Source organism: Engystomops pustulosus, chromosome 4, assembly GCF_040894005.1.
Source record: "Engystomops pustulosus chromosome 4, aEngPut4.maternal, whole genome shotgun sequence".
NCBI lineage: Eukaryota > Metazoa > Chordata > Amphibia > Anura > Leptodactylidae > Engystomops > Engystomops pustulosus.
In genome coordinates, this window is record NC_092414.1 from 207,376,915 (window position 1) to 207,448,302 (window position 71,388).

At 45.9% G+C, this 71,388-nt stretch overlaps 4 protein-coding genes and 1 long non-coding RNA gene across 7 annotated transcripts; 1 reads left to right on the top strand and 4 right to left on the bottom strand.

Moving 5' to 3' along the window:
• Window positions 1-8,640: 8,640 nt before the first annotated feature.
• Window positions 8,641-19,113, bottom strand: ZSWIM4 (zinc finger SWIM-type containing 4). Its single transcript, XM_072149745.1, has 14 exons — window positions 18,763-19,113; window positions 17,398-17,599; window positions 14,297-14,644; window positions 13,998-14,146; window positions 13,765-13,915; window positions 13,500-13,664; window positions 12,944-13,267; window positions 12,703-12,840; window positions 12,357-12,617; window positions 12,130-12,265; window positions 11,887-12,041; window positions 11,589-11,752; window positions 11,373-11,454; window positions 8,641-11,243 (listed from the first exon to the last, which is right to left on the bottom strand). The coding sequence occupies exons 1-14, from the start codon at window positions 18,874-18,876 to the stop codon at window positions 10,366-10,368; spliced, it is 3,267 nt and encodes a 1,088-aa protein (XP_072005846.1). The 5' UTR covers window positions 18,877-19,113; the 3' UTR covers window positions 8,641-10,365.
• Window positions 19,114-31,546: 12,433 nt separating this feature from the next.
• Window positions 31,547-34,513, bottom strand: C4H19orf53 (chromosome 4 C19orf53 homolog). Of its 2 annotated transcripts, none has more exons than XM_072149750.1 (3): window positions 34,298-34,513; window positions 32,115-32,170; window positions 31,547-31,771 (listed from the first exon to the last, which is right to left on the bottom strand). In XM_072149750.1, the coding sequence occupies exons 1-3, from the start codon at window positions 34,374-34,376 to the stop codon at window positions 31,625-31,627; spliced, it is 282 nt and encodes a 93-aa protein (XP_072005851.1). In that variant the 5' UTR covers window positions 34,377-34,513; the 3' UTR covers window positions 31,547-31,624. The 2 variants fall into 2 exon arrangements, with proteins under 2 accessions (XP_072005851.1, XP_072005852.1); XM_072149751.1 differs by lacking the exon at window positions 34,298-34,513 and adding an exon at window positions 34,004-34,096.
• Window positions 34,514-40,133: 5,620 nt separating this feature from the next.
• MRI1 (methylthioribose-1-phosphate isomerase 1) lies at window positions 40,134-42,456 on the bottom strand. Its single transcript, XM_072149749.1, has 6 exons — window positions 42,259-42,456; window positions 41,748-41,983; window positions 41,463-41,635; window positions 41,115-41,291; window positions 40,441-40,665; window positions 40,134-40,363 (listed from the first exon to the last, which is right to left on the bottom strand). The coding sequence occupies exons 1-6, from the start codon at window positions 42,388-42,390 to the stop codon at window positions 40,242-40,244; spliced, it is 1,065 nt and encodes a 354-aa protein (XP_072005850.1). The 5' UTR covers window positions 42,391-42,456; the 3' UTR covers window positions 40,134-40,241.
• A 145-nt stretch (window positions 42,457-42,601) lies between these two features.
• Window positions 42,602-46,619, top strand: LOC140128216 (uncharacterized). Its single transcript, XR_011855126.1, has 2 exons — window positions 42,602-42,791; window positions 46,038-46,619. It is a non-coding gene; the product is annotated as an uncharacterized lncRNA (long non-coding RNA).
• KHSRP (KH-type splicing regulatory protein) lies at window positions 46,525-56,829 on the bottom strand. 2 transcript variants are annotated; one of them, XM_072149747.1, is made up of 20 exons: window positions 56,630-56,828; window positions 52,241-52,334; window positions 52,117-52,155; window positions 51,497-51,533; window positions 51,040-51,092; window positions 50,886-50,957; window positions 50,617-50,674; window positions 49,889-50,060; window positions 49,700-49,798; window positions 49,185-49,301; window positions 49,010-49,112; window positions 48,814-48,914; window positions 48,586-48,727; window positions 48,284-48,444; window positions 47,943-48,052; window positions 47,583-47,683; window positions 47,286-47,486; window positions 47,126-47,197; window positions 46,837-47,048; window positions 46,525-46,760 (listed from the first exon to the last, which is right to left on the bottom strand). In XM_072149747.1, exons 1-20 carry the CDS (start codon window positions 56,702-56,704, stop codon window positions 46,752-46,754), a joined length of 2,028 nt encoding a protein of 675 aa, XP_072005848.1. In that variant the 5' UTR covers window positions 56,705-56,828; the 3' UTR covers window positions 46,525-46,751. The 2 variants fall into 2 exon arrangements, with proteins under 2 accessions (XP_072005848.1, XP_072005847.1); XM_072149746.1 differs by having other exon boundaries at window positions 49,010-49,301; window positions 56,630-56,829.
• Between the last annotated feature and the right edge of the window lie 14,559 nt (window positions 56,830-71,388).

The window sequence follows — 71,388 nt, forward strand, 5'->3', positions numbered from 1 at the left end:
TGTGTCCATTACTTTTTAGTCCCACGCCCTGTTGTGTCTGTTACTTTTTAGTCCCACCCCCTATTGAGACCAGTATATTCAGGTCCCGCCCCTCTTTGTTGCTGGTAATTACTAATTTCTCTCCCTATTGTTGCTGGTAAGTTTGAGTTGTAAGGTGACAGCGCTAGGTAAGTATTTGCAGTTGTGACCTGGTGCACCACTACAACTTAAGTTATATAAATGGCACGTGATAGGTGGTGTCCTTGTTATATATATATATTAATTACAGTGCCCAGATTCCTGCATTCACATTCCGCAGCTCTGCAGGTACTGACGGATGCGATTGCCAATTCTTTGCACTGACTCTGCTCCAAAATACTAGCAAGGGTTAATGAGGACTCCGGATATGAGGGATTCCCGCGTTCCGTCCCGTCTCCCCTCCCCCCACCCGTACTGTCTGAGCTTTGTTTTGGCGTTTCCATGGAGAAGCGTAGTGGGTGACGTCACTGGGGCGTGGAACCGGTATTCTCCTGAGCTACTGTTTGGAGCGTTGTCTGTATACAGTGACTACAGTACCGTAATAACTGGAATATACACTCCGGAGACTATCCGCAGTGTGCAGGGACATCACGAGTAACGAGTAACTGCAGGGGGATTTCTAGTAACAAAATGTGATTAGGAAGTAACATATAGGATTAAACAGAATGATGGCGCTCACAGCACGGCATCATAAATTCACATCCAGAAAGTAATCCCCCACCCCGTTTCCTTTATCCCCCCCCACCATGGGGATTTATTATCCCTCTGAAAAAGTGTGACTTTTACAAAAGTTTGGACAGTTACACTTTACCCGCTGCGATACTTTCTTGTCAACGTGAAAAATGTTGCAAAAATCTTATTGCACCAACTATATCAATGCACAAAAAAATACATTTTCGTGACATTGTCCTATATAGATACATAAAATATAATAATATACGTAATACAGTGTAATGAGAGAATTACACATTGTGGTGGGGGTGTTCTATTCCTATAAATACGGTAAAGGTCCCGCCCTTATATGCTGCAATCACGGGAGTAGTGATGACGATGACGCAAGTGTCAGGTTATAAAGGGATTTCCCTATGTCTGGGAGGCAGAGTGAGAGGCACAGCGCAGGCGGCAGCATGGGGGTCTCTGTGTGTGGATTGCTGAGGACCTGTATGGACATAGGTGATGGATGCCATATATGGTGAGTATTACATTGCATCGTCTTCTTATTACTATCATAGGTGTCACCATCTGATACAAGGAGACAAGCCTCTGATAATCGCTGCACCTATCAGACAGGTAGGCCGGTCTACGGGATGTGTGATATCATCCATATCACTACACATATGATGGATGCATGGATGTGACGTGAGACATAACTGATCACATCAGAGGGCGATATTCCTGACGAATGAAGACGCCTAAAATTTCTCACGTCGTCATTGCATTACTTTCCAACTAAAATCGGAAAAATTGTATTTGAGTTCATCTCTAAAATGTTTATTTTCACTTTGAGCAAAAACTGTGCTGTTACTCTGTTGTTAAAATTAGGTTTTTTTTGGTCAATTTTCTAAAATAAATTCCAGGTACAGCAACTACAAGTATCAGCATGTCTTGTCAGTAACTTAAGCTCGAGAAAAATCCAGGATTTCTTATATATTTAATGCACGTCCGGAAACGTGGCATTATGTAAACTGCATGACATCACCTCAGTTACAGGAGAGGCTTGTGGCTTTTGGTCTTTTTTTTTGTATATATTTTTGTGTATTTTTTTTACTGTACGAGTTTCTGTATTTAAAAAAAAAATTCTTTGTACAGATATAGAAAAAAATTTCAGACATTGCGGAAATGTCTAATTGTGGAGAATGCAGAATTGTAGAAGGTAAAATGTGAGCGGAATGGGGTCGTGTTATGTACAGCAGGCAGGGCGGCCTCGCGGCCAGAGAGCGGGATCTCGCTGGCATCTGGGTTTATTTGTTGGCTCGCTGCACGGCTCCAGGGTTTGGGCGCCACATTTGAACGATTATAATTTTAATAGAGATGACGTGTGTCCTCCTGTAACTAATCCCACACTGTTGTGTCTGGCAGGGCGAGCGTCTCTAAGCCACAATGATTTCCCTGTCTCGTTTTTTGGCGCCCATACGTTAGATTGACTCTCGTTAATTCCATCTTTAAGTCTTTCCTTTTTTTTTTTTAAATTTAGTAATTGGGCTACAGAAAAACAGAATAAAAAGAGTTAAACACAGAAAAAAGCAACTATTTAAAAAATTATTTCAGATCTGCTCTGGGTTAGTTTCTGCATGATGAAAATAATAAGGCGCTCCGTATTATTAATCTACCATTAATATCTCCTGTAATCATCGTCAGCGACTGTCTATGGGACGCTCTTCTAGGAGAAAAGGGGACGTTTGGGATGTAATATAAGTCAGAACATTTCATGCAGAATCTTAAAGTCATATTTATCACAATGGTGTGACATATTGGGGCACAATTACGACGGACTTTGCGCGTTCTTTTAGGTGTAAACTGCTTGCACAGGTATTTTAGAAGTATCTGCGCCGCTATTGTGTCTCACGCGACCCTTATGTGGTGCAGCTGCACTAGCCACCACATGCCACAAATTAAGGGGCGTCCCGGTGCTCAGTCGGACCGTGCGCCAGATTTAACATGCAAAGTCTGTTGCACGCCCTATGTTAAAGGTGCACCATAAAAAATTTGGTGAACTCTGTTGGGCCAGTGGTGGGACGCGCCAGATTCATGATTTCTGGCTCACATTCTTAATGAATCTGTCGCACCGAGCATTATACACGGGCAGAGCACTTTTAGTGAGGTCCAACAATCTTAATAAATGTGCCCCGTTGTGAGGGAACGTGCTGCAATATTTACCTCACAGATTCCATAGAAATCAGTGAGGAAGTTCAGGTACATAATCATGCTTGAGGCCTCGTCATGGTTATATATAGGGGCGTACTTTTGTGGGTGTAGAGGAGGAGGGAACATCTAGGCCCAGAAGCATTAGGGGTCCCATAAGCTGACTCTTCCCTATACAAAGACGGTAGAAGAATACCGTACATCATAATTGGGGGCCAGGTACAGTTTGCTTTGGGGCCTAAACAGTAAGAAGTTACGTCTTTAGTCACATAAATCCTAAAGATATCTTGCATAGTCATCGATCCACAGCTAAGGATCCATTCACACGTTTTTTTTTAATCTTTTTTTAATTTATTTGTCTTATTTTAATTAATTCTGTTCCTTTTATGATGTAATGATAGATAATATGATGCAGTTTTCCTATTCTAATATTTGAGGTCGGGTTCTTGTGATGGATTCATCTCTTTGACCAGTTTTGGGTTTCTAATGGGATTCTAGTACTTGTAACACCCAATACACTAGATGGGTGTTACATCTTATATTCATGATACACGCAGTCCCCTTCTTAAGGACACCTGACTTACAGACAACCCCTAGTTACAGACGGGCCCACAATTACTTTACTTCCAGCCTGCAATGATCAGTTGTAAGGTGTCTGTAATGAAGCTTTGCTGATGATCCTTATTCCCAGGACGGCAAAAAAAGTGGAAAATCCAATTGCCACTGGGACAAAAAAATGTTGTCAATAGTCACAATTATAAAGTATAGCTGTTGCGACTTACATAAGTACAAACCGAAAGAAGCTTTCTTGTATGTAACCCGGGGACTGCCTGTATTTCTATTATGGTTTGTGCTGACGTTGGATAGGTTGCTATATGGCGGTATGAAAGAGAAGCATCTCCTACCACCACCGTACAGACAACGCCACGTGCGTGATCATTTATAATACGCTGATGCTACATTGTCTGCCAGTGTAGGACAGTAACTACAAGTCTGAACTAGACCTTCTGTATAAAAGCATTCCCTCATACACATAGTCATTCCCTCATGTCACATCATTAGTCCTTCGAGAAGAGATGGTGGGTGACAACATCCATACAGCAATCACAGGATTGTCACAGATCTACATAGTGATTCACCAGGCAGCCCACACAACTACAGCCATCATAAAGTAGGGACGTCATCTGTAGGGACCAGTGCGAGTATCTAAGCCTGTCATGTGTGATACTGTCTGCTCAATAGATGTATCTAAAAGTTTGACAAAATAAATGTTTCATGTTTATGTAATATAAGATCAGTGCGATGTGAATCTTAGCAGTTCTGCCAATTAACTCCCAGCAGCTGAGACCAAATTTGGGAAATTGTAATGCCCTATAATGGAAGTTAAAGGCACTACATAAAGTACAGAGATGTGCCTGTGATTACCTATAAGGGCCTAAGGGTGATGCCACGCTGTACTGATCCTATGAATAGAACAGCAAATCTGAGGTATCTAATCTCCTCTTGCGTGATCATGTCTACTGATATGATATATCTAATCTCATCATGTGTGATCATGTCTACTGATTTGGGGTAGTTAATCTTAGCATGTGTGATCATGTCTACAGATCCGGACTATCTAATCCTGTCATGTGTAATCATGTCTTCAAAACTGGGGTATCTAATTCTCTTCTGTCGAATAATGACTCCTTAGCAAATGTTTTTAACCCCGTCATGTGTGATCATATTGCTCAGCCCGCAGGCTGTATAAGCGGGGGGGCTGCAGGACTGGCCGTGCTCTGGCTCCTTTAAAGGGCACGGTCCCTCCTGCTCTCCCCCTCCCCTTTCCTCCGATGGTAAATTTTCATTGGTGGCCAGTGAGTTCCGCTGGCCACTGGGGGGCAGCGGGCCAGGATATTTATTCTTGAGCACGGAGCTAGCCAGCCTCTTTGACTGCTCCGCGCTCAAGAGATCCCACCCACCCTCCCTATGTTAATATGGTATTTATTGGTTTTTTGTTAATTTTTTATTCTTTGATCTTTGTTATTGCGTTATTCATGTTGTTGTTGGTAGTCACAGCTTGGCCTGTGGTGGAATCTTGACCCTCTCGGCGGTTAGTTAAATCACCTGACGGAACAACTAGGACATGCCCCCGCGGAGGCGGGGCCAGGCATGCAAGGTGAAGTTAGGGTAAGGGTCAGGGTTCTTCCCACAGGTCATTAAATCTGTTATGTAAATAATAAAGCTGTGGCCGACCCCCTGTTTTTTATCCCAAGAGTTGTAGTTGTGTTGGTTTTTTGGGAAAGGGGGAGTGGGATACACTTTGGTTGGGTAGCGTTAATACGGTCAGTCCTACAAATCTAGGGGTTTTGATCCTATCATGTGGAATCATGTCAAATGATTGTATGTATCTAATGCTGTTATGTGTGATCTACAAATCTGGGGCATCTAAACGCGTAGTGTGATCATGTCTACAAATATGGGGTATCTAAACACGTAGTGTGATCATGTCTACAAATATGGGGAATCTAAACGCGTAGTGTGATCATGTCTACAAATATGGGTTACCTCATCCCGTCATGTGTGATCATGTCTTTTGATCTGCTATATCTAAACCTGTCATGTGTAATCATGTCTACAAATATGGTTTATCTAATATTGATGTGTGGAATGATGTTTACTGAGTTTGTTTCCTGTCATTTGTGATGTCTACTCACCTGGTTCTGGTCGCTCTAACTTTGTCATGTTTGATCATGTCTACTGATCTATTCCATTCATATATATAAAAGTGACCTGAGAGGTGGGGTGTCTGATCTCTAGGACCCTAAGTCATTGCTTGGTTGGCGTGTATACCTCCATATCTGACATCTGTTTCATTCTGTTTTTTTTCCATGACATTGGTGGGACTCCTTCCTTCTTGAGGCCAAATCTTGACTCTTGTGGCTAACGGCTGGGGATTCCTGGACATGGGATTTTATTATCCAGGCAATAAATCACATTGCCAGGGATTTCCAACCGGAAGCTTCAATTTCTTCTTGCATCATTCCATTAATCCGTTATGGGGAAAACCAAGAATTTTTGAAGAAATCTTTCTATGAGGCGTGTAGAGAGAAACCACCGGTACAGCAATCTTTTAATATTTGAAGATTGTAATACCAAAGAAATATAGGAAAGTACCTGTAACCACAAGTTATTAGAGATGTAAATAACAGGCCCAAAGCCTGAGGCTGAACAGCGGAGGAGGTGACTGGATGACAACACAACCTTCTCCATTTCTCTGACATGAAGAGTTTTACCAATACATGGACTTCTTTTATTTTGATGGCTGCTCTGTAAGAATAAATCTGGACTCTGGTTGGTCATCATCATCAAATACTAAGTGGTGTAATGGGAAGTGTTGTCGTAGAAGTACCACAGTACTCCAGCCTCAGGCTTAGGGCCTTGTCTTTTTGTTTGGTTCTGTAGAATATGACCACATTTCTGTTTACATAAGATTATTCCATTTCTCTGCCATTTTGACCCCTGGCGAGTTTATAACATTGTGGCCCCCGATTGTCGTCGTCCATTTCTTTAGCACATCTAGAGATCGATGTCTGAGGCGCAGGGCTTAGCTGGCCTGTGAACACTGTATGATCCCACATGTTCACAGTGGCTAAGTTCCGCATCTTGGGCACCCACCTCTCCTCATCGATCTGATCGGCCATTTTCTTCTGGTGTCGACTCCCGTGCCTACTGAGCTGATAATTGGTGCTGTAGTTTTCGCCTGGCTCAGTTCAGCAGGACAGGAGTTGGGGCCTAAACACTCCATGTAAGTTTTATAAACTTTTCCTTACTGAATAGTAATATTGTTTGCCTGTACGGTTATAAATAGTGAGTAAAAATACTTACAGACAGGTTATTGGCATGTTCACAGCAGCACAGAGTATTTAAGCACATAGTGTGCTTATCTTGTTGAAAATGGAGGCATGTACAGCTATGTGGTATCAGTGTGGGCAGAGCGATACAAATTGTTCAAGATAATGAACAAATGGCATTAAGTATAACTTTTAATAGTCCAATTAAAATCACGCACAAAAACTTAAAGCACAATACAAAAGTCAAAAAACTCAGACAGGTCACTTAGTGCTCTACCTTAAGTAGTATAGCTACACCGTCCCTATAACCCCACTCTGACAAGGGCCGTCCCAGGTGCTTTCCCTTAGCAAGCCTAGAGACCCTACCAAAACCGCTACAGATCCCAATGCATTTCCAGAGCCTTTTATCAGGGGATACTTAGCAAACCGGGATATGGTAATACAATTTAATCGCCCTCGAATATGCTGGATCAACAGGAAGCTGAAGAAGTCATATATACTCGAGTATAAGCCTAGTTTTCCAGCACAAAAAAAAAATGTGCTGAAAACCCAAACTCGGCTTGTACTTGAGTTAAAAAATATAGGTTTTACCAGGTTTTTGTGGAAAAATTAGGGGCCTCGGCTTATACTGGGGTCGGCTTATACTCGAGTATATACGGTAGGTTGCACAGCGGCACAGAGTATTTCAGAAGAGGTGCTCTAGGGTTTTATATGTTTGTTCTATTATGAATGTGTAAATGTTCCAAAATTTTCAAGAATAAAACTTTCCAATCGTCTCAAACTGGAGTGGTGTCTTCTTATAAAATATGTACAAAGTTCATGTGATACTGGATTATGAGAGGGGTTTCAATGTAAGAGTGCACAGCAGCGCTACGGGTTAAAGTACTGGGTACAGGAGTAAAAAAATAAATAAAAATTATAAAATTGTCAATCAGAATGTATGATGGTAGGAAACTATGAGCTACATGATCTTTAAACCTGACAGAGCAGCGATTGTGATTGCAGTTGCACTCAAAAACCACAATGAAAACAAAAACAGTTCAATGACAAACTCAGCTCCACTACATGTGCAGCGTATGCACCGCTTCACATACTACATGGACTAGTCTGCCATCTCCTGGCCATTTGTTGAATTACCTCAAGCACAGACGAAAATGGGAGGCTTATTTATGGATGCAAATTACATGGGAATGCAGAATTATGAAATTGCCCAAGGCCTGGAATTATTTACTGGATGTACAAACCATTTTTAATATACAATATTCTCCATGTTCACTTGCCTTGGACTGAATATACTTAATTATATAAAACTGATCTAGCAATTGTCTCCAACACAAGATAATGGGGGTCATTTACTAAGGGCCCGATTCGCGTTTTCCCGACGTGTTACCCGAATATTTCCGATTTGCGCCGATTGTACCTGAATTGCCCCGGGTTTTTGGCGCACGCGATCGGAATTTGGCGCATCGGCGCCGGTATGCACGCGACGGAAATCGGGGGGCGTGGCCGAACGAAAACCCGACGTATTCGGAAAAACCGCCGCATTTAAAAAAAAAATTGTGTCGCGAAAATTTCACTCACCTTCATCTTGGATAGGCCGGTGTATTTCGAGGCATTCCAGCGGACTTCAGCGCAGCAGCGCCACCTGGTGGACGGCGGAGGAACTGCTTTGATGAATCCCGGCCGGACCCGAATCCAGTGCAGAGAACGCGCCGCTGGATCGCGAACGGACCGGGTAAGTAAATGTGCCCCAATGTATCATCATATCACCTCTGTTCACAGCCAAAGCAGAATCCTGAACTGCACTTTAAAAATGGACCCAAATCTGTGTAGATGGGCAATGGCGGATTGCAGGGGGCCATAATAGGAAAAGTGATAGGACCACCATATTAATAATACAGATACCAAAATAAAACACAAACATCTTCTTAAAATGTATTTTATGTCTTTAGAATCAAGTGGAACATATGCAGCAATAAATAAAACAGATGATAAATCCATATTTATATATATTTATAACATTTCTGTTTTTTACAGCCCGGCTCCATATCCTCAGTAAAATATATTCACGAGTGAGCGAGCGTCTTTCATATTTTACAAGATTAAACCTTCATTTGAAAGCACATATAAGCGCCATGGGATGCAGAGTGGTGGGGGAGGACATAGGGATCAGCGTTGGGGGGCATTGTGGGAGCCACATGTCAGATGCGCAGCTTGCAATATCTTCCTGAGTTATAGAATCAGAGTACACTTTATTACTACTTCATTACAATTTTGGGGGAAAGGGGAAAGGGGTGTGAGGTATTACGCAATAAGAGCCCCTTTCCCCAGTAAGATCCAGTGTTTGAGACAGGGGTCTTATAATTACCTCAGGGAGGTTGTGAAACAGATAGTAGCCAATAGCAGATCACAGCTTTCATTTTCTCACTTGTATTGCAGAAATAAAAAGCTGCACTGCAATGGTTGCCCCAGACGACGAGGCCTTACTTCCCTGAAGCAATTTACCAGCTCTTGGCCCATGGTCTCATGATTGACCTTGTGTAACTACATATACACGGCTGCCATAAAAGCACCTTCACAACAAGTTTTTGGTCAACAAGATTTAACTGAATGGACTATAAAAAGCAAAAAAAATGGAATGGTGACAGGAAATAAAGTGCACCTAAAGCCAAAACACAGAACAAAGGCAGCCATTTTGTCAATAGATTTTATCAGTGGCATACATGCCATCACTGAAGCACAAAATAGCTGTCTGCCTGGTGTGTGCGCCATTTTAGTATCACATAGATAGTTGGTCACAACACTTTACCACAGGCTTATGACGGCCATTTTGTGACTGAAATGTTTATTCAGTCCAAAAAAAAAAAAAAAAAAAAAAAGAGAGAAGTGCCTGCTGTTGCCATGAGCAACAGGTTCAACTCATTAACAATACTACACAATTTGGTCTCGATTACTTGTAAGCCTTAATCTATAATGGTTCCATAGTTTCAATATGGCCACCATAAGCACAGGCTTGAATAATACTGTCTCAGGCCTGTCTTGAAGATTTGCTAAAGTAAAGATGGTTCGCGGGTTGAAAGGAGGGGGAAAGGGCACTCACATCCCGTGCTCACCAAGATTTGCTCAGTTACTATATATTTTCAGGCTTTTTTGTTTTATCCTCAAAAATAATACAAAAAAAAAATATTAATAAGTTAATACAGAAGATCCTTCAGAAATAAATAGAAATTCTGCTCTTTGCAGATGAATCCCCCAGCACCCTCGGTTATCCTTGCTCAGCCCAACCATTTATCGGTTTCAGTCCAGTTCACGAAGCGTCTCATAGTCCAAAATTGTACCATAAGACCCTCCATGTAGGGGCTATGGTGCAGTCCTTGGTTGGTGGGGGTAGGGTGCCTCACAAATTATATATATATAAATAAATATAAGTTATTAGAACACAAAAAAAATGCACAATTCCATCAGGAAATCCATGGCGACTCTTCATAGAAAAAAAATTCTGTTTATCCTTCACTACAGCGTTCCTCCGCCAGCAGTACGATATATCCCATGTGGAGTGTCATACGCTCCTTTTCCTCTAGAGGGGGCTGTGGGTCCCTAAATAAGGGAGAGTAAAGTCTACAAGGATCAATTATCCTCTATAGTCTCATATTCAACCGAATCGCTCTCGCACCAGCAGCATCAGTTTCTTTTTCCCTTTGTAAGTTTGTTTTAGGTTATCCAAGAATTGGGCAAACTGGCGATGCCCATCTGGTGCCAGTAGGAAAGTGTCTCGAGCTTTTACTAGAAATTCTATAAACTCCCCATAATGTCTGGGACTGATGTGGGTTAGGCGGGAGTGGGTAGTGCTGATATAGGCACCAACTGCGGCTTCCAGGAGCTGGCAGAGGGGAGGCTTGTCTGCCCGGGGCACCGTTCCCCTGCCTCTTGGGTTATTAGCAGCAGAGAGGGTCTGTGCCAAGCCAGGGGGGGCAAGGCTACAGCGGCGTATGATATCAGACAGGACGGGAGCACACTGCACACTTTTAATTACCAAAGGTACCACACTGCTCAGCTCTACTTTGCCTAATGAATGTGCCAGGGAACAAGCCCACAGGACATCGCTCACTGCTGGGTGAGAGTCTTGGCTAAAACCTATGGTCAGGTTCGACAAGGCTAATGTGGCCAAGGTAAAGGCCCTCATTGGCAGCCCGCGGTGCTCCATGTAGCGGGCCACCGTGAACAGGTGGGAGTGTGCGCCAGGGCCAGAGCTGGCACTATCCAGCACGATCTGGTAAGCAGCTTCAAATGAGGTGTGGTCCTTTTCACATAGAGTCAGGGCAGGTAGGGCACAGCTTTGAGGATCCTTCATAGCACATTGTAAGGCCAGGGCTCGGGCACAGGAGCAGAGCTCTTCACGATGTCTGGGGTCCTGACTGAAGCGCAGGAGAGTGGCAGGAGAAGTGCAAGACACGGCAACGATGCTGGTTGCTTCAATGGGGGTGAAGAGGGTGTACCAGTTCTGCATGACGCTGATGAGGGCTTGGGCACCTGAAGATGAAACCAATAGGTTAAATATCTCAGAGAGATGATCTGCACAGCAGTGTAACAGACCAATAAATAAGGCCACCATCATTTGCTGCCTACAAAGAGATATAAACTGAAAGGAATGAACCTTACCAATCTCCGTGGCACATGATACCAGCCAACGGACCATCTCCCTCCGTCTCCATGTCAGGGTGGTCAGAGTCATTCTCATCACCTGCAGGAAAGAAGACGGCACAGATATGAGCAACAGATATACAAAGTACATCAAACACACATCTAATACTGATTAAAACAACAATTCCCCAGATTCATCCTGTGCGTTAGGAGATGATACATGGAGGGTCTTACCTGCAGTCCCAACTCCAGAGAAATGTTTAGCAGCGTGGTGTCAGGGGGAGAGTTGGGGGGAGTCGCAGTCTTGCAGGCGTCCTGAGCCAGCTTGAAGAGCAGAGCTGGGGAGTGGATGTGCTGCTGTATAGAGGCCAGGACTGTGTGCAGCCATTTGGGGTCTCCTGTGATTGGTGAAGATCAGGAATAAGCCATAGTACAGAAAAGCTGTGTCTATATAGTATCATCTCATTGTGACACTATACTTCAGATGCCGGAGATTATTCCTTAATTCCTAAAATCATATTAGGACCAATACCTTTAGCAGTGGTCAGCATGGCAGATGCCAGTTCACATTGTCTGGTCTCGAGGTGCCCCAGAATGAACCAGCGAGGGAAGCGGCTAGGCAGCATAGAGTCCAGAGGCATGATGTCAGATCCATGTGGTGGGATAACAGACTCAAGAACCGGGAGCCTGGAGAGAAAAAGAGCAACCGTTTTAGACACTGAATCTAGCAGCTACTAAACCCAATATAAAGGAGGTATAAAGAAGGTGAATTTACCGCATGGCTCTGAGGGCAACACGGTATGCCAGGTCTGAATCATGAGGAAGCAAAGCAGTGAAGAGGAAGCGGGCAAACGTATGCATGGGAACACTCTCCCGGTAAATCACTTCTCCAAATCCACTGAATGGACCTCCTAGAAAAAATATGGCATCAGTATTTATATATACAGATAATTCCCACAATTCATTCATCAATGCACCCCATTCACAAGACTCTGATCTCACCTTCTAACAGTAACATGGCCTGCTTCCTCAGCACCTGCACCAGCCTCTCCCCCATGTCCAATGTTCCCAGAAGGCCAATAATCTGCTCTTCACTACGGACTAGCTTGTCTTGGGCGTAGAGACCTTCAGGCATTGCTCGTTGTTGTCCTAAGCCCATGAGGGCCACTTCCAGTGCCAGACACAGAAGGGACTCTCCTGAGGGAGAACCTCCAGGTACAGGGACATGCTGGTACATGACCTTCCTTTGCTCTCCTCCAAGCTCTGAGATGGTAGAAAATCAAGTTAGAAGGTCTTAAAGGCAGATGTCCTCTCAACAGCAGACATGATCAGATGTGATGAGATGTACCTGGGTAAGGAGCTGGTCCCTCATCCTCTGGTAGGCTAGCCTCCAAGAACGTCCTACAGAGACACCCGATGGGATCCAGCGGGTGTCCAATCCATCCCTCTAGATTTGTCAGGGTGGTGCTGCCCTTCATCTGAAGTTCTGTTAGGAGAGGAAAAACGTAATGAGCGGACTTATTCCAAATCATACAGATTCTTCAGTACCCACCATGTAAAGTAGGCATCAGATCAGCTCCAAATCTTACCTTTCCTCTGCTGCTTCAATCCCTCCATCTGGTGCTGGCGCTGCAGCCTCATGGTGTTCACTACAGAGACAGCTAGCCTCAAAGCCTGGAGCGGGTAACCGTGTGATCTCAGGGCATCAACCCGTGCACACGCAACAGGAAAATGGTCTCCTAGCCAGAGCGGACGTCCTTGAGGGTCATAGGACAGCTTGTCAGTGCTGCACTTCACATTTGTTCCTGAAGCACATGTATCTCCGTTTAAAACCCGTTGTAAGTGGGGGTCACTCCAGCGCAATTCTCCTGCCTTAAGGGCCCTTGCGAAAACCGTCTGACGGGGAGCCACAACTGCAAATAAGGAAAAGATTCGGATTTAGGTTATAACTAAGGGTATATGGGATAAAGAAAAGTGAATGGAGATAGAAAAAAAAAAGACAAAATCTATTAGAGGTCCATAAAAGGGGCAACTGGCCACTACAGAGTTTGTCTGAGGTCTGCATAATGAATAGTTCACATCTACAGTTTTACAAAACCCCAAGTTTTCAGATATGAGGCATTAGCGGACCTCTCATATATATACCTTGGCTTCCTCCAGAGCTCTGTGCCCCTGGACCATCCAAAGAATAGTTTCCTTCCTCCAGAGGACAGATGTCCATTGCGTTCCATCTCCGGAGCAGTTCCAGCCATGACTCCCTTTCCTCTGGACGGCAGTGGGGACTGAGCACCACACACACCCAAAGTGCTCCTATAGGGAAAGAGAATACAAAAAAAAAAAGTCACATTGAGGATCCCTCACACAATCCAGGTCAAACCAAAACCTGTAATCGCCCCAGAAGATCTCTTACCCAACTCATCCCAAAGCTGCCGACACTTATCAGTCATTCCGGCTCCCTGCTGCCTCCACAAAGCCAACCGTGGGTCCTCCAAAAACTGCTCCGTCATCAAGATCAGCATCCGGGCACCATTGGAGTCTCGCATCCTCAGCATCTCCCGTACCTAAAGAGTGAGGAGCCAAATGTTTAGGATATAGGGCTTATACCATGTAGGTGACCAAATGATTCTGGAAAGTTTTATTTACCTTACTGAACATGGACTGTAGTTGCTTGCTCGCCCCATAGTAGCCTCCATTTGATAAGAGCTGCTTCACTTGCTCCTGAATCTGTTCCTCATCCAAATGCCAACAGTTGTCGTCCTCACGCCCCGCGCCTGCTGTGGGATCTGGGGCTCCTGTAATAATAATAATTTTAAGCAATAGTAAGAGGATGGTTGTTGTAGTTATAGTCTACATTGGCAATGTTCCAATGTGGAAGGAGTTTGTCCCGAGACATTCTGGCAGAACATCCAGGGAAAGGCACCCTGCCCTGCACACAGCCTTACCATGCACTCTGTTAATCTCTGATCCCATCTGCAGGATCTCGTCCGCTAGCCGCTGAGCCGTGGGCAGCACTTCTGTATGATGCTCGCTGATCAGATACTGTACAAACTTCTGTAACTGGTCTCTGTTCATTTGTGAAAGTGTCTCTGATATGGGAAGCCGCAGTTCCACCGTCCGCGCCCGCCTAATGCGGTGCAGGGACAGCGCCACCACATGAGCGCAATAGAAAATGTCTCTGTTTTCGCAGCCGCAGCTGACGGATGTGATCTTGCACCGGTCGAAACTAATGGACACTTGGTAGGTTCTTTCGGGTTCTCCTGGTTCGGTGACAGATCCACTGAGGTGAAAGCCTGAAGGATAGGTAGAGTGAAGCAGAGTTAGAACGGTGCCATAGTCATACAGGCAGAGATCTACCATAAACACTCCTGTACTAGGAATAAACTTCTAATACCAGCACCACATTTGTTCATAGGTTGAGTCGGGTATTGCAGCTCAGCTACAAAACCAGGGGACCATTTGTGAAAGAACTGTGACACATTTAAGCATTCTGGATTCTGGGAAAGTTGGGTGACAACCCCTTTGGAGCAGCATCAGCCACTGAGCAGATTATCCTTCAGTATCAAATACATTATACATAAATTAGATTTATAGTCGATGGAATTATTACCGGGGACATCACTGTATAATTCATCCGATTAATTATTCCAACCATAAATCCCAAGGTTGCCCATTGCTGGTCTGAGCCAGCCTCCCAGTAATTGCCAGCCCCATTGTGATCACCTAAGGCTGGTTATGTTTATATAGGAGTAGTGGGGGGGGGAAGGACTACGCTTCCCATCTGTTCCTATCCCCCTCCTTAACCCAATTCTACAAAGGGGAGGGGCCAGACGACAAGGACTCCTACAGATGTAAATCCGCCATGCATGGGTTACTCTCAATGGGGGTGGACCGTACACATAGATGAATTATTACACAGCACGGGCAGATGATTAGGATGGGGTCAGTAGACTTTTAGGCAAAGATGTTAAATAAGACATTAATATAAGTTATAAAACTCAGACTGGTGAGACATAGATGGAGACAACCCCTGCAGCCTCCTGAATGGGCCCCATTCACATGCTGCAGTCTGTTCCAGGTCTCCACGGTCAGGACATTTGTGGGATCTGTGACGCATGACGCCGGCCCTGTATCAGCCTCACATTGTCCTCGTCACACGCCTCAGGCCCCTCTCTGTCAATGACACTTTTATCTGCTGTGTACAAAATACAATCACCCAGAGAGAAGAGAAGAAAAGGGGGGGTGGTCCCTGGGGGCTTCAGAAGAAAGACAAAAAAAAAAAGGGATTAGCCATTCGGGTTTGATATCCTAATAAAGGAAGGGAGGAAAATAAATACCAGGGGGGATCGGGAGGGGGCTGGGGGTGTAAAGAGTTTTAAATTGCATATGAAAATGGAGGATAAAGCCAGTCTGGGGGCATAATACACACAATATAAGCCTCGCACAATAAGCTGTGGTTTCCATAGAAGCCCCCGATTCAGGCAGTAAATCAGGTGCAGGCGCAGTGCTGGCACATGTACGGGCGTGCTAGGAAGTGCCCGCTCTCAACCACAAGGACAGCAAGTCTGGGCAAGCTGCCGCTCTCAGGCCACTGACTCACACGGGGACAAAAGCAAAAACAAGACTAAATAAAACTCACGAGGAGTGTCACCTACTGTCACCTACATTACATGTCACTGCCTGCCGCAGCCTCAGGTGTGGACGGGGCTACAATACAGGATGCTCCAACTGTGTACATCACCATTGCACCCGTGTGCCATGGGAGCCCCGCACTATGCACCCACACAGAGCCTGGCATCCACATAACATGCCACCCACTGCCATGGCCTCATGTGTGTACATGGTGGTAATACAGGATGCTCCAACTGTGTACATCACCAGTGCACCCCCGTGTCATGGGAGCCCCGCACTACGCACTCACACAGAGCCTGGCATCCACGTTACATGCCACTGACTGCCACGGCCTCAGATGTGGACAGGGCTACAATCCAGGATGCTCCAACTGTGTACATCAGCAGTGCACCTCAGTGTTTTGGCGGCCCTGCATTATGCACCCACGCAGAGCCTAGCATCCACATAACATGCCACCGACTACCATGACCTCGTGTGTGTACAGGGCTGGAATAGCAGATGCTGCAACTTTGAACGCCACCTTGCCTTCCGGTGTCATGGCAGCCCTGCACTATGCACCCACACAGAGCCAGGCATCCACACTGCCATAGCCTCGGGTGTGTACAGGGCTACCATACAGGATGCTTCAACTGTGTACATCACCAGTGCATCCCGGTGTCATGGCACTATGTACCCACACAGAGCCTGTCAACCACATTACATGCCACGGCCTCGTGCGTGTACAGGGCTGCAATACAGGATGAAGCAACTTTTACGCCACCTTGCATTCCAGTGTAATGGTGGCCCCGCACTATGCAGCCACTCAGAGTGTGGAAGATGTGGACATGTCTGAAATACGCGCTGTCATGGTGGCCCTGGGGCGTACAACGCGCTTACACACACAGACCCTGGCACCCACATTACATGTCACTGCCTGCCATGACCTCAGCTGTAGACAAAGGCTGCAATGCGGTCTGCTTCAACTGTGAAGATCACCACTGCAACCCAGTGTCATGGTGGACCCACATTACATGCCACTGGCTACCACAGCCTAAGCTGTAGATAAGGCTGCAATATGATCTGCTCCACATGTGAACGTCTCCAGTGCACCCCAGTGTCATGGTGGCCCCTCAATTTGCACCCACATTACATGCCACAGCCTAAGCTGTAGATAAGGCTGCAATATGATCTGCTCCACATGTGAACGTCTCCAGTGCACCCCAGTGTCATGGTGGCCCCGGGACGCACAATGCGCACACACAGAGCCTGGCACCTGCTTCAAAAGGAATCCTGTTTGTACTGACAATAATTCAGTTAAACCAGATTTGCAAGCGGCGGCTCTGCCCCCCCTGAGGGCGCTGCAGGCAGCACAATACCGTCACCCTGTGCTCATTGTACACTGCACAATACAATGCCCGGCCCGCAGCAGACTCACCAACTTGTAGGACTCTCTGCACTGCCCCGGACTGCAGAAGCTGAAGACCTCGATTAAAGGGGACCCTGGAATCTCGCTCGCCCTCCGGAGGATGATAGCCAAGGGATGAATACATACAGATCTCCTTCTCACTGCGTGGGAAAGACCAGAACACTATGCGCTTCTGGACTGGTTCTGGGACCCTGGAAAATCGTTCCTCTACCTAGAAGTGAAATGACAGTGTTCTCAGTATATAATATATCATGACAGGTCGCAGCTCACATCACATGTCCTGGATTAGAGGACGGTCATATATACAAGTAACCACAGAGGGCGCTACACTAATACTAGCAAACAAATGACATTATAGAATATTAACATTATTTTGTTCTTCACAGTAACATGGACCCCAGAGAGCACAGTCACCCACACAAACCTGAGCCATATGGTAGTAAAGTCAATGACAAGAGGCCGAAATCAATTCCCAATATACAAAACATTGACTTGTTTTATAACAGATGAGCAAGAAGTCAGTAAAACAGGCGGCGATGAGCGGACATTTATTACAGCGCAGCTTATTAGTGAGCGCCGGCCCATGGGCTTATTGATCCGGACATAATGGATCACTGGTTCTCTCCCTGGAGGAAGGAGAGACAAAACCCGAACATGGGGCCCGGCTCCTGTATAGTGTATAACACATGGAGGAGACAGGCAGTGTACAGGCGGTACAGGTTTATGAGGCCAGTGACAGGTGACACTCCCCGCTATGATGGCATCTCGTGTGGTATTTAGGGAAAGGGTGGATGTAGTATGAGGAAGTGATGAGGTCACGCTGATACTATGATGCATCACACACACACTAGGTGTAATATATATAGAATATCACACACCTGCCCGGCTACACTATATTATACAGATATATAATATCACATCATGTACGGGAGGTTATATATGGTATGTACAGGGCTGTATATAGTACAGATAACAGGAGAAATATATATATTATTACATAGCTGATCATGTTAGCTGTCACTACATAGGTCACTCTCCATAGTAGGTCATCATATATGATAGAGGATATGTACACATACACACTCCAGTAGATGTATACCATATGCAGCAGACATGTAGTGCAGATTACACACTAGATGTACACACTGTATACATAACATTTACTACAATACTTGGTATAGATCGCAGATTACACACAATACTATATACAGCTGTACATGTATCCAGTATACACAGGGAGTGTGGCGTATACAGCAGACATGCAGTGTATATATAGCATCTGCAGTATACAGAGTGTATACACAGCAGCCTCTCCCAGTATACAGCTGTATGTAGAGTATATTAACCCCTGGCTCCCCGCACGGCTGCCCCTACCTGCTCGAAGGCCCAGGTCTCGGCCACTCTCTTGGCGCTGAGGTCCAGCAGGCAGTCCGGCTTATACCTGGGTGTGAGGCCGGGACACCTCCTCTTGGCGGCGGGGGGCTCCATGCTGTCTCCGGCCTGTCCTGTGTGGCTCCCCGGGTGCGGCCCGGCCTCTCTCTGGTCACTGCTCCGCGGCCCCTTTAAATCTCCTTAACAATGGGGATCGCGATCTTTATCCTCAGAGCTGTGGCCGCGCCCCCTGCTCGGGCTCTCAGCGCGCTATTGGTCAGCGCTGGTAGTCGGCTTCCATAGGTCTCCGCCCTTCTGTACTATGTGTATGGGACAAGGAAGTGGCGCAGCTGTCAATCAGCCGGAGCCGCGGCCAATAAGAGGGCGAGATCAGGCGCTTTAACTGAACGGATCTGCCATATATGGACAAGGGGGCGGGGGCAGGCATGGGAATCGCTTCATTCATGTGTGAGCCTGAGGTCAAACAGTCACATAAGTCTGAGAGTTAAGACCATAGTGTACAATATACACCACTATATACTATATATACATAACCTACATCACATGTCTGAGAGCTAAGACCATAGTGTACAATATACATCACTATATACTATATATACATAACCTACATCACATGTCTGAGAGCTAAGACCATAGTGTACAATATACACCACTATATACTATATATACATAACCTACATCACATGTCTGAGAGCTAAGACCATAGTGTACAATATACACCACTATATACTATATATACATAACCTACATCACATGTCTGAGAGCTGAGCCCATAGTGTACAGTGTACAATATACATCACTATATACTATGTATACACTAGGTGTAGCTCCCAGTGTTGCCCGGGATAGTAAATAACTGATCTTAGCTATAACAAAAAAGAATGGGTTAACAAAAAAAAATTATATGTATCTCTCTCTCTAACTGTCTCTGAACCTTTCCGGCACTGACCATCTCAGTCTCTGACTGTCCCCGATTGTCTTTGGTTTTCTCTGACTGTCTCTGACCATCTCTGTATTTGTCTCTAACTGTCACTTTGTCTATGGGGGGATTTATCAAACATGTCCTAGTTGCCCACAGCAACCAATCAGACCTCAAGTTTCATTTTTAAAATTACAGCTGATCTCTGATTGGCTTCCATAAGCAACTGGAACAGTTTTACCTCAGACATTTCTGATAAATCTCCCCCTATCTCTGTATCCGTATGAATCTTTTTTTTTTTTTTAATCAGATATTTTTATTAAACATTTTTTAATAACAAACCCAACAAGTACAACCTGGAAGGAAGTATGTACATAGTATTGCCATAGGGTCTGATATTATACAATACTACAAACTTAAGTTGTAATCAGAAAAGTATTTCAAAAACATTACAGTTCTAGCTTTAGTCTTATACAAGGTTATCGGTATCCCTCTTAGCTCACACATAAGTGTCTTCTATTCATTGCCTATAGGAACCAATCACAGCTCAGAGCTCATATAAATGACCTGTGGCAGACAATGGCTCCTGTATATGGTGGGTAATAAGTGGATTTTGTAAAGCACATGGTTAGAATTTTTGCTCAAAACCTCGTCTATGACGTTCCCTGAGTCACAGAGAGCGGCTGTGCAAAATTTGATGCAGATTCCTTTAGCAGTCATCCATACATACATCCATACATACATCCATACATACATCCATCCATCCATACATACATATATACATACATACATACACACAGATTCAGCTTTATATAGTAGATAATCTACATCGCGGGTCTGAGAGCTGAGCCCATAGTGTACAATATACTTCACTATATGCTATATACTAAGCAGACAGTCCCTGGGTTACATACTAGATAGGTTCTTTAGGTTTGTTCTTTGGTCTCTGTGACAATTGGATTTTAAAAATGTTGGGTTGTCATAAGAACCAGGAGTAACAATAAAGCTTCATTACAGACACCTGTGATAACTGTTACAGCTGATTATTGTAGCCTAGGACTAAGTACAATAAATTACCAATATCCAGAGGTCCGTTTGTAACTAGGGGTCGTCTGTAAGTCGTGTGTTCTTAAGTAGGGGACCGCCTGTATAGGCTAAATGTCTTGATCTGTTGCCTGAGATGCAACTCTTGCTTGTGTCCCCTTTGGAATGGGATCATTTTTAACCAGTGTGTTATTTTTTGATTGAATAAAATTTGCATTTTTTTTACTATTATTATGTTTTTCTGTAGTTTTTGTTGGTCTTTCATCCCTCTTTATTGAGGGTTGAACAATAGGTTTCATTTATGTTTTCCAACAAACCTCATGGTATAAAACTAATATAGGGAAGCGATACTATTGAGCTAAATGCTACATGACTATTATAACATTGTTGCTTTTCCCTAATTGTGCGTGTTCATTTTTGGTTAAGACCGCCTGTATATACATAGTGGGAGATATATCATACGCTGGCTAGTTTTGCATAAAAACCTGCGTAAAGTATGCAATTTACATTGCATGCAGGGGTGGATGTAGACTGCCGGGGGTCCTGGGCTGTATAAATATTATAACCCCTACAAATCTGGGGTTCACTTCCTACATAATGGTACTAGGATCAGCTTATTGGGAATGGAGGACGCGAGTGATGGGAAGTCCGGCTCCTTATAGTGAGACTCCGCTCACTATAAGAGTCGGCTCTTCTGGCTCCTGAACAGCTCCCTATAAAATTTATAATAGGGAACCTAAGTCAATCACCCACCCACTGCTCCACACCACTTTTAACCCCTTAACGAACTGGCCATTTATTGTTTTTTCATTTCCATTTGTGTGACGGCTTGTCTTCTGCATAACAAATTGCACTTTATAATGATGGTATTTAATATTTGCATGCCGTGTACTGGGAAGATGGAAAAAAAAAATCCAAATGCAGTGAAAATGGTGAAAAAACGCATTTGCGATGTTTTCCTGTGGGCTTGGATTTTACAGCTTTCACTGAGCGCCCCAAAAGACAGGTCTGCTTTATTCTTTGGGTCGGTATGATCACGGGAATAACACATTTGTATAGATTTTATAATGTTTTCATACATTTACAAAAACTAAAACCTCCTGTACAAACAATTTGGGGAGGATTTTGCCATCTTCTGGCGCTAATAACTTTTTCATTCTTTGGTGTACGGAGCTGTGGGTGGTATCATTTTTTGTGACTTTTGCTGAAGTTTTCAATGCTTCTATGTTAGGACTGTACGACCTTTTGATCTCTTTTTATAGAATTTTTATAGTTTTCAAAATGGCAAAAAGGTGCCATGTTCAACTTCCGACACTAATATCTGTAACAGGGTTAAACACAGTGAAAAACTCTTGTTATATTTTGATAGATCTGGCATTTTAGGATACGGCGATTCCTAATGTGTTTATGATTTTTACTTTTTTTATTATAAATTTTTCTTTTACTTTTTTTTTATTTTTAATTTCACTATTTTTTAGACCCACTAGGTACTTTATCCCTAGGTTGTCTGATTGATCCTTCCATATGCTGCCATACTACAGTATGGCAGTATATGGGGATTTTCCAACACATTCATTACAATGTGCAAATCGCACATTGTAATGAAATAGTTAAAACGACAGGTCTTCGGAAAACCGGAGGCTGTCACGGCGACCAATCACAGCTCCCCGATGACGTCACGGGAGCAACGATCATCATTGCGGTGCTGGCACCAATCGCGGGTGTTACCGGTAAGTCTTTGCTGCAATATACAGCAAACATTTACCGGCTATGGAGAGGGTTCAGCCCGTGATCCCTCTCCATCCACCAGCACCCGACGCCCTGTAATAGTCAGCCAATTTTATTGGTTTTTAAGGGGGTGTGGTTTACTGCTTATGGGTGGGGTTAAGTAAGCCATCGGCTAGCTGCAGGGAGTCAACTCCCGTTGGTCACATAATAGAGCCGGCTCAATCACGAACAACACAGAGGGACATGGCGGCCAGTGGAGGGGGCAGGTAAGGGGCGTCCCGTCCCCGTGCCTGCGTTCTTTTGAAAAATCAACAAATGAAAAGTTGGACCTGGCGTAGTTTTGCTCGACAGCCGCGCCGCCTGCCGAATACATCAATGGAGGCGTAGCCTCTATCATACATCACATGTTTGAAAGCTTCATATGTATAGACATCATTTTTTAGTGTATACTGTAAAATTATGTAACTTACACATTAAATATACAATATATGAATCTACATAACTAAATCCTAAACATCCAAAATCTACATCACTATAGATGTATATTCTATATATATATTCCATATGCTTAATGTATATCATCTACATCCCGTTATTCTACACTGCACAATTCACACCACTATAAACTACATAACTATATTCTATATGTTCATAATCTACATGACTATTATGTATATATCCATAATTTACATAGCTGTATCCTATATATCTATTATTCACATCACTATATTAGACAGGTCTATATATAATGGGGGTAATTTTGTCATCTACCATTAACCATAATCTACCGTACATCCAAATAAACATCACAATATTTTCCATCATACATATGCCTTACTATTAGGAATGTAATGACGCGTCTGCCAACGCCGGGTCTGCTGAGATCAGACGGTGCGAAGGATCCCCAAAAAGAGAGAGTGCAAAGAGAAGGAAAATCAGGTAAGTATTTTATTTTTCTTAAATATTTGGGAGCCCTGTTACTATTGGGGGGCTTGTCTGTGGGGCCATATTACTAACGACTGGTAATTGCAGCTAGATGTAACCGATAAGTGGGCAGGAACCCTAAAAGAAGGCACTTAAGTAAGGACACAACCTGCCCGAGCTACAAATGATAGAGCAGGTCCTTACTCGCCACTGATAGTCGGACCGCAAAAAAACTTTTTTTGGGCATAGTGAGAGGGGGCGCTGTTGGAATTTTGCCCCTGGGCCCAGAGGACGCTGGTTATGTAACTGATGGTGATAGTATTTATTTTATTTTAATAAATATCTCATTCTAAGGGAGCTAAGCATAAGGTTATTAGGAAGGTGTTGTATAAAGGCAAGGTGAGTTAGAACAGTGATAAGTGGATTTAAAAAATTTTGGATAGTCATGTGAACAATGATTTCCTTTGATCACTCTTACATTCGATCACTGCAGCTTGGGGCTACAGTTCAGAAAATGAGCAGCATCCAAAGAGCATCACCAAAGGTCACAGTGACAAGAGAGGTCCGTCTGTCTCCTAAACCACTGGTTAGAACACTCGCTCCACACAGGAGCAGAAGTCTTAGCCCAAATTAAAGACTATCTAGAAGTTGACAAGATGCCAAGTTGTTTTTAAGAAAGTGGAGCACAACATATCTTACAACCGAGGAAGCAGTTTATGTGAAAGCTATGCCGTATGGTACCATACTGAGAACATCAAGGGTACTTTGGGTAAAAATATAACTATCTACCGTCAGACAACACCATATTATTTATGCAGGGGTCAAAGTGTGGTCAGTTGTGGTGTGCGGGGATTACTTTGTATATATGCAGGGCACAGTGTGGTCAGTTGTGGTGTGTGGGGATTACATTGTATATATGCAGGGCACAGTGTGGTCAGTTGTGGTGTGTGGGGATTACATTGTATATATGCAGGGCACAGTGTGGTCAGTTGTGGTGTGAGGAGTATATATGATATACACTCACCGGCCACTTTATTAGGTACACCATGCTAGTAACGGGTTGGACCCCCTTTTGCCTTCAGAACTGCCTCAATTCTTCGTGGCATAGATTCAACAAGGTGCTGGAAGCTCCTGAGAGATTTTGGTCCATATTGACATGATGGCATCACACAGTTGCCGCAGATTTGTCGGCTGCACATCCATGATGCGAATCTCCCGTTCCACCACATCCCAAAGATGCTCTATTGGATTGAGATCTGGTGACTGTGGAGGCCATTTGAGTCCAGTCACCTCATTGTCATGTTCAAGAAACCAGTCTGAGATGATTCCAGCTTTATGACATGGCGCATTATCCTGCTGAAAGTAGCCATCAGATGTTACAGGGTACATTGTGGTCATAAAGGGATGGACATGGTCAGCAACAATACTCAGGTAGGCTGTGGCGTTGTACCAAGGGGCCCAAAGAGTGCCAAGAAAATATTCCCCACACCATGACACCACCACCACCAGCCTGAGCCGCTGATACAAGGCAGGATGGATCCGCGCTTTCATGTTGTTGACGCCAAATTCTGACCCTACCATCCGGATGTCGCAGCAGAAATCGAGACTCATCAGACCAGGCAACGTTTTTCCAATCTTCTACTGTCCAATTTCGATGAGCTTGTGCAAATTGTAGCCTCATTTTCCTGTTCTTAGCTGAAAGGAGTGGCACCCGGTGTGGTCTTCTGCTGCTGTAGCCCATCTGCCTCAAAGTTTGACGTACTGTGCATTCAGAGATGCTCTTCTGCCTACCTTGGTTGTAACGGGTGGCGATTTGAGTCACTGTTGCCTTTCTATCACCTGAACCAGTCCGCCCATTCTCCTCTGACCTCTGGCATCAACAAGGCATTTCCGCCCACAGAACTGCCGCTCACTGGATGTTTTTCTTTTTCGGACCATTCTCTGTAAACCCTAGAGATGGTTGTGCGTGAAAATCCCAGTAGATCAGCAGTTTCTGAAATACTCAGACCAGCCCTTCTGGCACCAACAACCATGCCACGTTCAAAGGCACCAAATCACCTTTCTTCCCCATACTGATGCTCGGGAGAACTGCAGGAGATTGTCTTGACCATGTCTACATGCCTAAATGCACTGAGCTGCCGCCATGTGATTGGCTGATTAGAAATTAAGTGTTAACGAGCAGTTGGACAGGTGTACCTAATAAAGTGGCCGGTGAGTGTATGTAGTCATTTGTGATGGATATAAACTGCTCAAAAATTAAAAGGAACACAACACAATATAAATCCAATTTCTGTGAAATCAAACTGTTCACTTATGAGGCCGCACTGATTGACAATCAATTTCACAGGCAATTAGCGAGACACTCACTAAATAAAGGAGAGGTTCTGCAGGTGGAAACCACTGACTTCGTCTCAGTACCAATGCTTTCTGGATGATGTTTTGGCCAGTTTTTAAATTTTGGTGGAGCTTTCAAACTCGTGGTAGCATGAGACTGACTCTAAAACCCACACCAGTGGCTCAGGTAGCGCAGCTCATCCAGGATGGTACATCAACGTGAGCTATGGCCAGGAGGTTTGCTGTGTCTGTATGGTAGTGTCCAGAGGCAGGAGGCGCTACCAGGAGACAGGCCCGTACACCAGGAGATGTGGAGGGGGTCGTAGAAGGGCAACAACCCAGCAGCAGGACTGCTACCTCCACCTTTTTTGCAAGGACAAACAGGAGGAGCCCTGTAAAATGACCTCCAGCAGCCACAAATCTGCATGTGTCTGCACAAACGCTTAGAAACAAACTCCATGAGTATGGAATGAGGGCCGACATCCACAGATGGGGGATGTGCTCACAGCCCAAACCTGTGCAGGACGCTTGGAATTTGCCAGAGATCATGCCAGGGACTGGCAATTCACCACTGGTGCCCTGTGCTCTTCACAGATGAACTCTGACCACGTGTGACAGAGTCTGGAGTCGGTGGGGAGAGTAATCTGCTCCCTGCAGCATCCTTTAGCATGACCTGTTTGGCAGTGGGTCAGTAATGGTCTGGGGGCCGCACAGCCCCCCATGTGCTCGCCAGAGGTAGCCTGACTGCCATTAGGTGCCAAGATAAGATCCTCAGACCCATTGTGAGACCATTTGCTGGTGCGGTTGGCCCTTAGTTCCTCCTAATGCAGGACAATGCTAGACCTCATGTGGCTGGAGTGTGTCAGTAGTTCCTGCAAGATGAAGGCTTTGAAGCTATGGAATGGCCCGATTGTTTCCCAGACGTAAATCCGATTGAGCACATCTGGGACATCAGGTCTTGCTTCATCCACCAACGTCACGTTGCACCACAGACTGTCCAGGAGTGGACAAATGCTTTAGTCCATGTCGGGAGGAGATCCCTCAGGAGACCATCTGCAATCTCATCAGGAGCATGCCGAGGTGTTGTAGGGAGGTCATACAGGCACGTGGAGGCAACACACAATACTGAGCCTCATCAGGAGCATGCCTAGGTGTTGTAGGAAGGTCATACAGACATTATTATTCAATAACTTTGTAGCGGTTATAGTTTGGCTGTAGTATCTCAAGCTTGTAGAGCTGTATCATTTATATTATTATTCTTTATGTAGAGGCGGATATGGACCCAGGACAGTAAAAACAAATTACAATATATAAATTATTTTGGTGTGTGTGGGGGGGTCATTGCGTATTTGACCCGGTCACTGGCACCCCATTAATTGATTGTATGCTCCTGCTTTCCACTACATTCTACATATCCAAATTGAATTATTATAAAGTTGGTATATCCTTGAATAATGTTATTTTACATATATAAAATTATGTAAATGAATTTAAAAAACTCCTCCTTTTATCCTCCTTCTATGACAAGAATCTTTAAAATTGATTGATGTATTTATAGAGGGAATTCAACAACATACCCTTAGGGTGCTGTCACACGGTCCGTTCTTGGTGCGGTTTTAAACGCTATGGAACCGCATGCGTTTTTGTATGTTTACCCTGTGTTTAGCTGGTTGTAGGGTTTGATGTGCATGAGAAAAATCTGAAGCACGCCAACTACAATTACATTATAACACTGGACTGGAATAATAGTTTACTGATTTTACTAGATTTTGTTTAACTAGATTCAGAGCTTTCCCCCCATGGAGGCCAGGCCCAGCTTATGGAGTAATTTGGTAATGGCCGTCTTACACAGACAAATAGGCTTGTAATTAGCAGTGTAAATGGCAGGACAGGTCACAGGGACGAGTAGGCGCAGGCCTGGTCCATAGACACACCAGAGGTCAGTGTGGATTGCACATTCCCCTCATGTAGCTGCAGTCTTGTGTATTTGATGGGTGAGTACACACTCCAGTGAGAATATGTGCACTGCAGGAGGGGGCACTTCATGAGCAAACATGGTGGTCAGAGTGAGAACAAACCTAAGATTACAGCCCATTATGGGACATGAAAGGAATTCTCACTGCCTGCTGAGACTTGTAGTCCCACAACAGCTGAACAGACAACGCCACAGTGTTACGCACTCATTCTAATCCCAGGAGGGGATGAGTGCGGGATTTCCTGGATGCCTCATATGTTTTATGTAAATAAAGTTCGTTTTTTTTCCCAATCAAAAACAGGTTTAGCTGGATGTGCCTCTGAGGAGCAATGGCTGCCAACTCGGATATCAGATTGCCTTCTTCCTATAGAACCAACCTGGTGTTTCACAACATGTGTGGGGGGCACATATTTCCCAGACACAGTACTGGTACAAGAAATGCCAAGCACAACCCCTTTATATCACAACCCGCCGCCATCACAGATCCTATTGAAAGATTAGGATTCTGCGCCTTTGTAGAATCCTAAAAGGATTTGCTTATCATCAGGGCAGATTATGCATTTCTAACCCAACACCCTGGAGAGTTTACCATACAGTAATTGTCTTACAAGCCTCATCACTACGACCAGCCTTCCCATAATCATCCGGATCCTGCTTAGTACTGACACAGCCAACTATATATCTGAAGAGGACGAGTCATAACACCACAAAATGTCCACCTACACAGCTGAAAAATATCCAATTGTGTACGTGAGTTTGTGGGAAAGTGGTTGTTTGTGTCATCCAATCCCCAAAATTGTGAAAATCATGGAAGGAACAAGGAGAATCGGAGTGAGGATGCTGAAAACAACACATGAGTGTCTGATGTAAATGAGGGGCTCAGGCAAATTTCTACAGGGATGATGGTATCCAACATGGCCGCACTTTTCCCTATTTGAGTGGAAATCTCCCTGGTGGACACTACACAGGATATGGGTGTGCTCCACTAAAGACCTCTCGTTAGGAAATAAAAGAAACTCCGCACTCATTTACATGAGAAGCCCCCAAGGGTCAATGGAAAATTCACATCCAAACTCATTGTGAGCACCTTCCCTTTGTGAGGCCTAATTAATCACTTTATCTGAGAGGAGACATCACACACAATACACAAACACATGGGGACACAGATACACAAAAAGCACAGACACACACACTGAGAAAGAGCAAGCGCCATCAGCTGTGAGGACGACACAAAGATGGGGTGACAAGTCACATGGGGAGGGGGCACTTCCTGCAGAAATCACCTCGTACAAAGGAGACGGGCAAAATGGCCGCCAGCAAGAGAAACCTCTATCTTTATGATTTTTTTTTTAAAATAAGATCTACACATTAACACTTCAATTTGTATTTTTTAACTAATGACTTATATCTAAGACTTTATTGAGACCTGTCACAGGGTATTGGCCTTTATACAATGTGTATATAATCTCTGTTCTGTATTACATCACTGTGTGTATTATTCCTGTACTGTGACATCACTGTGCATTAACCCACTACTGTGACATCACTGTGCATTATCCCACTACTGTGACATCACTGTGCATTATCCCACTACTGTGACATCACTGTGTATTATCCCACTACTGTGACATCACTGTGTATTATCCCAGTACTGACATCACTTTGTGTGTATTACACCCATACGTCTGTAGTTTTATTTTCCCCTGTATTGTGACATCACTGTGTGCATTATTCCTGTAACGTGACATCACTATTTATTATATGGAAAAATACCCTGCAATAAAGAATATGTGGTGATTAGTTGAGGATGTAACACAACACATACAGACAGATGACACATGTTAGACCACCATACCCCCCAGACATGGTTTATAATGGCTTTACAGTGATTTTTGCCCATCTGTTATGTCAAAGGTTATCAGTCCGTAGAAGCGTGGAGAAGGGCAGCCTTCAGCTAGAAATCAAATCTCACGTTGAGTGGCTGCACATAATATAGACATTATGACCCGTCATACAGCGGAGGCTGTAGTGTTATACAAGAGGCACATGAGGTCCCAGTGCTCTGGGTATAGCCACAGGCTCTGGACATAGGGGGTGGGGTGTAAAGCCGCGGTATCTGCCCCCATTCACATGAAACACAGGAGATCTGTATTGTCCCTGGGAGACAATGAGGCTGATGACAACTAAGCCGGGCAGATGACGCTATACAAAGTCTATTGTGTGTGAGCCCCAGCCTGGAGGCTGCTAAGAACTTAATGAAGGTAAAAGATTGAATTATCTCAGATCCGCAAGAACAGACTGCTCCGCCCACCGCAGGGTCATGTATGTAGCCATGGGGGGGGGCTCCGGGATGCCATTCACAGCAACTGCTGTATCTAAGACCATCATATGAGTTATTGTTTACATTGCCAATGTATCTAAGCCTATCATGTGCAATACTTTCTGCTTATTCAGTGGATAGAAGCCTTTTATGTGTGCTCCTTAGCTGATGTTTCTAAACCTATCATACGTAAAATTGTATGCTGTGTCTGTATCTAATCCTACTGCTGAAATGATGTCTAATGGCCGCCATGAGCTATATTATTTGTTGAGCATGTATATCTAAGTCTCCATGTGTGCTATTGTTAGCTGAGCTCACATACTCAAGCCTGTCACGTGTGACATCCTATGAAGATACGGAGTATCTAAGCCTTTTATTTGCAAGAACATCTGTTATTGGTGAAAATATATACTAAGCTCATCAATTACATTCTACTACAATAATGCATCTAAGACCACCCTATACGATACTGTCCGTCAGGCCAGTGTATCCAAGTCTGTTATATGTACCTCGTCATGTCCTGTATCCAAGCTTTCTATGTGCGACTTTACCTTTTCATGTGCTTATTCTTTGTGATTGCCATAAAATTTTGATGTCCTGGGTCTATAAAGCATAGAACAATCCTGACAGGAGTCTATGCAGCTGTTACCACGGAGGTGGGGGCCTTTTCCAGGCCTAAATCTTGTCAATAAGACATTCACAAAAGACTGAAATTACACATAATATATTTATTTTTTCTTGGGGGGGGGGGTGTATTTTTTTTAATTAGCAATGTGAAGATTGTCAGTTCTCCACCCTGTGCAGTGATTTCCCATATGTCAGGCCCGGCAGGAGACAATACAGAGAGGAGGTTATGGAGAACATGTCATTAATCCTTCTGACAACGGACTGACATGGTGTGCGCTTCTCCATGTACAGGGGAGGAACATAGGGGTTGGAGATTAAAATGAAAGGTCATGAAGCCCCCCACCAGCAAATATTACAAATCAGATCGTAGTCAGTGGGGCCAAAACAATCAGGACAGGCCATCGGCTTAAACAGTCTTATATTATGACGTGTGCCATCTGGGCAGCGCTGAGGAAAAGAATGGTACAAATTCTGCTCCTGGTACATGCCCTGTGGCGGATGATAAATATTCTAGTCATTAAGAGTGGCCATTTTACATCACAGGGGTAAATAAAGTGGTGACCAAGGCCCCTGCATTTTATGAGGCAGAGGCTACACATTTATATAGATTTCAACCCACACACCGGCTGCCCAAATTCTCTTACTGCGTGCCATACAGTATATGACTGCACAGAGGATAGATTCAGCCTCCTTAGGAAAAACACCAATACATTATACACAAAATGTAAGGAGTCACAGGGTGATACCAGGGACACAACGCTGCCTCTATCAAATATCATGGTTTTCACTCTTCTACAACAGGCCTTTTGTTCCCGAGAGCTGACACTCCATTCACAGAGAAGAGATGAGAGAACCTAAGACTTTCCAAGTCATTTGTAAATCAGAAGTGGAGGCGTTAAAAGAATGTATACATTTATTCATGAAAAACTACAATAAAAATATATACAAGAGCATCTGAATCCGCTTCCGGGGCTCACGCCTTACTCCCTCCAGCGGGGGCGCTCTTCTCTGGTTTGTCGGGTTGTGGGGTCTTTAGAAGGGATAGTTTTTTCGGCATGTTGGCAGCCGCTTTCATGGTGACATCGTGCTCGATCTTACTGCGGATCTGTACTTCCAGGTTCTGGAGGAGAATACAATGTGCGAGATATATATTATAGATAGATAGACACACTCGCTGCCGCACTGTTATCTATGCTGGGGGAGAAGATCCTAGCATATAGGATCTTATAGAATATATAAAAGGGACGCCATAAAGAGAGCTGATCGCACTGGAGAACCGGGCCCTGTTATTCCCATCTCAGGTACATCCCAGGAGGTGAGATCCCTCTCATCACTACCCAAGGTGACCAATACAAGGTCTACCTCCATGCTGTAGTAGCCAATGTGATAGCTCCTCATTAGCGCAGGCATGGAAGGATGTCAGTTTTGAGACACCAAAACTGCACCGCATGCACGTCACTCACCTTCTTCAGTTTCTGCTGGTGAATAATTTTGGATTTCTTCGGAGCGATGACCCGAGCTGTGAGAGACAAGTAAAGGCAGCAAATCACAAAAAGGAGGCCTCCATACCCACACCAAATCATATGACTATTTGATTATTTTTTTTTTTTTTTTACCCCTTTGGGAGACTTAAAAGGAAATTTCTGGCTGCAGTGGCAAAGAAGTGTTACTGCAGCTAAGCTACAATTCATCTGAATGGGAGGTGACCTGCAGTTACCTGGCTCAGCCACCACACAGAACAAAGCTAGAAGGACAGCACAATGCTCTATGTGTTCAAACGCATAGGATTGGGCCGGGTACCTCCACGTTTATAATCTCAATCCAGAAGGAACGTGTGAACACCCCCCAAATCTCTGCGCAGCTTCAACCCTTCTCATGCCTCCAGTCAAGTGACCAGGAATAAGCAATGCAGACGTCTTTCTTCTAGTGTATATTAACAGGGGGACACATGGACAAAATTGTTGCGCCCCCCCCCCCCCTCGTTTAATGAAAGGAAACCCACAATGGACACAAATATCTGGAATCTGACAAAAGGAAATTATATTTCTATGAAAATAAACAAATAAAAGGCAGGCATTGCTTCAGCCATTCTTCAAGAGAATTAACAACAAATAAACAGGACAGAAATGATGGTTTCCATAAAAAAATTTAAAAAAATAAACAATGCGAGCAAAGCAACATATTAAATCGCAGAGTGTCTACTAACTCAGCCTGGCTGAAAAGCAATGTCTGCCTTTAATTTGTTCATTTTCATAGAATTTTAAAATTTATTTTTTCTTTTGTCAGATTCAAGTCATTTCTGTGACCATTGTGGGGTTTTTCTTTCATTAAATGAGAGGTACCAACAATTTGTTCCATGTATGTTCCAAAACATTTACAGTTCTCCGAAGTTTACACATTGCCCCATATCTATAGCATCGGCATAGGGGATAACACACAAACTGAAGTCAACCCCTTCCTGCATTTGGCCGTTCCTGAACACTCTGATGTGATTGGGGGGGGTGAAAAGGGCTCAGCGCTGAGGCCTATTCATACCCAACAAGTGTTTAATGCAGAATGCAGCAAACACCCGTCGCTGTTAATCATTTAAAATGTGGCAGGTAAAGATGCCATGGGCATTTATATAATGGTGGCACATGGGCTCCTCCATATTGGTTGTGATCAGGGCGCGGTGATCGGTTGCCATGACAGCTGGGAGTTTGTATCTGTAAACATCTGTCAGTAACAGACAAACAAATGTACTTCATAAATTCCCATTTTCCCTAGAACAGATATAAAAACAAACAAGTAAAGGCATAAACCAGTATCACCATGTCCCAAAATTTATGATCTATCAATACAGTTATTCCTGGTCATAAACCTGTAACAGAGAATACATCCCACATTTATGAATCACCACTTTGCATCAAAAAAATTTGGAATAGCGATCAAAAAGTGTATAGTCCCCAAAACAGCAGCAATTAAATTGTCATTTCATCGTGCAAGTCACCACACATAGTAAAAAAAACAGTTATTACCTTTAAAATAGGGCAAAAACTAAGACTTTGTATAGAAGATTTTCATTTTGAAATATATATATATATAGTTAGTTAGTATCTCAGTGATGGTAAAGGAGAGGAGTCATCAGGGGAGACAGCGGAAGGTGTAAAAACAGAGACCACAAGAAGATGACACTTGGGATTATCCGCCAATGTTACATGTGGATCCCCCCTCCCCCAGTACACAGAATATTAAATGCTGTCACTAGGAAATACAATCTGTAGCACAGAAAACAAGCCCTCGCACCGCTCTGTACATGGAAAAAGAAAAAGTGGGTGAAAGAGAAAATCTAAAACAAAAACAGTGTGCTCACCCCTGTGTAATAGGGGATCATACACACTGGTGAATAGAATGGGGCGCCTGTACCCCTCCATATAGATAAGAAGATAAAGGACACAATTCCTATAAGATTCACTTACAGAGTAACTTCGTGCTGTCAGTGTACACTGTACAAGAACCACAGCTGAAGGTTTGTTACACTGGCTGCCGCCTGCGCTGATACATTGTGACAGAACTCACGTGTTGCAGGAACATTCTAAGGATCGTAGTAACTCGCACTGACCAATCAGCTCTTAGCAGGGCATGCTGGGAGATGCCGACCACTTACCTCCTTTCCGCATCACCGCCGGCTTCTTGGCCGCGTTCTTCTTGGCTTTCGCCTTCAGCTTCAGCGTCCCCTGAGCCATGACCGGGAGACAGCGGAGAGGAGACGGGGAAGGAGGAGCTGCCCTGACGTCAGAGACACGTGATCAGCCACGTGGGTGGGAGGGGCCAGGTTCTGTGTGTGCCGTGGTTGGACAGAGGCCGAGCGTTAGATAGGCAAGAGCTACATGGATGTAAAACTGCCCGTCCAGCACACGTGACCGCATACAGCCGTTATCAGGACCACCCCCGCTATACATAACTAGAGACAGAGGGGCACAAAGTCCAGCCCCCTACTCTAAACCACGCCCGACTCCTAACCCCTTGCCCCACCCCCCAAACATAGCATCGACTTTATTAACCCCTTAAGGACCAGGCCCTTTTTCATTTTTTGCCTCTTTATTTTTCGCTCCCCACCTTCAAAAATCTATAACTTTTTTATGTTTCCATGTAAAGAGCTGTGTGACGGCTTGTTTTCTGCATAACAAATTGCACTTCATAGTGATGGTATTTAATATTCCATGCCGTGTACTGGGAAGCTGGAAAAAAATTCTAAAAGCAGTGACAATGATGAAAAAACGCATTTGCGACGTTTTCTTGTGGGCTTGGATATTACGGCTTTCACTGAGCGCCCCAAATGACATGTCTACTTTATTCTTTGGGTCAGTGCGATCATGGGGGATAACACATTTGTATAGGTTTTATAATGTTTTCATACATTTACAAAAATGAAAATCTCCTGCACAAAAAAAAAATTCTTCATTTTGCCATCTTCTGGCGCTAATAACTTTTTATACTTTGGTGTGTGGAGCTGTAGGTGGTGTCATTTTTTGTGACTTTTGATGACATTTTCAATGCTTCTATTTTTAGGACTGTACGACCTTTTGATCACTTTTTATTGAATTTTTTATATTTTTCAAAATGGCAAAAAAGTGCCATTTGCTACTTTCGGTGCTATTTTCCGTTACGGGGTTAAACACAGTGAAAACCCATTATTATATTTTGATAGATCAAGCATTTTCGGATGCGGCGATACCTGATGTGTTTTTGTTTTTTACTGTTTATTTATATTTATATGTCTTCTAGGGAGAGGGGGGTGATTTTAATTTTTAGGGTTTTTTTATATAATTTTTTTAAAAACTTTTTTTATGTTACTATTTTTCAGGCTCCCTAGGGTACTTTAGCCCTAGGTTGTCTGATTGATCCTACCATATACTTCCATACTACAGGACCTCCTGCCCTTCATTCCCCTCATATGGTGGCCTCCCGTCCTCCCTCATATGGTGGCCTCCTGTCCTTAATCCTTTCTCATATTGTGGTCTGCTGTTCTCAGAGACCACAGAGACTTATACTTCAAACGACAGGCAATACATGATCTTTAGAGCAGGGGAGGGAGACATATAGCAGGACTGACTATGTGTGTGCCATTGTGTGTTATATCCATCTCATGGATCTCATCATCTCTGATCGGTCTCATCTCTCTTTTTTTATAAGTCAGATACTAGTGAATGGTCAGAAGCTAAATTAGATAAACCTGTACGCTGATAATCTAAGCACATTGTCAGCACACAGCATCTCATAGCACAGAGGGATCATGAAGTGTCTCCTTAGAGAGTCTCTGCCCACACCCTGGAATCTTAAGCCCCTTCTACACTACAATGTGTGATGCGATGAACTGCATCACACTCGCAACACGTGCTGCCCGGATCGCACAGCCCGAACGCTGCAAAGCAGAACTGAACTCAGTATGTCAGTTCTGGTTTGCAGCGTTCGGGCCGTGCGATCCGGGCTGCACGCGTTGCGAGTGTAGAAGGGGCCTTACACTGACCATCACTGAGTGATAGGAGCTAAAACAGTAATAACACTGAGTAAACTCAATAACTTTGTTACTTACCGCTCTCTCTGAAGCAGGCCTACTTCTCTTTTATCGGGCCCTGTGATGACGGAGGGGCAGGACATTCACCCCACTGCCCATGGCGACGAGACAGTACCTACAGTACCCAACACCACCAGGGTGAAAGGTATTACAGTGTACACCTACTGTACCCAAGACCACCAGGTTTATAGGTACTACATTGTACACCTACTGTACCCGAGACCACCAGGTTTATAGGTACTACATTGTACACCTACTGTACGCAAGACCACCAGGTTTATAGGTACTACATTGTACACCGACTGTACCCGAGACCACCAGGGTTATAGGTACTACAGTGTACACCTACTGTACCCGAGACCACCAGGTTTATAGGTACTACAGTGTACACCTACTGTACCCAAGACCACCAGGTTTATAGGTACTACATTGTACACCTACTGTACCCAAGACCACCAGGTTTATAGGTACTACATTGTACACCTACTGTACCCAAGACCACCAGGTTTATAGATATTACAGTGTACACCTACAGTACCCAACACCACCAGGGCTGTTATTCGGCAAACAGCAGATATATACCAAGCTCCAGGCTTCTCTGCATTTCTTTTTCGCCCCAGACCCTGTAAATAAGATGGTGGCTGATGCCTGGTTCAAGCAGCAGAATTGTTAGTTAGTAATTTATTTATTAAATTATTTTATATTGTTCCCTTATAAAGAATGGCTGGACCATTCTACAACCTCTTGTGTCAACACCCTAATCCTCATTGTGAGCAGGGCCCTTACTCCTATTGCTCCATATGACTGTTTGTTCTTTGTAATTTAACCCCTTTCCGCACCTTGACGTGATTCTACGTCATAGGATGCAGGACATTCCCGCACCTTGAAGTAGAATCACGTCATGGCGATCGCCCGGGCTCAGAAGCTGAGCCCTTGCAATCGCTGTGGGATCCCAGTGGTATGCGGTAGCTGGGATCCCGCAGTAACAGCCGGGATCGCGACTATCGCGATCCTGACTGTTTAACCCTGTAGACGCTGCGGTCATAGTGGCTGTGGTGTCTATGGTGCATCGGTGCGACGATTGGCACCCTCACGGAGGTGCCGATCGTTACCATGGCAACCCTGAGTTTTGATCAGGACCCCAGGGCTGCCTATAGTAGCTGCCTGTTAGGATCATGCACTGTGCACGATCTAACAGTGCAGCTGTCCACCTATGCAGAATGCAGATCACTTGTTCATGTCCCACCCTGGGACAAAATAAAACAGTAAAAAAAAAAAAATGTTAAAAAAAAGGTGCAACTAAAATTTATTTAAAAAGAATAAAAGTCCCCTTAAGTCCCGTCCCATGCAGTAATCATATAAAACATAAAAAAAGTGAAAATCACCAAAAAAAACCACAATGTCCGTAACAACCCATCCAATAAAATAAAATGGTCACTGAACCCGTACGGTGAACGCCGTAAAAAAAAAACCCCCAAAAAACTGCAAAAAAATTATTACATTTTCACATCTGACCGCATAAAAAGTGATCAAAAAGTAAAATGTACCCCAACATGATACCAAGAAAAAGTACAGCTTGTCCCGCAAAAAATAAGCTCTAAACCAGCACTGTAAACAAAAAATATAAAAGTTCTGCCCATTGTTACATGGCGATACAAAAACAAGTAAATTTCTCACAAAATGAGTTCTATATTCTGCAAAACAAGTTAACCATAAAAAAAGCCGTATAAATTGGGTATCGCCGTAATCACGATAACCCATAGAATAAAGAGAACACGTTATTTTTATGGTACGGTGAATTTCCGAGGAAAAAAATGCTAAAAACCATAAACAAGAATGAATGATTTTTTTAACCACCACCAAGAAAGAGTTAATAAAATCTGATTATTAGCTACTGAGCCCCCCTGTAAATGATGTACCTGAAAAGTGGATCTCATCCACAAAAAAATAATCCCCCATATGTCCAAATTACAAAAAAATAAACATTTTATAGCCTGTAAAATGTGACATTGCAGATCTGCTGTGAATGGCGCAGCTTCCCTTCTATGCCCGGCCTTGCGTCTATACAGCAGTCACCACCACATATGGGGCATCCTCATACTCGGGAGACATTGGGTATCAAACTTTGTGGAGTTTTTTGTCATTTAATACTTTGTGACCGTTTAATTTTTGGCCAAAATTAATATATTGCCTAAAAAAATGACAGCTTGTAAATTAAACCTCCATTTTGTTTTAACCACTGTGAAGCATCTAAAGGGTTAACATACTTCTTAAAGTTGATTTTTTACACATTGAGGGGTGTAGTTTCTAAAATGGCGTGATTTATGGGGTTTTACTGCTGTTTAGGCCTCTCATAGTCACTTGTACCTGAGCAGGTGCCTCTAAATAAGGGTTTTGGTGTTTTTCATAAAAATGAGAAAAATTGCTCCCAAAATTCTGAACCTCCTAACAACCTAGAAAAGAGAGAAGATGCATAAAACCCTACGCCGATATAAAGCAGACATTTGGGAAATGTTAGTTATAAAGTTACTTGGGTGCTATGACTATCTGCCTGAAAAGCAGAACATTTTGAACTATGAAAATGAAGAATTTTTAGAAATTTTTGCCAAATTTAAATTGTTTTCATAACTAAACACAAAAGATATCATCAAAATTTTAATATTACTTTGAAGTACAATATGTGACGGTAAAACAATCTCAAAATCTCCTGGATATGTTAAAGCGTCAAAAAGTTATAACCTCCTATAATGACACAGGGCAAATTTAAAAAATCAGGCCTGGTCCTCAGGGCGCGTTCACGCATTGCGTTTTGGTCGCGTTTTTATTGCGTTTGAAACGCATATACAACAGCTGATGAGAGGTGATTTGCCTAATTACATTACCGTTTACGTTTGTAAACGCAATGTTAATGCATGCGTTAACAAAATGCATGCGTTAACGTGTTGTTAACGCATGCGTTAACATCACGTTTATGATGCGTTTTGTAAACTGACATGTTAACAGTGATGTAATTAGGCAAATCACCCCTCCTCAGCTGTTGTATATGCGTTTCAAACGCAATGAAAACGCAGGTCAAAACGCAACGTGTGAACGCGCCCTAAAGGTCTAAAATGGTTTAGACACAAAGGGGTTAATATTGTATTTGTATACGTCCCCTATGATTTGTAAAGCGCTACGGATGATGGCGCTATATAAAGATTATTGTTATTATTGATATTACAGTGTACACCTACTATACCCGAGACCACCAGAGTTATAGATATTAGAGTTAACATTATCCATGCTGTAAAAAGATTGAATAAAGATTTTTAGAAATGTTTGAAAAAAACAAAACAAACAAAAATTGTATAAGTGCATGAGAACCAAGGAAGATGGGAAGTAATCGTCATCATTATCTGCACAGTATGAACACACACCAATCAGCTGCTGCTCCCCTGACATATGGCCATGTACAGTCTACTCCACCTTGAGGCAGGACAGTGTACTGCAGATTCTTACTAGAAGCAGCTCAAACTATAAATCATTGATAGCATTGGACATACCTGTTTGCGCAGCTTCTCATACTCAGATGTGGCACAGGTTATGCTGCATGCTCTTCTTTGTGTCTCCGTTCTTTTTTATTTATTTTTCAGTAAGGTTCAAAAATGATTAACTATTTGTCTCCTTAAACAGCTGATTAACAAGCACAGAGCCATCCATTGTACAGTGGCCATGCTCGGTATTGCAGCTCATCCATTTACAGAAACACCATCAAACAGCTGATTAGGGGGTGTGCTAGGTACCCCCACAGATCTCATATGAGTTACCTATGTAGGTGTTCATTAAATTAATAATGGAAAATCCCTTCAACCAACAGAGCACCAAGTGGCATCTGTAAGTTAAAGATACTAATGTGCTTCTGGATAGAAAGGTTCACCACTCCATATTTTATAACAAAAGTTTGGTTTTATTAGGGGGAAGTGGAGGGTATATACAGGAGCGTCTCACAGTGACCTGGTGGGAGAGGGCTCATGCATAGTCTTCGTGGACATCATTATTTTCCTTGGCTCAGTCCATCCCTCAGCTCTTCCGGCCTGAAGACTCCGTGTTCTGTGATGATCCCAGTAATCAGTTCATGAGGAGTAACATCGAAAGCGGGGTTCCACACCCCAATGCCTGTCAGGAGGAGAAGACTGATGTGATGTCTGTAACCAACCACTCCCCCAGTGTCAGTCACTTCCACCAGCACTCACCTGGAGCCGCCACACGGACACCATTGATATCAGTCAGCTCCTGGCTGGGCCTCTCCTCTATCACAATGCTTCCCCCTGTAGGCAAGCTGAGGTCACAGGAAGTGCTTGGGGCCGCCACATAGAAAGGTATCCCATGATGCTTAGCAAGGACCGCCAACTGGTAAGTACCAACTTTATTTGCAGTGTCACCATTGGCAACCACACGGTCAGCTCCCACCACCACAGCTGCCGAGAGAAGGGGACATTAGAAGAGGGAAGGAGGAGGACATGATGCTCCAAATTTACGGAGGCCTTCCAAAAACAGCACCACACCTGTCTACAGACTGCGTCCTGCCACGGATGTCAATGCAACCATACCAGACCATACCTGTGCCTTATCCTAGACAACAGTGTCTGGATCTATGAGTAATGTCCCTGGTTTATCATGATTTTGATTATAGATTTCCTTTAACAATGGTAATTTTTGGCAATAGCCATATTGATCAAGAGTAGCATATCAGTTCTACACCTAATAACTCAAGAAAATTTAGGGTCTATGGACCAATAATGAAAAATCTTATACCTCATCACGTCACAATAATTCCTTATAGCAGACGGTTCTACTGTTCTCCTGACAGTAGGAAACATTCTATAAGTGCGCCCCCTGTGGTTGACATCAGTATAACAATACTCACCGCTGACCTGACGTTCCCGCATGGTCACGGCCGCCATGCTGTCTGTTATGAGAGTGGCTGGGATCTTCTCATACACCAACTCGTATGCAGTCAGCCTGGAGCCCTGGTTATAGGGTCGGGTCTCTGTACAGAAGACATGAGACAGACGACCCAGAGCTTGGAGGGAGCGCACTACACCTGGTAAAGGGGACAGCGAATATCTGTCAAAGTAAAAGATGGACTGGATACACAGTATTCTGCCTGTGTGTCAGTCTTTACTGCTGTTCTAGAATTCCAATCACAAACTAAAACAATTATGAATAAAACTGTAAGGCTGGATATAAGGCACACAGACGTCAGCTGTCTTACCTAAGGCAGTGCCATAGCCGGCCGTTGCCAGGGATCCAGTGTTGCAGTGGGTCAATATAACCACCCCAGCAGGGGCATTTGTGGTCTGCAGGATGTGCTGCGCACCCAAGTCCCCGATCAGTCGGTTGTCCCTGACATCTTTCTCCAGGAGGCTCTCTGCCCACTGGACGACCCTGATGATGACAGGAACACAGCTTGAGGGCAGGGCAGGCCAAAAACACAACATGTGAACGTGCCCTGAGGGGAGGTGTGGCGGAGCCTCAGGGCACACATGGCTGCTTCTACCTGTCAGTCAGCTCCTGGACAGTCACCCCGGGCTTCTCCGCCTCCCGCGACAGGAATGCATTGAGCTCATCTGCCGCCCTCTTCATGTTGACTGCGGTGGGCCGGGCTCCCACCAGCCGCTCCATTGACTCACGGACAAAGGTCAGGAGCTCTGCCGTCTGCTGCGGGGGGTTAGAGGTCAGCTCCACTGCCAAGCTGAGGGAGCCCACAATGGCGATGGCCGGAGCACCTCTCACCTGGAGGACACAGACTGACTGTCATCTGCATTTCACATTCTGTTACAATGTATCAGTTCAGTGGATTATTTATACTGTATACATCATATATTAAGATTGGCGTTTCCCATAGCAACAAATAACTTCTAGCTCTGATTGGTTATTACAAGTCCCGCCTCCATGCTTGTGTCCATGAACAAGTGACAACTAGCCAATCCCCTCGTAGAGCCGCGGTCACGTGCTATGAGATGCCGCCAGTCTCCACACCAGCACGTCCCTCCAATGCCGCCGCTCACCTTCATGGTCCGTATGGCGTCCGCTCCTTCCCGCACTCCGGACACCGAATCATACTGACTGCTCTGCGGTAAAAGCAGCTGGTTCAGCACCTGCAGAGAACCGCGGCGGTACCGCACAGACTCCAGCGACATGGCGAGCACGCTGCTTCCGGGGGCGGGATCAATAGCACGTGACTTCAGCAGGGGCGTGGCTAGTAGAGCTCGTGCGTTTATGTGCTGTTATTTTGTCTCAACTTTATTGACACTGACATCAGCTTACTGTCATGTAACTGCTGTTACCCTAGTGACGTCCGCTCTCTTCCTCCGACCCCTCATTAGCCCCGTGACGTGAAGAAAGGTCCGTGTGTCTGTTCACATGTAGCAGTCCGGCCAGATATGCGGTTTATTGTGAATGAACCCATGTTTCAGATATAAAAACTGCATGGATAACACTGCAAAGTGTGAATAAAGCCTCACAGCCCCTAATGTTGGGTGAGATGCCCCAATCTCAATATATGCTCAATAAAAGGGGCAGCTCAGATCCAATGAATATGGTGGGTTTTGTTTTGGAAGAAAGCAGCCGTGTTTTTGCACTTACACGTATGGTATCGCCCTGTTAGCAGTAAATCAGATTATAGTGATGACATCAATGGTCCCTTCTTCAGGGGTTAATGATCCTCCATCACATGGAAGCTCAGGCTGCATTCACACCATGCGTTGTGTTGTGTTTTAGACGCATTCCAAAGGCTTGATCTGTGACCACATGCGGAGGTTACATTGCGTTTTAGCAAATGTAATGAAAACAATGTAACCTCCGCAAGTGATAAAGGCTGAAGACTATAGTGTCAGATCCATCGGCCACTGAAGAGAATCTGCAGCTTCCTCTAATGATCATTGGGCCTTTCACAGATCAAGATTTCAGGTAATTAGGAAAGGAGTCACATCCCCGCGGTCACTACAACCATGTTCTGCCTGAGACCCTGCAGTACTGATCAGCGCTACACTCTCATACAATACTGAGAAAGTTCTGCCACTTTCCCCAGAAATAAATATCAAACTAGAAATTACAAAGTGTTGCTAGTGGTCTAACACATCTCATGTACAGAAATCTTGATACTAAAATACACTATCCTGTTACATCTGAATCAGAACATACATTCTTCCAGGTGCAGCATAAGTAATGCCAATGAGCTTTCCAGGATGGGAGCAGTTTTCGTGGTCCCATCCTGATAAAGTTATTTGCATATTTCGCAGAATCCCCCAATGGAGTATCAATGGATACAAGTCTACACATGCAGAATAGTGAGTGCAGCTCTGGAGTATAATACAGGATGTAACTCAGGATCAGTACAGGATAAGTAATGTCATGTATGTACACAGTGACTGCACCAATAGCAGAATAGTGAGTGCAGCTCTGGGGTATAATACAGGATGTAACTCAGGATCAGTACAGGATAAGTAATGTCATGTATGTATACAGTGACTGCACCACCAGCAGAATAGTGAGTGCAGCTCTGGGGTATAATACAGGATGTAACTCAGGATCAGTACAGGATAAGTAATGTCATGTATGTACACAGTGACTGCACCAGCAGCAGAATAGTGAGTGCAGCTCTGGGGTATAATACAGGATGTAACTCAGGATCAGTACAGGATAAGTAATGTCATGTATGTACACAGTGACTGCACCAGCAGCAGAATAGTGAGTGCAGCTCTGGGGTATAATACAGGATGTAACTCAGGATCAGTACAGGATAAGTAATGTCATGTATGTACACAATGACTGCACCAGCAGCAGAATAGTGAGTGCAGCTCTGGAGTATAATAGAGGATGTAACTCAGGATCAGTACAGGATAAGTAATGTCATGTATGTACACAGTGACTGCACCAGCAGCAGAATAGTGAGTGCAGCTCTGGGGTATAATACAGGATGTAACTCAGGATCAGTACAGGATAAGTAATGTCATGTATGTACACAGTGACTGCACCAGCAGCAGAATAGTGAGTGCAGCTCTGGAGTATAATACAGGATGTAACTCAGGATCAGTACAGGATAAGTAATGTCATGTATGTACACAGTGACTGCACCAGCAGCAGAATAGTGAGTGCAGCTCTGGAGTATAATACAGGATGTAACTCAGGATCAGTACAGGATAAGTAATGTCATGTATGTACACAGTGACTGCACCAGCAGCAGAATAGTGAGTGCAGCTCTGGAGTATAATACAGGATGTAACTCAGGATCAGTACAGGATAAGTAATGTCATATGTACAAAGAGGGGGCGATTGATTAACGTGTCTGTCTTTAGACCATTGCAGAGCACAACTAGACTGCTGCATTCTGTGTATTACTACGTAGGATGCTTGTTAAATCTTCAGTAGTTGGGAACTCATCAGGCACATCTAGTGCCCCCCCCCCCCAAAGTTCTACCTCATGTCCTAGAGGGAGATGCTCTGTATAAAGTCAGCAGCTCCTGCCAATTATAAAATGAAGTCTACACTATCCAGTGAATAGTGTTCCATATTCAGACTAAGACCTCCTGCCTCCACCTGCTCAGCCACACAGTAGGAAGTGATGTGACCGACGTGTGCAGGAGACGAGGACAGAGATTTTGCAGCAATTCAGGGGAAAAGTGTGGGGGTTAAATATAAAATGAACAGGACTCCTGACTTATTTCAATATCCTCACCTTACTTCAGTTGCTAGACAGGTTCCCTTTAAGGCTTTGAGTTGTACTTTGCGCCAAAGTAATTTTATTTGGTGCTCACACTTTTGTCCCACAAGGCCAGGCCATTGGTTTAATATTAATGATCATTAATAAACGCAGTACAAGGCATTTCAGTCTTTTACACCACAATTCTGGTGCCGACAGCGTGATAATAAGTGATAACAGAATAGTGAATGCCGCACAGAACGTTGTGTAGCCTGCATATACCATAGCAGGACCCTTACACCAAATACTAGAGCACACAGCATTCCTTACAGCTCACAGGCAGAAGACAAGTCAGAGGGAAGTGGATATAATGCTGGAGGCCCAGAGAATGAGAATCAATAAACGGTATATACTTGTGTATAAGCAGAGTTTTTGCAGCCCAAGGAAAAAAACCCCACCTTGGCTTATACACAAGTCTATGAAAAAAGTAACTTCCATACTCCTCTTGCTTCTTCTCACATAACAGAGCGGGCAAAGATGCGCTCATGCGCTCTGCCGACCAGCCCACACTGACAGCATAATGTGCTGACCGCATGGACTCGTCTCTGCCCGCTCTGTTACGAGGGAAGAAAAGAAGCAAGAGCATGGGAAGGAGAGTATAAAAGTTTTTTTTTTTCTTAAATACAACACAGGGCATTTCTAGGGGGGCGGGTGCATTAATTTACTGGGGGTGGCTGTGACCAATGCATATACCACACCCTAGGCTTATACTGGAGTCAATAAGTTCCCCCAGTTATTTGTGGTAAAATTAGGTGCCTCAGCTTATACTCAAGTATATACAGTATTACATTCACAGTATCAAAGCCTTTCATCTGCCAGAAAACTCGTCTGTTGTAACTTGTAAATAGCATCAGAGATCTGAAAGACAAATCCATTACAGGGAATAAGGATTTTAGGATGACTGGTGAACTGGTTGTTGCCCAACTAAGCATCTGAACCAGTGCCCAACATGACACTACACACATAAGGCCGTATATCAGTACATCCAGCCCCGGCTGTCGGCCATCTTTCCTCCCCAGCAGCTCTACCCTGTGTGTAAGCGGAAACCACGTAGACAAGACTAAAGACCGGTTTTGTTTTCCACAGATTTATTGTGATTCCCCAAGCTGTTCCAGAACACAGCATAGAAGTCATCACCAGGAACAACAGGAAAATAAGAATCCATCGGAATGACAAACAACAAAACCGCAGCTGGAAGAACAGAGCAGAGAGCGAAGTCGGGAGAGTTTTGTCATTGTTTATTGTGAAGTTAAAAACAGGCAATAAAAAGTAAAAACTCAGCGTACAGTTTCCATGTCTCTGAACAGACAAAACACATCACGACCCCCCGGCTGCGGGAGGGACCGGCGCACTTCACATGGCCCCAGCTGCAGATGTGGGACCAGCAGACAGCATGGGGTGTCACCAGGGAATGTTCAACCAACTAAAAGCACAGGGACGTCGGGGGAAAATCTTTTTACGTTAAAAAAAAAACTAAAAAAAAAAAGAAAAATAATATTTCATTACTCACAGGCCACTCCAGTGAATAGAACCGTGTTTTGTGTGTGTCGGGAGGCGCTCAGATTAGTCCTAATGTCTAGAACCTGCCCCGCCACTGAATACACTTCCACGGGGCCAGGATCTGGCAGGTTTTCAAGATGAAAAACCGGGACAGAATGAAGGACAAAAACAGGTAAATGTCCTAAAAAAATAAAATAAAATACAACTAGGGGACTTCTCAAACAGCTTCTCCCCTCACTGAGGTCAGCAACAGAGGCTCCCATCTCCAGACTGGTAATGAGTGACAACACGTGGAGACATTCACTGGGCCTGGAAGAGAGCAAAGGGAAGGAGGTCAGCAAAAAATATCACTATGCTGCAGGGATGTAATGGCTGAGGGACTGACCTGGGGCCCCGGCTGTGCCGGAGGAGGCTGCGTGGGGGGTGCACCTGGTGCCTGTCCATAGTATGCCGCTTGTTGCCTGTAATATTCTGCCCACGCTGCACTGTAATCCGGTTGTGCTGGTTGTGGAGCAGTCGATGCTGCCGCCACTGCTGCGGTGGCAGCCGCTGTGGCTGCAGCTGGGGCGCCAGGGGCACCTGCTGCCGCTGCTTGGGCTGCAAATACACAGATATATTAGGAACATATACAACAGTGTGTTACATAAGAGATCAGGCTCAGCAGAGGCATGTACCTTGTTTCTTGTAATATTCCTCCCAGGCCTTTGTGTAATCCGGTTGCCCTGTGGGCTGAGTTGCCTGCTGACCTGTAAGCGGAGGAGACAGCGATCGTTAGGGAGTGCAGTTCAGTATCCAGTACTGCAGACATACATTACACAGCAGCATTATACTCACCCATCTTCTTGTAGTACTCCTCCCAGGCCTTGGTGTAGTCAGGCTGGCTGGCAGGTGGGGGCTGCTGCGGAGGCTCTCCTTGAGGTGGAGGGACAGGGACGGCAGGAGGCTGCCCAGGGACAGGGGCAGGGGGCTGTTGATAGTAGTGCGAGTAGTAAGCGGCCCAGGCAGCACTGGGGTCTGTGGGGGCTGGAGGTTTCGCTTTGAAGAAAGAGTAAAATTATCAGAAGTGTATATACTAATAAATAGATACAGGGGTCGCCCACATAACACATTATTATAGATACAAAGACTTACTGGGGTCGTGAGGGGCTGGCGGTTGCCCCCACTGGGGATACGTGCTGCCCCAACCCTGTGGTGGGTACTGGTGAGGAGGCGGGGGTGGCGGTGGACCCGGACTGCAACAGATTTAGAGATCAAAAGTAAATACAGATCATAGTCCAATACCGTAAAGGAGACAAAACACCAGGGAGGCCAAGCCAGTCCAGAGAGGACCGCAATATCCTCCCAGCTCCTCAAACTGTACATATTAAGGTGCTGGAGGTAGCTGATGTGATGTTGAGGACGTATTCCAAGGATAAATAAGACGGGAAACCTCATTTAATATATATATTCAATGCACATAACATTTAATGTAAAACAATACAAAGTACTTACTGTGGTGGTGCTCCGGGAGGTCCTGGAGGGTAAGGTCCAGGATTAAACGGACCCATGGGGCCAGCAGGACCAGGGCCTGGAGGTCCAGGACCAATTGGGCACAACGGACCCTTGAAAAAATAAGAAAAAAGGACTGCATTTAAATACTGACTTTCCACCAAATGAGACTGAAGCATCTGCCAATTGCTTTATCTGTGTCAGGACTGGATGGTTCTGACTGGTCCGAGGCCTCACAATATTATTAGCGCACAGATCAGACGTGTCACGCTCCATAGAGCGGATCATGCCCATCTCTACGCCAGGTACACAGACCTTTGCAGCAATGACACTCCAAGCCTCACCTCAATCTTCTCCTCGATGAGCTGTTTGGCATGGTCGATCTGTTGCGGAGAGCCGCGGATAATAAACATTTTGAAGTTGGGGTCGCCGTTGGGTGGCGGCTGCCGAGAAATCTCCACAAATGCTCCGGTCTGTTGGTTAATCGCCTTTACATTCTCTCCACCTGCAAGTCGAAGAAAACCATTTAAGATCCTATTCACACATTCAGGTTTTGTGATGCAGCGAAAAGCTACAGCCTTCATATTATTTTAACCTTATGCTCCACATGTGAAAACCTCCTAATGGGAAATGGAGCTCAACTCACCTCTACCAATGACTAAGCCACATTTATGAGTGGGTATGGAGAATGTCATCTCTCCTCCAGGAGGTCCCCATGGCCCTTGCCCCCGGCCCCTTCCTCTGCCACCAGGTGGCATGCCAGGGCCTGGAGGTCCTGGTGGACCACTCTGTGTAAAGAAGGCATGTACACTGTAAGTACAGGTAATGATATTAATATTGCTTCAGGTAAGTAGCCATCACACCTAATACTTACCCTTAAACTATTTAACAGGTCACTAATTATCCTGGCTGCATGATCACATCTATCTGGGGGCCCCATAATGTGTGCAATCTTATCTGGGCCAGTTCCATCATCTGGAGAAAAGAAGATTTCAGAAACAAAATGAATTTAATCTTCACTCACTGGACCTGGTGTTGCACAGAAGGGTTCACATACTTCAGCTTCTCACCTTGTTTAAACTGTATCCTGACCCCAGCATCGTTCTGAATTTTCTTGATCATTTCCCCATTACGTCCTATCACCACCCCAACAGAGTGACGAGGAACTGGAACCTGCACCAAAGAGACGTCAGTCCCCATCACTTCAGAGTCTTCTGACCAAAAGCGGCTACGGCTGCTACTTACATCAATGCCGCCGCCACCACCACCACCTCCTCCCCCCCGGGAGCCATACTCATTTCTGTCACCAAAGTTGGCCTGATCTCGCTCTCGCAACAGATCCATGACCATCTCACAAGCTTGCTGCAGGAGGAGAAAACAGAGAAGTGAGAAGAAGTTAATGGAAATGTGTGGATATTGGTGGAGGAAGAGATAGTTCAGAGATCCAAACCCTGGAACCATTGTATGCAGTGACCTCTACCAGGAGCTCACACAGGCACAGCACCCTGCTTTACTGCAGGCATCGAGAAGAGGGGCGGTGCTGGAGGAATAGGGAAAATATTCCCTATTTCCAACTCCCTCTGCTACATCAGGCTAGAAAATCCCTTTAATCTCAGTTATCAGGCAGAAAAAAGGCAGAGTAGTTGATACAAGGTAGCAAGACAAGAAACCCCCAGATGCCAGGCACTGTACCACTACCCTACTTAGTATGGTAGTCTGGCAGAACAGAGCATGGATACATCCATAGCCTCTTTTCTTACTTGTACTTTGAAGGGCTCTCCCACAATGCGCAGAGGTTTATCAACATTAGAGCCCTGGGAGCCATCCTGTATGAGAATCATCTTTACTCCTGCACGTTCCTGGAGAGAGAGGAAAACACACAAGTCATCATAAGTGTGCGCCAATCTATCACCCAGTCCCTGCCCACTGTACTGTAGGGATTCACTCACCTGCAGCTGTTTAATGGTTTCTCCTCCCTTCCCGATGATGAGTCCAGCTTTGCCAGCAGGGATCATGATCTCTTGTAAGGAGCCGTTCTGCCCATTTGCACTATCATGGAACTGTCCGGGTGGTCCTCCACGTCCCCGAGCTACTATCTCATCAAGCATCATCTTTGCTTTCCTGAGCAAATAAAAAAAAAAAACAGAATGAGAAAAACAGAAAAACTACAAGCAAAGGGGGTAGCATCAAAGTTAAATGGGAGAGTTGGTAATTCATCTAGATCAGGAGCACCCACTGAGGAGGATATCTGATTAATACTGAAAAACGTGAGATGTGGTTACACTCAGGGAGAAGATAACTGCCCTCATAAGTTCACACTAGTGCCATTACCCTTCACCTAGACCAGAAGGCATGAGGACCCAAAGGTCTGATGGTTACCCATTAACTTTAATGGGACGCATTGGGACAGATTCAACTCTCCCACAGTAAGGATGCGAATAGACTGTGCGGCTGTTATACATTTGTGATGCGGCCGGCTGCATCAATGAGAAAATTGTAATTCATAACAAAATTATTTAGTTTCATATATTGTTAACATGAAATGGTAAAAAGTTTAGTCATGAATTATTGCCAGAAATCCTTAATTAATGTGCCGTCTATTCGCACTTAAGAAGGGCCATCCTTATAATGTGGAGTCTGCAATCTTAAGCCGAGATAACAGATGCCATTTACTTACTGCACAGCTTCTGGAGATCCGGTCAGTGACACCACCCGCTCCGGGAGACCTCCACTGTCTGTAATAGACCACACATTAGCGCTGCAGCACATGAGCTCCAAATACAAGACATACAATAATCATTCAAGTAAATGTTTGGGATTTCTGTGGTCAGACCCCTGCAATCCAGCACTAAAAGAATAGAAATGTGTAATCCATCTGTGGGAAACACTCGCTAAAACCTGGCAGCATATTCTTAGGGGAGTGTAGCAGACATGACAGCTTCTCACCTGGGGAAATCTGAACTTTACATCCCGATTCCTGTTGGATCTTGTTTATTTGCTCTCCACCACGGCCAATGACTAAAAATGAAGAGGTTCATGAGCGGCTTACTAACTACTAACAGTATTATACAGAATACATACATTGATATGAGACACTCACTTAGCCCCACCATGCCATCAGGCACGCGATATTCTTCAGTCAGTGAAGTCGCCCTAAAATATTAGGCATATTATTACAATGAAGAAAAACTATTATTTTATTAATTAACTTGTTACAGCTTGAGATAATTCATCTGTGGGACACAGACGCAGTGCCTTTACACCCAGTCACATGGTCCTCCCTTAATGAGAGCCAATATATCTTTTAAGTCACCAGGGGCTGGATTCTTGTTATGGTGTGACAGATCTCTAGTACAGGAGCATGAATCCAGCCCAGGTCACATAATAATGAGAGGAGCATGTGACGACGAACTGGGGGATTACTACAAAGCAGTGTAAAGGCTCTGCTTCCAGGTCCCTGATCTCTCAGACCAGATTGAATTGCTTGCATCTGGGAAAACAACAAGTTTTACCATTAACTAGAGGAGGGAAAAAAAAAAAAAAAAAAAACAACTTACCGAGGTGCATGTACTGGAGTGAGAGGAGGGGCGATCGCTAAAATACACAAAAATATACATTACATTGCTGCAAGATCAGAAGATCAGCCCACAAGACATTAGAATCACTGCAGGAGAAAATTCAAGAGGAAAATGATCATGTCACATTAGAGATTCACCTTAAAGGGGTTGTCCAAATTCAGCACACAATTGATATGGTTTGATAAAGTGAAAAATGATATACAGAAAGTAAATTGATAAAATGTATCATTTCTGCACAGTTGGAGATCTCTGCTTGCCCTCATCCTACAGGAAGCTTCATTGTTTAGTTCCTGTGGTTACAAACCAGTCCCTGGTCATGTGATGTCACACAGGTGCAAAGCTCATTACATCACTGAGTAATCAGTGCTGTGTGTTAAAATGAAGTAAAACGATTAAGGTTCCTATAGGAGGACAGCAAGCAGAGATCTAGAGTGATGAAGTGATACAGAAAATATTTCATTACACAACTTTTCATTACACAAACAATATCAATTATTTGCTGTAGGTGAACAACCCCTTTAACAACTTCCAATCCACAAGTATGGTTATATTATGTAGCAAGCCCACAACAAGGACCCACATAGAAGGACATTACTTACGTTCGCTTTGTGTTGCCATTTTTTTGCACTCTGGTTGATCTGGGAAGGAAGTGTAAAGAATGGAAAGCGTTAAATGAGCGACTTAGTAAAGTTCAGTCCATGAGGTGCAGCACCAGTGTTTTACCTCCATCTTCTAATTGTCTTTTCTGACCGCCAAAATTAAATTCTTGGGTGTTGTTGACTCCTCCAGTAGCATCACCGCCAATTTTTGCTGCAATCTGTAAGACACAAGGGGAGACATTACTACTAAACACAATGTAACGTCATGATACTTAAGGTTTGTGTTCTACATTAAATTGGGTCGTCCCTCTATGAGCTCTTATCCTGCCTGATCCTGGGGAAAAAGGCACTACTGTATGTGACTATACTGCACCGCCCTGTCCTTAGCACTGGGGCCGGTCCATGAAATCCAGCCTGCTTTACATGAACTGACCACAATCATGTACATAAAAGGGAGAGGACAGATGAGAAGTTTTGTCATGAGGACATGGAAGTTCACAATTCAGGTGCCTCCAACCCATAACCACAGCTTTTGTTTAGCTATTTAGGAGAAGAAAGCTGAGCTCTGATTGGTTACAATGAGAAGTGTGGCCCTCATAAATAGATTACTGATAGCTGCCATCACAGGAGCTGCTTACCTGCAATGACTTTACGAGCACCGGCACAATGCAAGGAATCCGCACTGAGACACAAACTCATAAAACCCACAGGGAGAAGTAGATGCCCCCAGGGCTAGAGAAGCCGGAGCCTCCCCTGCAATGTATGTACCAGCCTCCGGGAAGGATTTGGGACCTTCAGGCCTCCAGCTTTATTTCTCCTAGTAACGCAAGAATACATTGACAACTGGGCAGAATCATGTGCGTCCGATTATAGTCCTGGATCCACATCTCCAGAGCACATCATATACATCTACCAATGTAAACCTGTCCCAAAAACAGAAACACCTGCAGACATCCCTCCACAGGCGGCACCCATGGGAGCGGAGACTGCGACTTTCTGACTACCTTATCAGGGACATCAATGTTCTTACAGATTTTCTGGAAACATCAGTTTTTCTTTGCGGATCTGCTACACGGCATAAAAACATAGCCAATCCCGTGAAAAGCGAGATGTGGTCATAATAACCCATTCAGAAGTGCAACTATAACCCCCAGCAAGCCCCATTTACATATACTGCAATGGTGCATGCTGGGAGTTGTAGTATTACACCAGCTGGAGTTCATCTGCACATAGAGATGTTCCACTACTTGGGTCTCATCTGCTGTCACACCGGAGGCTCAACCTTTGATTTTTACATTTAATCAACATTTATTGTTGAAAAAGAGTAACAATTGCAAACAGAATTTAAGGCATGAAGGGTGGTCTCGCAGGCACCTTTGATTTTTAACTATTGAGTGACAACTGCATCAGCTACTCAATGGTTACATTCAGTCTGCAGCAACATCATGTACCCTAGAGCCAAGGTAGTGGCAACAAATGATGCACGTGCTGCAGCCACTGAATTGTGAGAAGAGAATCCGCAGCATTTTACAGTAAGAACAAAGTGGATGAGATTGTAATAAGAGCAGTCACAGCGGAGTTATAAAACCTATATACAATGTACATGCCCCACTTGTAAAGAAGCAACGTCTACAACCGGACAGCAACAACCTGAAGACGATGGATATAATCAAGTTCAGCCCTATCCACAGGCATGCAGCTATGTTATCAATCCCCATAGAGATGAATGGAGCAGAACGGGCATGCGCGGCCATCTCCTCCGCTCATTTCAGGGGAGTGAAGAGGGGTCCGACTGAAGAACTGCCTGCAGCCGGTGGACGAGCTAGTAAAAGCTCACCCATGTGTATCTGGGCTGTTTGTTTAATGGGGAATCCCTCAGAAGATGTAACAAAAAAAAAAAATAAAAAATCTAGTGTTCGTAGCAGCAGGACTGTGAAAATAGACTTTAGTGCAGGATTATGGCACCTCCAGTGCCCTCACACTGCTGTGCTCTTAACTTCCCATACAGAGCCACAATATCCAAATAGAAGGCTCCCCCAGCATGGCCACAAGCACAATCCAGGAATGAGTACATAGATCACAGTCCTGCTGCTACTAACATACAAAAAGGTCTGACTACATCTCTACTGGGACAATACATAGCACTGGCTGCAGTCTGCATGCTCACACCTGCTGACAGATTCCCTTTACTTGTAACAGTGGCATCCTGGCTACATAGCACACAACATCCAGCAGATGTCCCACACAAAGGGTCTATATAGGGAAACTTGTGATCTTCAGTTTGGGGAGCAGAGGTTCCCCCCAGTTACAGGGATCCAGGTGACCGATTCCAATAGTGATGTACTCGGCCTGTACCATGCCCCATATAGCAGACTAGTATCTCTACATTCACATGATGTGCCACCTTTAGTGGCGTTACCCCGGTGCCATGAATATATTGTCGACGCACAACACCCCGAGTGTAATGAAGGGAGGCGAAAATGTGCCCGGAACGGAGTTTTGTCCTCCTTGGGTCTCCAGTATTTTGTGTGGGCTGGGGTCTGCACTATTGTTATCTATTATTGCCCGCATTGAATGCAGTATTTGGTTGCTGGGGTGGTATTTTCTGCTGTATTGTGGTTGTTAGTGCGGCACCTTAAAGATGAGCGACATGACTTGGCTTAAACTCTTAAAGGGGTGTTCCCGTCTGGGCACTCACTTTCATTAATCTGCCATATATAAACATTTCTTCAATTAGATGCTATTAAAAAATGTTCCTGTGTGAAGATAATTTCTCATAAATGTAGTGATATGGTCTCTTAGAAATGAGACTTACTCCTTGGATATGACCACCTCTGCTGGAGCGATTGGACAAAGAAACAAAATTTTTTTGTATATGAAATGTCTGGGAGTTACTGCATAACACCACAGTTGGTCAGGCAGGACTCAATAGAGCATGTCTGGCCATTGCTGCCAAAATGTGAGGTGGTCGTATCCAAGGAAGCCATCTTGTTTCTAAGGGACAACATGGCGACATTTATTAGAAATTATCTTCACACAGGAACATTTTTTTTAAAAATAACATCCAATTGAAGAAATGTTTATATATGGCAAATGAATTAAATTAAATGTAAATGCCAAGATGGGAAAATTCCTTTAAAAGTCAGGAACAGAACAGACATTTAAAGGAAATGACCATTTTTATAACTTATTATAGGTTTGCGCAGTCTTGTTTATTTCATCACGAATCCCACTCAACCAAAATAGTCACCAACCCCAATGCCCTGGATCATAGGTACAGTAAGTAGTCAGAAACTGTCCTCATCCTCTGCAATACAGCGACCACTGAGGTGTCCCACAGAACAGGGTGGTGCAGGGCCCAAACATCACCAGAACTCACCCAAACCAGGCAGGTTCTGTGCAGGAAATGCTGCCTGCACCTCCTACCCCTCCTCCTGTACTGGGGGCATTTTCTAATTGTTTCCCTTCAAACAGAAACAAACGTGAATTGTGCAGATGTGATTTTGGAGCACGCACTAGTGTGCACATGGCGGGTTAGCAGCCTAATGTTGTGGAGCCTACAGCCAGCTGTGAATAGTGCCCCTGACCTCACAGGGTAGACCACAGGACATGGAGAGGTCCTTTATCCCATAGTTACATGCTGTGGAGTACAACTACTACGAACTGTTGGGTTCTGCTCTCCACAACAACTGGAATGACGAGCAGTGCCTTTCTATACATTACATAAGGGACAGCCACATACTAAGTAACCGGCCTGTGCCCACCAAATGGCCTGTAAACACCGGGGTGGGTCCTGTGCCATCCCTGCTAAAGCCAGGAATCTAACTGGGGGCTGCCAGGGTACAAGTGCCCATAGCATTAGGCGCTGCCATCACAGAAGAACATGAGGTTACAATATGCTGACAATAACATAACCAGGGGTAACAATGAACGTGGCAGTGCCGGATCAAGAGCCATCGCTGCCACAGGTCAAGATCTGACAAGCACGTGTTCAGGGGGCTACCGGGGTACAGGTGCAGCCAAAAGATTATAGGAGGCAAAAACCATGACCTTGCCGATCGTACCCCCCTTTCCAATTGCGCCCCCTTTGCCCATTCGGGACCCCCAGCCCCGTGCCCCCACCCATGCCAATTCGGGCCCCCGGCCCCCCTTGCCCATTCAGGGCCCCCAACCGCATCTATGCCAATTCAGGACCCCAGCCCCCCTTGCTCATTAGGGCCTCCATCATGCAGTCCCAGCTCTACCAGGCGACATGTACCAGCAGCACCAGGCTGGCAGCACGTTTTCTTGGCACTGGCCGTGCCCGGGTACTCGCTGTGTCCTGCAGAGCTCGGGCCCAGGCACAGCTGAGGTTGCGGCACAGTGTACATGCACACACGGTGAGGATAGATGTGCGGGGCCATATGACACCACAGAGCGCCGGCCGGATACACAATACACACGCAGCGCCGGCCCGCACCTCCTCCTCCGCCCCGCAGGGGTCGCCACGGCCCGGGCCGCGACTCCTCCTCACCTGTCTCGCCCTCTGCACGGCATCAGCAAATGCGTCCTTTCGGTTCCCGGTCTGGGCTCCGGGGTAGTCGGACATGGCGGCGGCAGCGGCTCCTCCGCGGGCTGAAGGCGCGAACAAGGCCGCGACGCGAAGAGCACACTGGGAAACGAGCGGAGACAAGCAACCCGCTGATGGACGTCTTACAGAACCAATAGCGTCTTCGATAGGTGTGACGATTAACCAATTCCAAAAAGGGGGATGGACAGGGGCGCCCTGATTGGCAAACAGCGAGAACCAATGCGCAGAAAGCACCCTGCGTCGATAGGGACAAAGACAAATAGGTGGGACTAACGTGATTGCAGACCGGCTGCGCCAATGAGCAGGGAACACGCGCGTGATGGACGCGAGAAACAGCCAATCGCTGCGAGTATTAGATAAAGGGGCGGGTGTTGCACAGGTTTTATTCACTGAATTGGTTCGAGAAGGTTTGAGGGACGCGAGTACGTGCCAATCAGAGCGCGGCCTGCAGAGTGACGCTGTGCTCGGGATAATATTATTACGGGCTTTTGTATGGAGCAGGTGCGGCCGGAGGGGGGCACGGAGACCAGGGATGGAGTGCTGCCCCATATAGATAACGGACACGGAATAGCGATATATTGTAATGTTATTCCTATTATACATCACTTCAATGATCGTCGGTGACAGATACCGCTCATTCACAGGACCCAGGAAAATATAAAAACTCCAAGCGTGCTCAGGGGCGTGTCTCAGACTACCTCACACTCCCCGTGCTCAGGGGCGTGTCTCAGACTACCCTCACCCCCCTCTGCTCAGGGGCGTGTCTCAGACTACCTCACACTCCCCGTGCTCAGGGGCGTGTCTCAGACTATCACACACCCTCATGCTCAGGGGCGTGTGTCAGACTACCCCCCCCCCCCCTTCTGCTCAGGGGCGTGTCTCAGACTACCTCACACTCCAGGTGCTCAGGGGCATGTCTCAGACTATCACACACCCTCATGCTCAGGGGCGTGTGTCAGACTACCCCCCCCCCCCTTCTGCTCAGGGGCGTGTCTCAGACTACCTCACACTCCAGGTGCTCAGGGGCATGTCTCAGACTATCACACACCCTCATGCTCAGGGGCATGTCTCAGACTATCACACACCCAGTGCTACGCTCTGCAGGTACAATGTAGTCATTTTATGCCCTTGTCTGTGTGGTCTTTATATTTGTATCACTGCTGATGTTTGGGTTATATAACGTTTACAGGTGCAGCACTAGCGCCGGGGGCGGGCCTTGGCCCAATGGTATTTGCGCCTCCAATGTAACGCATGCGATTGGTAACCACCCCCTCGGGGTCTCGTATTTTTTAGACACCAGGAGCTGGTTGACGATTGCCTGTGTTTACATGGAAATGCATATGCAATCGGGTCGAGGTCCGCAACGCCGCGTGTGACCGCACCCATAGGGGGTGTAGGGTGACCTGTGCAGGAGGTGGTGACCAAGCTGAGATATTGGGAAGCCAAAGCTGCTGGGGGAGACAAGACTATAGTACATGGGGTGTAGATCACCGGGGGATTTCATTTTGCCTTCTCAGATATCAGATTTCTGGCGGAGAAGACGCATACATCTCACCCTCCCTGGCAGATAACTCTCACCCTCCCTGGCAGATAACTCTCACCCTCCCTGGCAGTTTCCTGGCTTCACCGACCCGGATGTGTCTAGGGACATGAACACCTGGTCCTCTGCCAGATTAGACCTGGTTTTAGGTCCAAACTGGTGCCCGGTTTATGAAGATGCCAGCACGATATTGGCGCAATCCATTGCGTCACTGAATGGATTTGATATTTTGTGAGTATCCCCCCCCCCCCCCCCGTATCCCCAGCAACCACTGCAGGTGCTGGGTCACTACCCATCAGAATACACAGTCATATCCAGAAAATGGGGCACATTTACTTACCTGGTCCAGTTGCGATCCTGCGGCGCTTTGTCCGACGCTGATTTGTGTTCTGCTGGGATTCACTAAGATTGTGCGCCCGATATCCTGCATGTGTCGCTTCCTTGCTGAGGTCCGCCGGAGTTCACCTTCTTCTTCCCGGTGCATGTGAGTTCTGGATCTTGCGACACAATTTGTTTTTTAAATTCCACGGTCGGTTGTAAGACGGCCACGGCCCCCGATTTCTGTTGCGTGAAAGCCGGCGCCGATGCGACACAATCCGATCGTGTGCGCCAAAATCCCAGGGCAATTCGACGCAAAACACAAATATTTGGGAAACCTGATGAAAGTGTGGCGTTCGGATCCTTAGTATATGTGCCCCAATGGGTCTGGCAGCTGAAAGGAGTTCAGAGTCCGATATAGCTGAACCCGGAACATTATATCAAAATACACATACAAAGCTTTTCTCTGATATGAAATCAGAATAAACCTTTGCCATTTTAGGTGAATTCGGATTTTTGAAATTATTTATATTTACCAAATTCCCAAATTTCTAATTTTTTTTCCATACATTTCATTGATATTTGGTACCTTTGCCCTTAGACTGTCTGACTGGGATTGCAACTTTTGGATCACCACAAACAAGCTTCTCACATTAGTTGGTGGGAATTTTGGCCCCTTCGTCCTGAGGTACAGAACTGGGGTAACTGAGAAATTTGTATCACCTGTGCATCTGTACTGATGCTGGCGTGGTGCCCGCGCAACTTACAAATTTGTATCCAGTAGCCGCCGGTCCTTGGCCATTTGGAACAACTGTTTGCACCCATTCACTATCTCCCTGGCTGATGTTTAATACTAATAATCTTTATTTATATAGCGTCATAGCGACCAGCGTGACCACTGGGTCTAAAGGGGTTAATCAGAGCTGCTGGTTCTGATCAGACCCAGTCCGGGCGCCTTCCCACATGGGAGGGGGTTTGGACAAAATGCATATATGTTTCCAATGAAACTCATACGTTTCAGGCAGATCCCCCTCTCACTCTCGTTTCGGATGCGTTTCGCCACGTGGGAAGGCGCCCTCCAGCTCTGATCAGCGGTCACAGGTGGTTGTTTCCCCCGGTATCTTGGGCTCTTATAGATTCCCCAGTCACAGGGGAAAATAGTAAAATTTAAAAAAAAAAACCTGTAAAAATGTCCTCAGGGGTCGAATATGACAATATGGGGGAGAAATAAAGTAAAATACACAAAAATATTCATAAAATGACATTTACATTTCCCAATATAATAAAAATTCCCCACTACATTACAAAAAGCATCGCTATAGTCACCCCCTTTGCCCGAGTCTATACGTATTATATATCAAAACGACCGAAACGAAATAGGGAATTCATTAATAATGTTAATATTGAGTTAATTAGAAAAGTAAAAAAATATATGTTCTAAAAATTACAGAAAAAAAGCCCTTTTTCCACTTTCAACCCCAAATAAACCTAAAAATGACAAAACAAAATCTTTAGACTTTTATATTACATTTTATGCCCCCCCCCCCCAACAAGAGTGGCCAGAGGGCTCAATATTACCTACTCCCCTTATAACTTCTATAAAGGGGCAGTATAATGATGTCAGCAGCTTCACAATATCCTCATATCCAATATGTCCTTGATTTGAGACTCCCAACACAAGGAAGCATAAGGGCCTATCTCCACGGGGTTCAGTCTATTCTATCATAACCATTGCCAAACAAGATGGACACTTCCAACAGGTGAGTACAAGATGTCACACAGATGTAACATTAGAAGTAGAGCAGATGGTGGCGGTGATAAGGTTCTATCGGTTGTATGGCTGATAGATAAAATATCAACCAGCAGAGTGTTGACGGAATCTCCATAGATTTTGTGTCATTGTAGATGGGCTGAAGAAGAGACCACGACCAGGAGCTTCCACAGACACACCGGGGCGCCCAATAATGGTAAAGGGAGGCTCTTAGGAACAGTGACAGGACAGAAATAGTTTTGTAGGTGGCCTCTCATACCATCTATAGGTGTTGGGGTCCCACCTGAGAGCACATACCATTGATAATGGGGCAGGGGTATTGTCACGGGTGATCCCATGACCCATATCGCTGGTCACGAGCTCACCGGTGCATCTGTACTGATGCTGGCGTGGTGCCCGCGCAACTTACATGTCCCGGCTCCTGCTGCATCTTCCTTAGCTGTGTGCGCACGTTCCTGACTCCTAGGGCAGAGTATTCCTGCATGTTCCTGAGTTCCCGTGCTCCTGTGTGTTCCTGCATTCCTGTTTCCGTGTTCCTGTTCCTGTGTTCCCGTTGCCATCTGTCTGGATCTCCGGTTGCTGACCCCGGATTGGACTTGACCTTGCATCTTTGTCGCCTGCCCTGACCCTGAACCTGACCACGAGACTGTCTTCTGCTAAGGTACCTTGACCTCGTCTGCCAACGGCAGGGGCGCACCTGCCATGAGGTGAGTTGAGATTCTCGCCTCAGGCAGCGCGCCTCCTGCTGGAGACAGAGGGCGCTGTCGGGCTCCCTCCACTTTCACCTGCTGCCAGCCATGACCGCCAGCCATCACAGGTACCTGCACATCCCCGTGCCCACTACATTCACATCACATGACTGATGGCAGGCACATGCACCAGCCCAAAGTCCGCCCCGGGATACTCCTCCCCGCTCTGCGGTCTCCGCTCCCCGGTCTCCGCTCCCAGCTCCACTGTCTCCGCTCCCCACTGTCCACTCCCCGGTCTCCGCTGTCTGCTCCCCGGTCACCGCTCTCCAGTCTCCGCTGTCTGCTCCCCGGCCGCCGGCCTCCCAATCTCCGCTCCCAGCTCCCCGGTCTCCGCTGGCCGCTCCCAGCTCCTGTATCTGGTATATTACATATATGGGGGGGGGGGGAGCGTCGCTCTATGGCTCGCCTCAGGCAGCAGAAAGGCTTGGTACACCCCTGCCAACGCGGGCTAGACACACCTGGGGAACGACCTGGTGGTATCCTGCCGCAGTAAGACCATCCCGCTTTGAGGTGGGCTCTGGTGAAGCCCAGGTGCCACTTAGATTCCAATGCCAGGTGTCGCCTAGTACCACCTCCCGCAGTGATCCTGAGGATCCACTGATCCCGAATCCTGAAAGGTATCACCCAGCAGCAGACACCTTGATATTTCTAGCACAGGGAACATGCTCAGTCCAGGGTGCACTGGTCAGATACGAAGAAGGTTCATGTCTCATCTGACGTGTATTGTCTTACTTTTACCCAATTCTATATCTGCCCGGCTGTCCTTACCACCACATTCCTGCATCGGCACTGACATTTCTCCTCTAATGTGAGACGCTTTTTAGACAAATCAGTAAGATCAAAAAGTTATTATTTTTGCTAACTAATGTACACTCTGCACATCATCTTGACAGAAAAAAATGAGACCTGTAGATATTCTGCTAATTTATTAATCAAGAAAAACTGAAATATCATATGGCCATTAATATTCAGCCCCTTTGCTGTGACACTCATATAACTCACATGCTGTCCATTTCCTTCTGATCCTCCTTAAGATGGTTCTACTCCTTCATTGTAGTCCAGCTGTGTTTAATTAAACTGATTGGACTTGATTAGGAAAGGCAAACACCTATATGAGACCTCACAGTGCATGTCAGAGCACATGAGAATCATGAGGTCTAAGGAACTGCCCAAGGAGGACAACAATGTGGCAATGTACAGATTTGGCCAAGGTTACAAGAGTTTCTGCAGTACTCAAGGTTCCTAGAGCACAGTGGCCTCCATAATCCTTAAAAGAAGAAGAATAGGATGACTACAACTCTTCCTTGAACTGGGCATTCAGCCAAACAAAGCAATCATGAGAGAGGAGCCTTGTTAAGAGGTAAAGAAGATCCCTGTGTCTGAGCTCCAGAGATGCAGGAGGGAGATGGGAGTCGCCTATCACTGCAGGAGTCAGGGGCTTTATGGCAGAGTCTGGAAGCCTCTCCTCAGTGCAAGACATAGGAAAGCTGCATACAGTGCAAAATACATGAAGGATCCGGACTATGAGGAATAAGATTCTCTGCTCTGATGAGACGGAGATTGGACTTTTTGGTGCTTATTGTAAGCGGTGGAGAAAACCAGGCGCCGCTTATCACCTGCCAAATACAATCCCTGCAATGACACTTGGTGGGGCACTGAAATATGATGGGGAGTGCAGTGATATACAATGGAGGAATGCAGTGATATATGATGAGGGAGTGCAGTGATATATAATGGGGGAGAGCAGTAATATATGATGGGGGAGTGCAGTGATATATGATGGGGGAGTGCAGTGATATATAATGGGGGAGAGCAGTAATATATGATGGGGGAGTGCAGTGATATATGATGGGGTAGTGCAGTGATATATGATGGGGGAGTGCAGTGATATATGATGGGGGAGTGCAGTGATATATGATGGGGAGTGCAGCGATATATGATGGGGAGTGCAGTGATATATGATGAGGAGTGCAGTGATATATGATGGGGGAGTGCAGTGATATATGATGGGGAGTGCAGTGATATATAATGGGGGAGTGCAGTGATATATGATGGGGAGTGCAGTGATATATGATGGGGAGTGCAGTGATATATGATGGGGGAGTGCAGTGATATATAATGAGGAGTGCAGTGATATATGATGGGAGTGCAGTGATATATGATGGGGAGTGCAGTGATATATGATGGGGAGTGCAGTGATATATGATGGAGGAGTGCAGTGACATATGATGGGGAGTGCAGTGATATATGATGGGGAGTGCAGTGATATATGATGGAGGAATGCAGTGATGTATGATGGAGGAGTGCAGTGATATATGATGGGGGAGTGCAGTGACATATAATGGGGGAGTGCAGTGATATATGATGGGAGTGCAATGATATATGATGGGAGTGCAGTGATATATGATGAGGAGTGCAATGATATATGATGGGAGTGCAGTGATATATGATGGAGGAGTGCAGTGATATATGATGGGGGAGTGCAGTGATATATGATGGGGTAGTGCAGTGATATATGATGGGAGTGCAGTGATAAATGATGAGGAGTGCAGTGATATATGATGGGGGAGTGCAGTGATATATGATGGGGGAGTGCAGTGATATATCATGGGGGTGTGCAGTGATATATGATGAGGGAGTGCAGTGATATATAATGGGGGAGAGCAGTGATATATGATGGGGGAGTGCAGTGATATATAATGGGGGAGTGCAGTGCTATATGATGGGGAGTGCAGTGATATATGATGGGGAGTGCAGTGCTATATGATGGGGAGTGCAGTGATATATGATGGGGAAGTGCAGTGATATATGATGGGAGTGCAGTGATAAATGATGAGGAGTGCAGTGATATATGATGGGGGAGTGCAGTGATATATAATGGGGGAGTGCAGTGATATATGATGTGGGAGTGCAGTGATATATGATGGAGGAATGCAGTGATATATGATGGAGGAGTGCAGTGATATATACTGGGGGAATGCAGTGATATATGATGGGGGAGTGCAGTGATATATGATGGGAGTGCAGTGATAAATGATGAGGAGTGCAGTGATATATGATGGGGGAGTGCAGTGATATATAATGGGGGAGTGCAGTGATATATGATGGGGGAGTGCAGTGATATATAATGGGGGAGTGCAGTGATATATGATGGGGGAGTGCAGTGATATATGATGGGAGTGCAGTGATATATGATGGGAGTGCAGTGATATATGATGGGAGTGCAGTGATATATGATGGGGGAATGCAGTGATATATGATGGGAGTGCAGTGATATATGATGGGGGAATGCAGTGATATATGATGGGGGAGTGCAGTGATATATGATGGGAGTGCAGTGATATATGATGGGGAGTGCAGTGATATATGATGGGGGAGTGCAGTGATGTATGATGGAGGAGTGCAGTGATATATGATGGGGAGTGCAGTGATATATGATGGGGAGTGCAGTGATATATGATGGAGGAATGCAGTGATGTATGATGGAGGAGTGCAGTGATATATAATGGGGAATGCAGTGATATATGATGGGGGAGTGCAGTGATATATGATGGGAGTGCAGTGATATATGATGGGGGAGTGCAGTGATATATGATGAGGAGTGCAGTGATATATGATGGGGAGTGCAGTGATATATGATGGGGTAGTGCAGTGATATATGATGGGAGTGCAGTGATAAATGATGAGGAGTGCAGTGATATATGATGGGGGAGTGCAGTGATATATAATGGGGGAGTGCAGTGATATATGATGGGAGTGCAGTGATATATGATGGGGAGTGCAGTGATATATGATGGGGGAGTGCAGTGATGTATGATGGAGGAGTGCAGTGATATATGATGGGGAGTGCAGTGATATATGATGGGAGTGCAGTGATATATGATGGGGAGTGCAGTGATATATGATGGGGGAGTGCAGTGATGTATGATGGAGGAGTGCAGTGATATATGATGGGGAGTGCAGTGATATATGATGGGGAGTGCAGTGATATATGATGGAGGAATGCAGTGATACATGATGGGGAGTGCAGTGATATATGATGGAGGAGTGCAGTGATGTATGATGGAGGAATGCAGTGATACATGATGGGGAGTGCAGTGATATATGATGGGGGAGTGCAGTGATATATGATGGAGGAGTGCAGTGATGTATGATGGAGGAGTGCAGTGATATATGATGGGGAGTGCAGTGACATATGATGGGGGAGTGCAAACATAAATAATGAGGGAGTGCAGTGATATATGATGGGGGAGTGCAGTGATATATGATGGAGGAATGCAGTGATACACGATGGGGAGTGCAGTGCTATATGATGGGGAGTGCAGTGCTATATGATGGGGAGTGCAGTGATATATGATGAGGAGTGCAGTGATATATGATGGGGAGTGCAGTGATATATGATGGGGGAGTGCAGTGATATATGATGAGGAGTGCAATGATATATGATGGAGGAGTGCAGTGATATATGATGGGGAGTGCAGTGATATATGATGGAGGAGTGCAGTGATATATGATGAGGAGTGCAGTGATATATGATGGAGAAGTGCAGTGATATATGATGGGGAGTGCAGTGATATATGATGGGGGAGTGCAGTGATATATGATGGGGAGTGCAGTGATACATGATGGAGGAATGCAGTGATATATGATGGGAGTGCAGTGATATATGATGGGGAGTGCAGTGATATATGATGGGGGAGTGCAGTGATATATAATGGGGGAGTGCAGTGATGTATGATGGAGGAGTGCAGTGATATATAATGGGGGAGTGCAGTGATATATGATGGGGGAGTGCAGTGATATATGATGGGGGAGTGCAGTGATATATGATGGAGGAATGCAGTGATACATGATGGGGAGTGCAGTGATATATGATGGGGAGTGCAGTGATATATGATGGGGGAGTGCAGTGATATATAATGGGGGAGTGCAGTGATATATGATGGAGGAATGCAGTGATACATGATGGGGAGTGCAGTGATATATGATGGGGGAGTGCAGTGATATATGATGAAGGAGTGCAGTGATATATGATGGAGGAGTGCAGTGATATATGATGGGGAGTGCAGTGACATATGATGGAGGAGTGCAGTGATATATAATGGGGGAGTGCAGTGACATATGATGGAGGAGTGCAGTGATATATAATGGGGGAGTGCAGTGACATATGATGGAGGAGTGCAGTGATATATAATGGGGGAGTGCAGTGATATATGATGGAGGAATGCAGTGATACATGATGGGGAGTGCAGTGCTATATGATGGGGAGTGCAGTGATATATGATGGGGAGTGCAGTGATATATGATGGAGGAGTGCAGTGATATATGATGGGGGAGTGCAGTGATATATGATGGGGAGTGCAGTGATATATGATGGAGGAGTGCAGTGATATATGATGAGGAGTGCAGTGATATATGATGGGGAGTGCAGTGATATATGATGAGGAGTGCAGTGATATATGATGAGGAGTGCAGTGATATATGATGGGGAGTGCAGTGATATATGATGGAGGAGTGCAGTGATATATGATGAGGAGTGCAGTGATATATGATGGGGAGTGCAGTGATATATGATGAGGAGTGCAGTGATATATGATGGAGGAGTGCAGTGATATATGATGGAGGAGTGCAGTGATATATGATGGGGAGTGCAGTGATATATGATGGAGGAGTGCAGTGATATATGATGGAGGAGTGCAGTGATATATGATGGAGGAGTGCAGTGATATATAATGGGGAGTGCAGTGATATATAATGGGGGAGTGCAGTGATATATGATGGAGGAGTGCAGTGATATATGATGGAGGAGTGCAGTGATATATGATGGGGGAGTGCAGTGATATATGACGGAGGAATGCAGTGATATATGATGGGGAGTGCAGTGATATATGATGAGGGAATGCAGTGATACATGATGGGGAGTGCAGTGCTATATGATGGGACGTGCAGTAATACATGATAAGGAGTGCAGTGATATATGATGGGGGAGTGCAGTGATATATGATGGAGGAATGCAGTGATATATGATGGGGAGCGCAGTGATATATGATGGGGGAGTGCAGTGATATATGATGGGGGAGTGCAGTGATATATGATGGAGGAGTGCAGTGATATATGATGGGGGAGTGCAGTGAAATATATGATGGGGGAGTGCAGTGATATATGATGGGGGAGTGCAGTGATATATGATGGGGGAGTGCAGTGATATATGATGGGGGAGTGCAGTGAAATATATGATGGGGGAGTGCAGTGATACATGATGGAGAGTGCACTGCCCCCTCCATACACACCACCAGGGGGCAGCGATATATAACACCCAGCACTGCCCCCTCCATACACACCACCAGGGGGCAGCGATATATAACACCCAGCACTGCCCCCTCCATACACACCACCAGGGGGCAGCGATATATAACACCCAGCACTGCCCCCTCCATACACACCACCAGGGGGCAGCTATATATAACACCCAGCACTGCCCCCTCCATGCACACCACCAGGGGGCAGCGATATATAACACCCAGCACTGCCCCCTCCATACACACCACCAGGGGGCAGCGATATATAACACCCAGCACTGACCCCTCCATACACACCACCAGGGGGCAGCATTATATAACACCCAGCACTGCCCCCTCCATACACACCACCAGGGGGCAGCGATATATAACACCCAGCGCTGCCCCCTCCATACACAGCACCAGGGGGCAGCGATATATAACACCCAGCGCTGCCCCCTCCATACACACCACCAGGGGGCAGTGATATATAACATCCAGCACTGCCCCCTCCATACACACCACCAGGGGGCAGCGATATATAACATCCAGCACTGCCCCCTCCATACACACCACCAGGGGGCAGCGATATATAACACCCAGGACTGCCCCCTCCATACACACCACCAGGGGGCAGCGATATATAACACCCAGCACTGCCCCCTCCATACACACCACCAGGGGGCAGCGATATATAACACCCAGCACTGCCCCCTCCATACACACCACCAGGGGGCAGAGATATATAACACCCAGCACTGCCCCCTCCATACACACCACCTGGTGGGGTGTATGGAGGGGGCAGTGCTGGATGTTATATATAGCTGCCCCCTGGTGGTGTGTATGGAGGGGGCAGTGCTGGGTGTTATATATCGCTGCCCCCTGGTGGTGTGTATGGAGGGGGCAGTGCTGGATGTTATATATAGCTGCCCCCTGGTGGTGTGTATGGAGGGGGCAGTGCTGGGTGTTATATATCGCTGCCCCCTGGTGATGTGTATGGAGGAGGCAGTGCGGGGTGTTATATATCGCTGCCCCCTGGGGATGTGTATGGAGGAGGCAGTGCGGGGTGTTATTTATCGCTGCCCCCTGGTGGTGTATATGGAGGGGGCAGTGCTGGGTGTTATACGTCGCTGCCCCCTGGTGGTGTGTATGGAGGGGGCAGTGCTGGATGTTATATATCGCTGCCCCCTGGTGGTGTGTATGGAGGGGGCAGTGCTTTATGTTATATATCGCTGCCCCCTGGTGGTGTGTATGGAGGGGGCAGTGCTGGGTGTTATATATCGCTGCCCCCTGGTGGTGTGTATGGAGGGGGCAGTGCTGGGTGTTATATATCGCTGCCCCCTGGTGGTGTGTATGGAGGGGGCAGTGCTGGGTGTTATATATCGCTGCCCCCTGGTGGTGTGTATGGAGGGGGCAGTGCTGGGTGTTATATATCGCTGCCCCCTGGTGGTGTGTATGGAGAGGGCAGTGCTGGGTGTTATATATCGCTGCCCCCTGGTGGTGTGTATGGAGGGGTCAGTGCTGGGTGTTATATATCGCTGCCCCCTGGTGCTGTGTATGGAGGAGGCAGTGCTGGGTGTTATATATAGCTGCCCCCTGGTGGTGTGTATGGAGGGGGCAGTGCTGGGTGTTATATATCGCTGCCCCCTGGTGGTGTGTATGGAGGGGGCAGTGCTGGGTGTTATATATCGCTGCCCCCTGGTGGTGTGTATGGAGGGGTCAGTGCTGGGTGTTATATATCGCTGCCCCCTGGTGCTGTGTATGGAGGAGGCAGTGCTGGGTGTTATATATAGCTGCCCCCTGGTGGTGTGTATGGAGGGGGCAGTGCTGGGTGTTATATATCGCTGCCCCCTGGTGGTGTGTATGGAGGGGGCAGTGCTGGGTGTTATATATCGCTGCCCCCTGGTGGTGTGTATGGAGGGGGCAGTGCTGAGTGTTATATATATCGCTGCCCCCTGGTGGTGTGTATGGAGGGGGCAGTGCTGGGTGTTATATATCGCTGCCCCCTGGTGGTGTTTATGGAGGGGGCAGTTCTGGGTGTTATATATCGTTGCCCCCTGGTGGTGTATATGGAGGGGGCAGTGCTGGGTGTTATATATCGCTGCCCCTGGTGGTGTATATGGAGGGGGCAGTGCTGGGTGTTATATATCGCTGCCCCCTGGTGGTGTGTATGGAGGGGGCAGTGCTGGGTGTTATATATCGCTGCCCCCTGGTGGTGTGTATGGAGGGGGCAGTGCTGGGTGTTATATATTGCTGCCCCCTGGTGGGGTGTATGGAGGGGGCAGTGCTGGGTGTTATATATCGCTGCCCCCTGGTGGTGTGTATGGAGGAGGCAGTGCTGGGTGTTATATATCGCTGCCCCCTGGTGGTGTGTATGGAGGGGGCAGTGCTGGGTGTTATATATTGCTGACCCCTGGTGGTGTGTATGGAGGGGGCAGTGCTGGGTGTTATATATCGCTGCCCCCTGGTGGTGTGTATGGAGGGGGCAGTGCTGGGTGTTATATATATCGCTTCCCCCTGGTGCTGTGTATGGAAGGGGCAGTGCTGGATGTTATATATCGCTGCCCCCTGGTGGTGTGTATGGAGGGGGCAGTGCTGGGTGTTATATGTCGCTGCCCCCTGGTGGTGTGTATGGAGGGGGCAGTGCTGGGTGTTATATATTGCTGCCCCCTGGTGGTGTATATGGAGGAGGCAGTGCTGGGTGTTATATATCGCTGCCCCCTGGTGGTGTGTATGGAGGGGTCAGTGCTGGGTGTTATATATCGCTGCCCCCTGGTGCTGTGTAAGGAGGAGGCAGTGCTGGGTGTTATATATCGCTGCCCCCTGGTGGTGTGTATGGAGGGGGCAGTGCTGGGTGTTATATATCGCTGCCCCCTGGTGGTGTGTATGGAGGGGGCAGTGCTGGGTGTTATATATCGCTGCCCCCTGGTTGTGTGTATGGAGGGGGCAGTGCTGGGTGTTATATATCGCTGCCCCCTGGTGGTGTGTATGGAGGGGGCAGTGCTGGATGTTTTATATCGCTGCCCCCTGGTGGTGTGTATGGAGGGGGCAGTGCTGGGTGTTATATATTGCTGCCCCCTGGTGGTGTGTATGGAGGGGGCAGTGCTGGGTGTTATATATTGCTGCCCCCTGGTGGTGTGTATGGAGGGGGCAGTGCTGGGTGTTATATATCGCTGCCCCCTGGTGGTGTGTATGGAGAGGGCAGTGCTGGGTGTTATATATCGCTGCCCCCTGGTGGTGTGTATGGAGGGGGCAGCGCTGGGTGTTATATATTGCTGCCCCCTGGTGGTGTGTATGGAGGGGGCAGTGCTGGGTGTTATATATCGCTGCCCCCTGGTGGTGTGTATGGAGGGGGCAGTGCTGGGTGTTATATATCGCTGCCCCCTGGTGGTGTGTATGGAGGGGGCAGTGCTGGGTGTTATATATCGCTGCCCCCTGGTGGTGTGTATGGAGGGGGCAGTGCTGGATGTTATATATCGCTGCCCCCTGATGGTGTATGTGGAGGGGGCAGTGCTGGGTGTTATATATCGCTGCCCCCTGGTGGTGTGTATGGAGGGGGCAGTGCTGGGTGTTATATATCGCTGCCCCCTGGTGGTGTGTATGGAGGGGGCAGTGCTGGGTGTTATATATCGCTGCCCCCTGGTGGTGTGTATGGAGGGGGCAGTGCTGGGTGTTATATATCGCTGCCCCCTGGTGGTGTGTATGGAGGGGGCAGTGCTGGGTGTTATATATCGCTGCCCCCTGGTGGTGTGTAAGGAGGGGGCAGCGCTGGGTGTTATATATCGCTGCCCCCTGGTGGTGTGTATGGAGGGGGCAGTGCTGGGTGTTATATATCGCTGCCCCCTGGTGGTGTGTATGGAGGGGGCAGTGCTGGATGTTATATATCGCTGCCCCCTGGTGGTGTGTATGGAGGGGGCAGTGCTGGGTGTTATATATCGCTGCCCCCTGGTGGTGTGTATGGAGGGGGCAGTGCTGGATGTTATATATCGCTGCCCCCTGGTGGTGTGTATGGAGGGGGCAGTGCTGGGTGTTATATATCGCTGCCC

What these genes read in the sequence shown, in the direction of transcription:
- ZSWIM4 (XM_072149745.1), bottom strand. Translation starts at nt 18,876, where the DNA reads ATGGAGCCCCCCGCCGCCAAGAGGAGGTGTCCCGGCCTCACACCCAGG. An exon ending in AGAGATTAACAGAGTGCATG is followed by an intron (nt 14,147 to 14,296) that starts GTAAGGCTGTGT and finishes TTATTATTACAG; the next exon opens with GAGCCCCAGATCCCACAGCA. An exon ending in GGCCATGTTACTGTTAGAAG is followed by an intron (nt 12,266 to 12,356) that starts GTGAGATCAGAG and finishes TATTTTTTCTAG; the next exon opens with GAGGTCCATTCAGTGGATTT.
- C4H19orf53 (XM_072149750.1), bottom strand. Translation starts at nt 34,376, where the DNA reads ATGGCTCAGGGGACGCTGAAGCTGAAGGCGAAAGCCAAGAAGAACGCG. An exon ending in GGCGGTGATGCGGAAAGGAG is followed by an intron (nt 32,171 to 34,297) that starts GTAAGTGGTCGG and finishes TGTCTCTCACAG; the next exon opens with CTCGGGTCATCGCTCCGAAG. An exon ending in ACCAGCAGAAACTGAAGAAG is followed by an intron (nt 31,772 to 32,114) that starts GTGAGTGACGTG and finishes ATTCTCCTCCAG; the next exon opens with AACCTGGAAGTACAGATCCG.
- MRI1 (XM_072149749.1), bottom strand. Translation starts at nt 42,390, where the DNA reads ATGTCGCTGGAGTCTGTGCGGTACCGCCGCGGTTCTCTGCAGGTGCTG. An exon ending in ACGCCATACGGACCATGAAG is followed by an intron (nt 41,984 to 42,258) that starts GTGAGCGGCGGC and finishes TGTGTCCTCCAG; the next exon opens with GTGAGAGGTGCTCCGGCCAT. An exon ending in GTCCAGGAGCTGACTGACAG is followed by an intron (nt 41,636 to 41,747) that starts GTAGAAGCAGCC and finishes TGTCATCATCAG; the next exon opens with GGTCGTCCAGTGGGCAGAGA.
- KHSRP (XM_072149746.1), bottom strand. Translation starts at nt 56,704, where the DNA reads ATGTCCGACTACCCCGGAGCCCAGACCGGGAACCGAAAGGACGCATTT. An exon ending in TGGCTTAGTCATTGGTAGAG is followed by an intron (nt 48,445 to 48,585) that starts GTGAGTTGAGCT and finishes TTCGACTTGCAG; the next exon opens with GTGGAGAGAATGTAAAGGCG. An exon ending in GCCAGCCCCTCACGACCCCA is followed by an intron (nt 47,487 to 47,582) that starts GTAAGTCTTTGT and finishes CTTTCTTCAAAG; the next exon opens with CGAAACCTCCAGCCCCCACA.